At 47.2% G+C, this 70,867-nt stretch overlaps 2 protein-coding genes across 6 annotated transcripts in view; one reads left to right on the top strand and one right to left on the bottom strand.

Moving 5' to 3' along the window:
- The first annotated feature begins 10,649 nt into the window (after nt 1-10,649).
- On the top strand, nt 10,650-65,891 carry CCDC63 (coiled-coil domain containing 63). 4 transcript variants are annotated; one of them, XM_033220607.1, is made up of 13 exons: nt 10,884-10,971; nt 15,149-15,411; nt 16,672-16,768; nt 17,193-17,362; nt 22,687-22,876; nt 29,304-29,423; nt 34,505-34,686; nt 37,081-37,262; nt 40,217-40,437; nt 49,510-49,584; nt 55,343-55,535; nt 61,073-61,276; nt 65,687-65,891. In XM_033220607.1, exons 3-13 carry the CDS (start codon nt 16,760-16,762, stop codon nt 65,830-65,832), a joined length of 1,692 nt encoding a protein of 563 aa, XP_033076498.1. In that variant the 5' UTR covers nt 10,884-10,971; nt 15,149-15,411; nt 16,672-16,759; the 3' UTR covers nt 65,833-65,891. The 4 variants fall into 4 exon arrangements, with proteins under 4 accessions (XP_033076499.1, XP_033076497.1, XP_033076500.1 ...); XM_033220606.1 differs by lacking the exon at nt 15,149-15,411 and having other exon boundaries at nt 10,842-10,971; XM_033220609.1 differs by lacking the exons at nt 15,149-15,411; nt 55,343-55,535 and having other exon boundaries at nt 10,842-10,971; nt 65,687-65,890.
- A 3,499-nt stretch (nt 65,892-69,390) lies between these two features.
- MYL2 (myosin light chain 2) overlaps nt 69,391-70,867 on the bottom strand; it is a 10,545-nt gene continuing 9,068 nt past the window's right edge. The window contains exon 7 of one of the 2 annotated variants that reach the window (XM_033220605.1): nt 69,391-69,731. In XM_033220605.1, coding sequence (XP_033076496.1) covers nt 69,633-69,731 — 99 coding nt within the window. In that variant the 3' untranslated portion in view covers nt 69,391-69,632. The remainder of the gene's footprint in view (nt 69,732-70,867) is intronic. The other variant, XM_033220604.1, reaches the window with a different exon arrangement.

The following is a 70,867-nucleotide window of genomic DNA, read 5'->3' as shown; positions in this document are numbered from 1 at the left end:
AAAAAAAAAAAAATTAAAAAAAATTAAAAAATAAATAAAAATAAAATAAAAAATGAAAGCATTTGGCACAACTCCTGGTGCCAAATTGAAATTATTGCTGGCTTCACTCCCAGGCTGGTTCCCATCACTCTGCTGAAGGCACAGTCTCTGCAGCATTGAACCCAAGAAGGTCACTTGCTTGTCACATGGGAAGGTGAGGAGTGGCTGTGATGGTCAGGGCCCTGAAGAAAACTGAATCCAACCCAGATAGTTCAAGAGACTTTAAAGAAGGACTTCTCTTAGAGTGTGGGCAGGATTAAGGGAACAGAGAAGGGAGGTTGAGGCCCTGAGAGAATAGCAAGAAAAGGAAGCCATTGCCACACTAAAGGTAGGATGAGGCAGGAAAAGGAACTGGTATGATAGACGCCCAGGGAGGGCTGGAGCTGGGGGGGGGGGAAATAGACAGAAGCTGTAGCTGCACAGGGATGTAGCGACTAGCAGGGACAGGATGTCAAAGCTCGCAAGAACTTTGAAAGAAACGTCTCGCATCTCTCTCACCCTGCCTGGCTGGTCTCCTGCTGGTCTGTCTCATTGGCCACATTCAACCAGAAGACGGAAGGCAAGGGAGCCCTTGAGTGACGTGGATCACACTGTCCACTTCTTGAGACACACAGCAGGAAGAGAAGAGTGGCGAAGGAATTGGAGGGAAGATGAACTAGACGAGGTAAAACAATATGTACATACCATGCATGTGCTTAATAGATGTAGGTATTTTATTTTATTTTGTATTAAACATTTTTAAAATAGAGATGGGGTCTCACTATGTTGCCCAGGATGGTCTCAAACTCCTGGGCTCAAGCTATCCTCCCACCTTGACCTCCCAGAGTGCTAGGATTATAGGTGTGAACCACTGCACCAGGCCAGGTGTGGTTAGTTTTATATTTTTCAATGCTCTAGCATGTCCCATGAGTAGATAAGCCATAATTTGCTTTAAAAATCTTCCTCTTGGCCAGGTGCAGTGGCTCATGCTTGTAATCCCAGCACTTTGGGAGACTGAGGTGGGCAGATCACGAGTTCAGGAGATTGAGACCATCCTGGCTAACATGGTGAAACCCCGTCTCTACTAAAAATACAAAAAATTAGCTGAGGGTAGTGGCGGGCACCTGTAATCCCAGCTACTTGGGAGGCTGACAGGAGAATGGCGTGAACCTGTGAGGCAGAGGTTGCAGTGAGCTGAGATCTCACCACTGCACTCCAGCCTGGGTGAAAGAGCGAGACTCTATCTCAAAAAGAAAAAAAAAAAATCCTCCTTTTGTTCATCTGTCTAGAAAACTTTTGTATTGGAGTACAATACACACGTATAAAAGGTCCATATCAGAAGTGTACGGCGGGATGAATTTTCACAAATGAAATTGACCGTGTAACAAGATCAAGAAACAAAACATCTGCAGCCTGGAAGCCTCTTGATTTCCCTTCCGCTTATTCCTTCTCCATCCTCCTGTACCAGATAACCGCTATTCTGACTTCTAAAGGCAAAGTTAGCTTCCCCTAATTTCGTGCTTTAAATGAATGGCATTTTTCAGTATGAGCTCTTTTGGGCTTGGCTTTTTCATTCTAAGTGTTTATTTTGTTGATTTTTACTTATTTCCACTTGCCTATGTAGAGATGATTTTACAATCGGCATCTTTGTATATATGGATTTTTTTTTTTTTTTTGCCTTTGGCTTATTTTCTTTTTCTTTTTAAAAAGTGCTGTGCTGGGCCGGGCGCGGTGGCTCAAGCCTGTAATCCCAGCACTTTGGGAGGCCGAGACGGGCGGATCACAAGGTCAGGAGATCGAGACCATCCTGGCGAACACAGTGAAACCCCGTCTCTACTAAAAATACAAAAAAACTAGCTGGGCGAGGTCACGGGCGCCTGTAGTCCCAGCTACTTGGGAGGCTGAGGCAGGAGAATGGCGGGAACCCGGGAGGCGGAGCTTGCAGTGAGCTGAGATGGGGCCACTGCACTCCAGCCTGGGCGACAGAGCAAGACTCCACCTCAAAAAAAAAAAAAAAAAAAAGTGCTGTGCTGTTAATGTAACTTGAAAAACACCTCAGCACACTAAACATACAAAATATAGAAGATTCTCCCCCTCCGTGGTTCAAGTGATTCCCCTGCCTCAGCCTCCCGAGTAGCTGGGATTACAGGTACCTGCCACCACGCCCAACTAATTTTGCATTTTTAGTAGAGACAGGGTTTGCCATGTTGGCCAGGCTGGTCTCTAACTCATGACCTCAGGTGATCTTCCCGCCTCGACCTCCCAAAGTGCTGGGATTATAGGCATGAGCCACCGCACCCTGCCTGATTCTTGAACTTTCATTGATGGGTGGCTCTTTGCTTTGCTGACAAGGAAGAGGTCTGCAGTTTGTTTAAAAGAGAACTTGTTCCAGGTGCAGTGGCTCATGTCTGTAATCCCAGCACTTTTGAGGTGGAAGGATCATTTGAGGCCAGGAGTTCAAGACCAGCCTGGCCAACACAGACCCTGTCTCTGTTTAAAAAAAAAAAAAAAAAAACATTAGCCGGGCGTGGTGTAGTTCCAGCTCCTCGGGAGGCTGAGGTGGGAGGATCACTTGAGGCTGGGAAGTCAAGGCTGCAGTAAGCTATGATTGCACCACTGGACTCTAGTCTGGGCGACAGAGGGAGACCCTGTCTCAAAAAGAAAAAAAAAAGGCCAGGCGTCGTGGCTCACGCCTGTAATCCCAGAACTTTAGGAGGCTGAGGCGGGTGGATCACCTGAGGTCAGGAGTTCGAGGCCAGCCTGGCCAATATGGCGAAGCCCTGTCTCTACTAAAAATGCAACAATTAGCCAGATGTGGTGGTGGGCACCTGTAATCCCAGCAACTCGAGAGGCTGAGGTAGGAGAATTGCATGAACCCAGGAGGCAGAGGTTGTAGTGAGTCGAGACTGCACCATTGCACTCCAGCCTGGGCAACAAGAGCAAAACTCTGTCTCAAAATCAAACAAACAAACAACAACAAAAAAACCCCAAACACTTCTCATGCCAGCTGATCCCACTTTGTCCACAGCTAAGAATGGCAGCAGAATGCTATATCACTCTATACAGAAACAAGACAACCTGAAGCTAAATAGATGCTTACCACAGAGTCAACAGGTCCAGTCTCACAGTGAACGCCCTGAGCTACCACTCCGTTGAAAGCCATCTTCCCCCATGGCCTCATTGCCAAGTGAGGAGCATCAAGAGTTTGTCTTGGTTGTTTTGTTCTTTTTTTTTTTTTACAAACTATGAATATGTACAGTTGATAACAGGATTTCTAGCCAATAACCATATAGTTAACATCGTCTTAGAATTTTAAAAAATGCCAGAAACGTCTTTAAATGCCTTGTCATACCATCAAAGAGCACAGAGAGAGGAGAACACAAGAGTGCGTTTGAATTTTAAACATCTTTGACTTGGCTAGGCATGGTGGCTGATGCCTGTACTCCCAGGAGTTTGGGAGGCCAAGGCAGGTGGATCATGTGAGGTCAGAAGTTTGAGACCAGCCTGGTCAACATGGCAAAAACCCATCTGTACTAAAAAATGCAAAATTATCTGGGTGTGGTGGTGCACAACTGTAGTCCCAGCTACTCGTGCACAACTGTAGTCCCAGCTACTCGGGAGGCTAAGGCAGGAGAATCGCTTTAATTTGGGAGGTGGAGGTTGCAGTGAGCTGAGATAGTGCCACTGCACTCCAGCCTCAGTGACAGACGGAGACTCTGTCTCAAAACAAAAACAAAAACAAAATCCCCAACTTTGACTTATTTTCTTAGGCTGAATCTCCACATTTAGGTTTCCTGGGTTGAAGAATATAAACGTTTTTGTAATTCTTGCTGTGTGAGGCCAAAATGTTTTCTGAAGAATGTACACCTGTACGAGAAGTCTGTCACTGAGATAGTGACTGGCACTTACCTTATGGATTAGTACTGTTTTTATTTTGTTTGTTTGTTTGTTTTTTGAGATGGACTCTCACTCTGTTACCTAGGCTGGAATGCAGTGGTGTGATCTCGGCTCACTGCAACTTCCACTGCCCGGGTTCAAGCGATTCTCCTGCCTCAGCCTCCCGAGTAGCTGGGACTACAGGCAAGCACCAACACACCCAGCTCATGTTTGTATTTTTAGGAGAGATGGGGTTTCATCATGTTGGCCAAGCTGGTCTTGAACTCCTGACCTCAGGTGATCCGCCTGCCTCAGCCTCCCAAAGTGCTGGGATTACAGTGTGAGCCACTGTGTCCAGCCTTGTTTTTATTTTGAATGTCATGGGTGGGGTAAAATGTTTCACAGTCTTTGCAGGCTTTAAAGTTCTCCATTTGGTCTTGGCAGTCTCAATAAATCAAGGCTCAGAAAGGTCTATTTCTACCACGGCAAACCAGTGGCAGATCCAGGACTCTGGCATTCTCTCTACTGCGCCATTGTGCCTCACTGTGTTACAGGAAAGGGGTCCGGATCCAGACCCCAAGAGAGGGTTCTTGGATCTCCTGCAAAAATGAATTCAGAGTGAGTCCATAGAGTAAAGTGACAGTAAGTTTATTAAGAAAGTAAAGGGATAAAAGAATGGCTACTCCATAGACAGAGCAGTCCCGAGGTCTGCTGGTTGCTCATTTTTATGGTTATTTCTTGATGATATGCTAAACAAGGGGTGGGTTATTCATGCCTCCCATTTTTAGATCATACAGGGTAACTTCTTGACATTGCCATGGCATTTATAAACTGTCATGACTCTGGTAGGAGGGCAGCAATGAGGACGACCAGAGATCACTCGTCACCATCTTGTATTTGGTGGATTTTGGCCGGCTGCTTTACTGCAAACTGTTTTATCAGCAAAGTCTTTATGATCTGTATCTTGTACTGTCCTCCTGTCTCATCCTGTGACTTAGAATGCCTTAACCGTTTAGGAATGCAGCCCAGTAGGTCTTAGCCTCATTTTACCCAGCCCGTACTCAAGATGGAGTTACTTTGGTTCAAATGCCTCTGACAATTGGAAGGGAGGCCAAGAGGGGTGCAGCTCTGGATCCCACTGGGGAGGAATTGGAAACTCTGGATGTCAACAATGGCCACTGTCTCTGCATCTGACAGTTCTTTTTTCTTTCCTGCCTCAGTTTATTTGTACAAAGAGCACAGGAGGACAATAGTCCCATGGGATTGACAGCCCAGGGGCCACACCAGTCCTTCTGTCCTCATGTAGGCAGACAGAGACCTCTACTGACAAGCCTTTGTCAGGGCCTGGGTGCCTTTGGGAGCCTGAGCTGGAAGTGAAGCTGGACCCTGAGCCTTGGTTTGATCCTTGGCCTTGGCCTTTGGCCGACAGAGCCTGAGGCCCTTGGTAGTGCCAGCACGAGGCAGGAGAATCACTTGAACCCGGGAGGCAGAGGTTGCAGTGAGCAGAAATCGCAGTACTTCACTCCAGTGGGGTGTTGCAGGCAGGTTGATTGAGCTTCCCAAGCTTGGAGTGGGCGATACAGGCAGGTCGATCAAGCTTGTGGCTGATGCCCTTTGGGATCTTGGGCTTAGCCTCCTCGGACTTTGCCAGGGCCTTGATAGCCTCAGCACATGCACCCATGGCCTTGGCATTGTTGGCCTGCATCTTCTTCAGGCTCTTTTTGTTGTGCTTCTTGGCAAAGTGCCTGCTCCTCAGGAACTTGGGGTCTACCTCCTAAAGAGATTCATATCTTTGCGATCAGAATTTTTTTTTTTTTTTGAGACAGAATCTCCCTCGTTCACCCAGGCTGGAGTGCAATGGTGCAATCTCAGCTCACTGTAACCTGTGCCACCCAGGTTCAAGCGATTCTCCTGCCTCAGCCTTCTGAGTAGCTGGGACTACAGGTGCGTGCCACCATGCCCGGCTAATTTTTTTTTTGTATTTTTTTTTTTTTTTTGAGACGGAGTCTCGCTGTCACCCAGGCTGGAGTACAGTGGCCGGATCTCAGCTCACTGCAAGCTCCGCCTCCCGGGTTCACGCCATTCTCCTGCCTCAGCCTCCTGAGTAGCTGGGACTACAGGCGCTGGCCACCACGCCCGGCTAGTTTTTGTATTTTTTAGTAGAGACGGGGTTTCACCGTGTTAGCCAGGATGGTCTCGATCTCCTGACCTCGTGATCTGCCTATCTCGGCCTCCCAAAGTGCTGGGATTACAGGCTTGAGCCACCGCGCCCGGCCTTTTTTGTATTTTTAGTAGAGACAGGCTGTCACCATGTTGGCCAGGCTGGTCTCAAAGTCCTGACCTTTAGTGATCTTTCCACCTTGGCCTCCCAAAGTGCTGGGATTACAGGTGTGAGTCACCACACGCAGCCTGTGATCAGAATTTTTTGATGCCATTTCTGTGCTGTTTTGGGACTGGTTATCTGCAGTGTGGTTCTTGGACTTGGCTGCACCATAACCTGCAGCCCCTGAAGCACCTGGCTCTGGAAGGGAAAGCCTGTATCTGATAGTTCTCGGTTGCAAACAACAGAATCCTCTCCAGCTGGCTTAAGCAGACGTGGAATGCACTGAAAGCCATTAGGCCTTGGATGATCTGGCGGGCTTGGTGGCTCTGCAGGGGGAACAGAACTCACCTTCCTCCACCTGTAGGCCCACGCACTTCAGCTTACACCATGGACTCTGAGGACTGGAGACATTCGGCCAGCACCTGTCCCAAGTTCTCCCAGCGGATTTCCCCTCTCATTGGCCACCCTGAGATCTCAGGTAGGCTCAATGAGATCTTCAGACCTGTGAGATCCAGGGTCCTCCACCCAAGTCTAGAATAAAAATCAGGACTTTGCTAGCAAGGAAAACATGAGGGAAGGGCTTTGTGCATGGTCTGCCTGTGTGGCCACAGCAGTGTAGACTTGGCAAAAGTAGGCTACCCTGGCCTGACTTCACATAGTGTGTTGGCTCCAACACCCAACACCTCATTAACCTATTCATCAATCCTTTGTTTCCCAGGGAATTTTGTGTCCAGATTCCATTCCCTGGGAAAGGAGCTCTGATTGGTTTAACTTGTGTGAGGTGTTCTCTTCTTGTCCAATCCACCACAGAAGGGGGGAGGATTGGGGGACCTCGAATGCCACAGGTGTGGAGATTAGGCCACTCGGCAGGGCAGGGGAAGATGGAAGGGGCTGGAGTGGCCTCCTTTTCTGAGGAAAAACAACAACAGTTTATTTGTTACCCAGAAAACAAATGAAGTGAGACTAATGGCACTAGTGAAGTCAGAACACCCACACTTTTTTTTTTCCCCCAAAATGATTTGTTATGTTATTCAGTATACATGACAGCAGAAGTGGGAATCCAGACTACTTCACATTTAGCTTGTGGATTGGTACTGTTTTTACTGAATGCCATAGGTGGGGTGAAATGCTTCACAACCTTTGCAGACTTTAAAGTTCTCAATTTGGTCCTGGCAGTCACACCAAATTGAGGCTCAGAGAGGTCTATTTGCTTTTCTCAGGGCACAAAGCAGAGCAGTTCTCTCCATTACACTACTGTGTCCTCCCTGCCTATGCCCCCTTTTCTAAGAATTTATTTTTATTTTTATTTTTTATTTTTCTGAGATAGGGTCTTGCTCTGTTACCCAGGTTGGAGTGCAGCGACATGATCATAGCTCACTGCAGCCTCAAACTCCCAGGCTCAGGTGTTCCTCCTGTCTCAGCCTCCTGAGTAGTTAGGACTATAGGTGCATGCCACCGTTCCCAGCTAATCTTTGTATTTTTTTGCAGAGACAGAGTCTTGCCATGTTGCCCAGGCTGGTCTCGAACTCCTGGGCTAAAAAAATCAACCCACCTTGACCTCCCAAAGTGCTGGGATTACAGGCATGAGCCACTGTGCCTGGTGAGAATTATTTTCACAGTCCCTGTTGGGGGCCACTTGACCATAGTCCCCTGGACCCACGTCATTGGGCCAGGACATCAAATCTAGGCTTGGACAATTGTGTTCTCTTGGGAAGAGAGGAGGACATTGGAGCATCTCTTGGGAAGAGATGAGAAAATTGAGATGAGGACATTGATTTATTTTTTTTTTAAGCTGAGCTCTAAAATGGAAACTCATAAGAAGCAAGATGGGAGGAAGAGGGGACAGCAGAGAAAATAGTCCTTAAAAAAAAGAGGCCAAGTTGAGAGACCAGGTGGTTCCAGAGAAGGCTGGAGGGAGGAGCTGCCTTGGTTTCTGACAGCTTACTAGTTCTGGGTTCTTGCTCCTCATGGGATCTGCCTCCAACCTTTGTGAGGTAGCCATAGTATTCACATGATGCAGCATGCTTTAGATGAAAGAAACAGAAACTGCAATCCACACTGGCTTACAAAAACAAGAAAACATATTCATTTACATAATAGGAAGTGCAGAGTTCCTATTGTTCCTAAGGTGGATTTCAGGCATGGCATGATCACCGTGCCAGCCACATTGTTCTGTAATTCTCCTTAGGCTCCTCCCTCCATCGTGTGTTAGCCTTGATCTCACATGGCTTCCCTCATAGTTGCCAGAGGGCTGCCAGCAACATGAGGGGCAACATGCTTTCTTGTTTGCATCCATAAGGGTAGAAAAGCATCTCCCTCCAACCCAAGTTCTTCCTTTCTGTCTGATAGGCCACTGTCAGTTGCATGCCTATTCCTGGACCAGTAGCAGTTTCTGGGAGAATGCTATGCACTAATTGGCTTAAACTTAGATTCCCAGTCATCGGCAAGGAGGATGGGATGGCTGTGATTGGCTAACACTAATGGAGATCTACCTTGGAGGTGTGTGTAAAACTCAACTGCTTCTGGTTACATAGGCTTAACGGGGAAGGACTGCTACCTGAACAAATTGGGATCGGGGGAAGAAGGAAAGGGAAACAGATGCTGAGGAGGCCAAAAAAAAAAATCATTTTGAGTTAGTTCGAGTGGGTTTCTGATTTTTGTAACCAAAGACTCACTTGGACTGTCAGTTTTCTGGTCTGCATCCAAATGCCTCTGCCCGGTCCCTCTACGGCTTGGCTCTAATTTCCTCCTGTGTTCTAGAGGCTCTGCTGTCGCCAACATTTCCCACCGCTGGCTCATCGCTTTGGCAAGCTGGCATCTCACCCTGCTCCAAGTCCCGCTGATGAAGCAGAAGGTCCCTTTAGCAGAATCGATTCTGACATGTTCTAATTAAAAAAGCCTGGTACGTCTCTGCATGGGGGCTGCTGAGAGCTGCGCCCATAAAGACACAGAGAGTAAATTCGTCAGAGGAAGGTCTATTTTTAACAAGTCCTGAACCTAATTGAACTTAATCATTTTTCAGTCATTGACACTTGAAATGTGTGAGTCACTGGGCTCTGCGTGGAGCTGAGTGCTGGAGCAGCCCTTTAAATATCAGAGATGGGAGATATCAGCTTGCAGGGCTGCTCAGCTTTGGGGCTGCGGTTTCAGTCAGGTTATGGAAAAGTGTGGGGCTCTAGAGACAGAGAGCCTTGGGTTCAAATCCTGACTGCTCCACTGACTGCAAAACAAGGTTTCTCCAAGTCTGTTTCCCCATCTGTGAAATGACGTGAGTATTGATGCTTCCTTGCACAAACAGTACTGTGTTTGGTTTGGACCGTGTTGCCCAAACCCTATATGTAAATACTGTCCCACTGACTTTCCTCATGGTTACAACGTGGCTGCCAGCAGTATCGGGGCAACATACTCCCTTGTGTACCATATTATCTTTCTGAAGCTAAAAATATGGTAAGTTCTTTTTTTTTTTTTTTTTTTACTGCAACCTTCCCCTCCTGGGTTCAATCAATTCTCCTGCCGTAGCCTCCCGAGTAGCTGAGACTACAGGCACCCACTGGGTGCCGCTACCATGCCAGGCTAAAGTTTTTGTATTTTTAGTAGAAATACAAAAAAAAAAAAAAAAAACCCACACAAAAAAAAACACACGGTTTCGCTATGTTGGCCGGGCTGGTCTTGCACTCCTGACCTTAAATGATCTGCCCGCCTCAGCCTCCCAAAGTGCTAGGATTATAGGCATGAGCCAGCATACCTGGCCTTCAAAATATAAGTTCTAAAACACATCCTGTCCCAAGAATTTACGGGTCAAGTGGAGACCTTAGCAGGGCTAAGCCTTAGCAGGGCTGAGGCCCCATGGGCTGTGAGTTTGAGACCCTTGAATCCACTGAGGGGGCAAGGAGTTAAAGTGGAAATCACATGGAATCAAAATTACTGTAGAAAACGCGTACCCCCAATAATTTTCCATAAATTCTGTGATTGTTTCTAGAGCTTAGCCCTAGAGGGGCTGACTTGTGTTTCAGGGCCGATTGTATGAAAAATGTGTATCTTTAAACTACTAAACTCCGTTAGGGCAGTGAGAAGCTCACTTGCCTGGATCACACTTGGGTTCCCGTGTTATCCTTACAGTGGGTGGGGGTCAGGTGAATTTTCTGAAGAAAATTCTCCCGCACTGATGAAGTTATTTTTCTCATAAATGATTTCTCTTCCCCCCCACCTTTTTTTTTTTTTTTTTTTTCAGAGTAGGAAAAATTGGGCTCCTTTGAGTTAGCTGCGTGTGCAGTCTGTACCTAGTAGGGCTGCTGTGAGCATGAGTGTAGGTGTAGGCTAAGAAGACAGTGAATGGGGTGTGAGTGGGGTGAGGTTGACCAGCGATTGCATGGCGTTGGCCGAGGGAGGGGCTGAGATTGTTGATTGAATCAAGAAGTCACTTAACGTCATGAGTACTCTGGTAAGGGATCTTTGCAGAGTGTGTCGCCCCTCTCTCCCCACCAAAAGCTTCCCTCCAACCAGCTGCTCTTGTCCTCTCTTCCCGAGGACCCTGTGCCCTCCCTGTGGACTTGCAGGGGAGAACGTCTATGTCTGTGCGGGTCACAAAGGCGCCCGTTCCAGGGGTCCCAGAACGCCCGGGCGTGGGGCTGGGAGTGTGGCGCAGCGAGGCCGCGCAGCAAGCGGTCCTCCCGGCACCGTCGGACTCGCAGTTGCAGCAGCGTCGGACAAGCGGCCCGAGCCGTCACAGACAAGGAGTCCGGGCCCCGCCACTGGTAAGTTTCGCTGCCCGTCCGGCAGCGCTTGCTGCGCCACAGCTCCCCCTGCCAGGGAAAAGCAAAGAGCGGTGGCGGTCCCCAGCCCATTCAGATCTCTCTGCCCTAAGCCTGGAAAACATCAGGGTCTCCCGCAATCATGCATAAATAAATTGTAGCATGTAAAATAACTCCAGGGCCGCGCGAGGTGGTTCACGCCTGTAATTCTAGCACTTTGGGAGGCTGAGGTGAAAGGATCGCTTGAGCCCAGGGGTTCGAGACCAGCCTGGGCAAATTCGTCTTTACAAAATATTTAAAAACTTAGCCAAGGGTGGTGGCACCATCTGTAGTCCCAGCTACTTGGGAGGCTGTGAGGGGAGATCGCTTGAGCCTGGGAGGTTGAGGCTGCAGTGAGCCGAGATTGAACCACTGCACACCAGCTTGGATGACAGAGAGATACCCTGTCTCAAAAAAGGAAACAAAAAAAAAATTCAACAAATTATTTTCCTCCCATAATAATCCTTTTTCTAAAAACAAAACAAAACAAAAAACAAAACCCATGTATGTGTTTCTATGCTCCTGTTTGGCTAGTGCCCTAAGCACATGTTTAATTCCATCACCAGGTTATTCAGCCCTGGCTCAATATGATCCCTATAGCTGCCTGTCCCAAGGTCCCTAGGGAATCCATCATGGGGCAGGCTTGTCTTTTAAAGGCAGGTTGTTAAAATTTAGAAGCAGAAGAGGTGCAGGCCTAATTAGATATTAGATAAATGAAGATGATCTCTGCCTGGAGGAAACTTCATTCAAACTGTGTTTGCCAAGAGCTTCCCATGTGCCCAGGACCGTGGATGCTGTGGTGAATAGACTGAGTCCCAAGGAGCAGGAGGCCCTTGCCTGACGTCCCCTGACCTGGGCCACTGGACTTCTCTGCACTTTTCCTTGCCCACGCTGTTCCCCAGAAGTGAACAGGTTTTAGATTCCTACCAGGAACTGCAAATTCAAATTCCTGCTGGCTCTGGGCAGTTACAGAAAATGTAGAATTAGGGGGAAGGGAGGTTAGCCAATAGGGAGGAGTGGGGCCTGTGGCCAGGAGAGTGAGTGCATGACCCACATTTATGTTTTGAAACACTGTGGAACAGAACTGGAGGCAGGTTGAATTGGCCCCATGGACTGTGAGTTTGAGACCCTTGAATGAGAGGGTGGTAAGCCAGGAGTCAGGACATCCAGGAGATGCTCTGCAGGCCAAGCTATGAGGATGGGGTTTGGGGTAGGGGGGATCTGTTCCCCCAGGGAACATAGGAGCCCATCCCAGAGGGCACTGACTGAAAGGGAAAGGCCTGGGTTAACATCCGGAACCTGAAGAGAAGCCAGCATCCTAGGGGAGAGTGACGGTGTATGTGCGTATGAATCAGCAAAAAGGCAGGAGGTGACAGAGACTTTGGTTCCTGGAGAATGGTGCATAACCCAGCCAATGATCTCATGGGCCAGACAGACTGGTACTTGAAAATCCTAATTCACAAATAAGCTACATTCACCCAGCATCTGTCATGAACTAGGCACATAAACTAGGCACTATGCTAACCGCTTTACCGACATTATTTTACGCTGAGATATGGGAATGGGTATCCCCATTCTACAGATGAGGAAACTGAGGCTCAGAGAGGTCAAATCACACTATCAGTGAAAGTCAGGAATACCCAATTCAAGCTGTTAAGATGGTGCATTACAAATCCACTTAGGACCCAAAGGGCCCTGGAACATAGAACAGCTCCTGGACAATATGAAATTGGAGATGCCCCAAATTCCAGGGTTGAAAGAGGCCCCAGAGAGAGTGTCCTTTGCCCAAACCTTGTTAGATAAATCCTCCTACAGCTTCTACCCCCACCTGTAGGAGGGGATCATTCCAGAAATGATCAAGATACAGAACCATTGTCTTATACCACTTCCCTGCTTGTGGGAATTTCCCAACATTAGACAATTCACTTGGCCCCCAAACCCTCAAAAACATCAGGGAAAATGCAGAAGTTCCTACATTACCAGCCACTATTTTCCTATCACCCATTAACCTGAGAATCATTTTCAACGTATGCATCATGTGAGTTAGGAATGCTTTAGGCTTCAATGAACAAAATACTTGGTGACTGCCTTAAACAACAATGACTCTTGTTATTTCACCTAACACGATGTCTAGAGGTAGGCAGTTCCAGGGATGGGGCAGTAGCCAACAGTGTCCATTGGGACCTACATTTTTCCCCCATCTTTCCTCTTTACTGTTTTTAGTGTGATGGTGGTATTTCTCCTCATGGTCATGGGATGGTTGCCACTGCACCATCATGCATGTCTTCACAATAATTTCTAAAAGCAGAAGGAGAGGGGAACATGGACAAGCTCTCACTAATTTTTTTTTTTTTGAGACGGAGTCTTACTCTGTTGCCCAGGCTAGAGTGCAGTGGTCCAATCTTGGCTCACTGCAATCTCCATCTCCTGGGCTCAAGCGATTTTCCTGCCTCAGCCTCTTGAGTAGCTGGGATTACAGGTGCCCACCACCATGCCCAGTTAATTTTTGTATTTTTAGTAGAGAAGGGGTTTCACCATGTTGGCCAGTCTGGTCTCGATCTCCTGACCCCAAGTGATCTGCCTGCCTTGGCCTCTCTAAGTGCTGGAATTACAGGCGTGAGCCATCACACCTGGCCCAAATTCTCACTTTTTGTCACAAAGGAATGGAATAGACTTCTCCTTATGTCTCATTGGCCACATCTGGGTCACATGTCCATCCTTAGACCAGTCATTGACAAAGGGAAGTGGGGTTACCATGATTAGCAGGAACCAATCATGAGTCATCCTCTGGGACTGGGCACATTGAGGGGGTAGAAAATCAGATTTGTGTTAGGAAAAAAGAAGTTAGGGTATTCTCTGAGGCTTGCTAGCTGCTGTAACAAATACATCCCCACATTTCATTGGCTTAACACAACAGAAGTTAATGTTGCATTTGTGTAACATCCCAATGAGGATGTTCATGGTTGGCAGGTGACTTCCTCTACAAGTTGATCTGGGGACGTATCTTGTGGCTCTGCCTCCTATAAATGTCAGATGGGGCAAGAAAGGATGGAAAGGTCACACCCACTTCTTAAAAGTAATGGTCTGGAAGTGACAGACTTCCCCTCTGCTCACATCCCATTGGTGAGAATTCATCAGAGACCCCTGCCTGGATCCAGGAGGAGCAGGGAAGCCAAGACCTGGATGGGCAGCTAACTCAAACAGTGCCACATGAAGGGAAGTGACTGTTGGGGAGGCAATGAACTGGTCTCTTTTAGGCTGATCTTATCTCATCCTTGCTTTTAAGAAGCATCCAGGCTGGTTGTGATGGCTCACACCTGTAATCCCAGCACCTTAGGAGGCTGAGGTGGGTAGATCACCTGAGGTCAGAAGTTCAAGACCAGCCTGACCAAGATGGTGAAACCCCGTCTTTACTAAAAATACAAAATTAGTTGGACATGGTGGTGCATGCCTGTAATCCCAGCTACTTGGGAGGCTGAGGCAGGAGAATCACTTGAACCTGGGAGGCTGAGGTTGCAGTGAGCCAAGATCGTGCCATTGCACTCCAGTCTAGGCAACATGAGCAAAATTCCATCTAAAAAAAAAAAAAAAAAAAAAAAGCAGCATCCAGTCTTTTCCAGATCTCTTTGCTCATCACTTTCCACTACCTATACTTGAGCACAAATCATTTTCTGAATACTCCTTTCAGTCACTTCCTTCTCACCCTTTGCCTGGGCAGTTATCTCTGCCCAGAATACCCCCTCCCACCCTCCAGCTTTTCTTCTCTGCCTGGTGAACTCCTATTCATTCTTCAAAACCCAAGTTAAAAGTCATCTTTGTGGAGCCTTTTTTCTGTTTTGTCCTAGGCAGGATTTATGACACTTTGCAGGCTGACTTACCACTGAACTCCACACAATGTGTAGCATACAGTGGGGGCTCAGTTTATGTGCTAAATAGATGTAAGTATTTCAGGTATGATAACTCATTTGGTTGCAAGCAATAGAAAATGCATCTCAGGTTGCTTTAATGGAATATACTGATTTCTGTAATTGGACATTACCCAGAGGTATGTTCAGGCTTGGCTAAATGCAGGTTCTTGGATGATGTCCTCAAGCCTCAAGATTCAGTCTGTCTTCATTTTGTCTTCTCTCTTCCATTTTAGCTTGGTTCTCAGTCTCTGCCAGATGGCTGTCAACCCCTCCTGACCTTATCCACCGAGGTTCAAGTGCAGCAGGAAACAAAGTCTCTCTCTTCATGAGTGTTCCAGCTTAAATTCCACCATTCACTCTGGTTGGACTAGCTAGCTTCATGTGCCCATCCACCCCTGAAGAAATCCCAGGCTAGAGGGCTGAGATCATGCAGACTGACCAGGATCTGGCGCTCTGATTCGCCCATCCAGAGTCAGATGCTCCAATCTTGAAGATGGTGGGGTATGATCAGCCCCCAGGAGTGCAGGAAGGTGTGGCTTCCCATGGGAATGTCAGGGTATTGTTACCAGGAGATAGAGGAACACCCCTCTCACCCTTATCAACATTCACCACCCTGCACCTTCACCCTCTGAAACAATCCATATCCTGCCATATCATCCCAGCCACTGTGTACTGAGCACTTACTATGTCCCAAGCACAGTGCTGAGTGCTGAGTGTCTTACACACTCAAAGGACATGGCTTCTAGAATTTCTCCCATTTTCCAGGTAAGGAAAATGAGGCCTAGAGAACTGAAGTGACTTGCCCAAGGTTAATAAGTGGCTTTGGAGGAATTTGAAATGAGATCCGATGATTGGCACAAACAATGCTTTAAACCATTGCATTGCAGGACCCTCAGTGGTGGCAAAACTGGAATTTCTGCTTTTGGAACCCAGCTCCTGCAGTCTGGAATTGGCTGTGCAGCGGGTCTCACAACCTCAAAGGATGTATGGGATTAATGCTGTCCCTTGCTCCGAATAACTATGGGCTAGATGAAGTTCAAGTGGTGACATGATAAGAATACTGACTCCTGTTCTATGATGAGAGAGTGGGGATTCCCCGACAGCTGTAGCTGAAGTTGGGCACATTTCTGTTTAACTCCATCAGGGGACACACTGCCCTGATGCCTTTTTTTTTGAGATGGAGTCTTGCTCTGTCACCCAGGCTGGAGTGCAGTGGTGCGATCTTGGCTCACTGCAATCTTTGCCTCCAGGGTTGAAGCAAATCTCCTGTCTCAGCCTCCTGAGTAACTGGGATTACAGGTGTGCATCACCACGCCCTGCTAATTTTTTTGTATTTTTTGTAGAGATGGGATTTCACCATGTCGACCAGGCTGGTCTCGAACTCCTGACCTCAAGTGACCCACCCACCTCAGCCTCCCAAAGTGCTGGGTTACAGGCATAAACCACTGTGCCCGGCCCCCTGATGCCATTTTGCCCCCTCTTTGGGTACACAGGGAGCAGGAGGGTAACTGACACACCGCAACCATCTGCCCAGCTCCTAATAATAACTGGTGAGAGAAACAAGTTCCAGGCAAACATTGCTTTAAAACCAGTAAGTGCCCTTTATCACACCCAGGCAGCCATCTGGGTATCCTCCTCATGTGCCAAGGTGTGGGTGGAGGAAGGGATGGCAGGGGGAGGGAGGAGGTGCCGTTCTGTCCTGCACCCCCCAGCAGGGGTGGCTTACAAGTTCTCTTCCTTTTGCCACCATGAACAGGGCATTGCAGAGAGAGAGAGAGGCAGGCTCACTGGCTTTGAGCTGTGGGTACAGTGTCTGAGCGGAGGCAAAGTGCAGTTCCTTCAAGATGTCTGTGGTAGGTGATGCCAGCTCCCGGCTACAGAACACCTACTATGGGGTCAGGCACTGTGCCGTCCACTTTACACGTTAGTTCATCTCATCCTGACAACAGATCTGTGCTCGCCCATTTCGTAGGTGGGAGGCTAGAGGCTCAGAGACATCCAGTAATTCACCCAAGTTCCCACTAGGTGGCACAGCGAGAGCTTGAACCCAGAACCCCAAAGAATACCTTCCCCCGACTAGAGTATGCAATTACGAGTCAGTCATCTCTCCATGGGTTTTCCATGTAATAGACAAGCAGCTGACATCACCCAAGGGAAGGTATTCCATCTCCAGCCCTGGCTCAGCCACCCCCACTGCCCTTCACCCTTAAGCCCATCTGTGGGCTTCTCTAGCCACCTGACCCACTACGGCCTCCCACTCCCCTCCATCTCCCCCAGTTGAAGAAGCACAGAAGAAAAGACTCTGACACTCCCCAGGAACCTTCGGAAAAGGCCAAAGAGCAGCAGGCAGAGGCAGAGCTCCGGAAGCTAAGGCAGCAGTTCAGGAAGATGGTGGAAAGCCGGAAGTCTTTTAACTTCCGAAACCAGAAGAAGATCGCGAGTCAGTAGTAAGTGAAGGTTGGAGTTTCACACTGAGTGACCTTGGAGGAAAGTTGGGGTTGGGTTTCATGGTGCTTGTCTTCTGCCTTGTGACCCCTGGGGCAGGGAGCCACCTCTGAGCCCCATTGGAGCACTCATGGTCTTTTATCTGCGGAGCCTAGTTTCAAGAGAAACCCACTTGAGATGGCTTCAGTGGAGAGGGGGAATTTATTGTCAGAATGCAGGGTGTTTTGGGGACCTCCGGGGGCTGGGCACCCAGATGTCAGGGAAGGACCTAATTGAGGAAGGAGTTCTGGTTTCTGTTTTTCTCCACACATGACTTTTGTTCTCTCTCTCTCTGAATTTCAGCCCCAGCTGGTGAGAAGTGGCTGCTCCAACTGTTAACTTTACCAGCTGCACAGAGAAAGGGTCTTGAATCAATTCGAACCCCACATTCCTGGGAGAGGGAGACTCTGATAGGCTCAGCTTGGGTCAGGGGTCTCCTCCTAGTCCAATCAGCTGTGGCTTGAGGGGGCAAGGGACACAAAAATGTCTGGGGCTGTCACTCCCTTGGTCCAACAGGGAAGTGGAGGAGTTCCCAGAGAAGGTGGAAACCCCAGTGACGTTTCCTAGTTGTGTGTCCTTATGAGAACTGAAAGATAGAATATTTGAAGTTGGGTTGCATCAGAAATTACAGAGTGTATCGTTTCTTTTCTTGTCTTTCTTTCTTTTTTTTTTTTTTTTTGGAGATGGAGTGTCACTGTTGTTGCCCAACCTGGAGTTGGCAATGGCATGATCTTGGCTCACTGCAACCTCCGCCTCCCGGGTTCAAGTGATTCTCCTGCCTCAGCTTCCTGAGTAGCTGGGATTACAGGTGCCCACCATCATGCCCTGCTAATTTTTGTATTTTTAGTAGAGACAGGATTTCACCATGTTGGCCAGGCTGGTCTCAAACTCCTGTCCTCAGATGATCCACCCACCTCAGCCTCCTAAAGTGCTGGGATTACAGGCGTGAGCCACCGCGCCCAGCTGAGTGTATCATTTCTTCAGGCAACAGAAAGGTGTTCCCTGGGGCTGAATACACAAACATTAAACAGGCTTTCTTAGATTCCCTCCAAGGGAATGTAACTCCTTAGCTGCATCCATATTGTTTACAAAGGCAGAAACTGTCCATTGTTAGAAAGGAAATCTTACTGTTAGATGTGAAGTTCACAGGTTGGGGAAAGGAATTTTTATTTTTTATTTATTTTTTTGAGACAGGGTCTAGCTCTGTCACCCAGGCTGGAGTGCAGTGGTGCCATCTCGGCTCACTGCAACCTCTGCCTCCCAGACTCAAGCGATTCTCCGACAGCCTCCTGCGTAGCTGGGATCACAGGCGTGTGCCAGCACACCTGGCTAATTTTTTGTATCAATGGGGTTTCACCAAGTTGCCCAGGCTGGTTTCAAACTCCTGAGCTCAAGCAATCTGCCCGCCTACGCCTCCCAGAGTGCTGGGATTACAGATGTGAGCCACCATGCCCGGCCTGAAAAGGGATTCTTCAGATTTTCCATGGATTCAACTTACTCAGGGCCAGGACTAGCCCATAAGGGACTTCCATGTGAATTTTTTAAAAAGCACACTTTCTCAAGACACTTTACTGCCATCTGTTGGAAAAATTGTCATTATGTAGAGATTTTGTTTGAACAAGAAAGTGTCTCCCAGAAAAGTGTAATAAATCTACAAAACAGTGGGATGTTTTCAAACTGGTGATGCTTCCGAGGGCTGTACAGGCCACAACCTGCACATCTGTGGCTGGCTGACCTGATTCTCAAGCCTACCTCTGGTGGGCATCAGGAAATGCCTCCTTTTGATGTGTCTCTGACAATTTTTCTTGAATTTAACCCTTCTTCACCCCAGCCCCACCCCACACACAGGCTTCTGGATCTACTAAGTCAATCCATTTGATCTGGTTTCACTTTGATGGAACTGAAGGGGAGGAGGGTGGAAGAATGGAGAGTTTAGGTTCTTATTATTTTATTTATTTATTTTTTGAGATGGAGTTTCCTCTTGTTGGCCAGGCTGGAGTGCAATGGCGCGATCTTGGCTCACTGCAACCTGTGCCTCCTGGGTTCATGCAATTCTCCTGCCTCAGCCTCCCAAGTAGCTGGGATTACAGGCATGTGCCACCACACCCAGCTAATTTTTTATTTTTAGTAGAGATGGCATTTCACCATGTTGGTCAGGCTAGTCTCGAACTCCTGACCTCAGGTGATCCACCCACCTTGGCCTCCCAAAGTGCTAGGATTACAGGCATGAGTCACTACTCCTGCCCGGCCAAGTTTAGGTTCTTTAGAGTGAAATACCTATACAGTATTTAAGGAGGCACTTTTCCCCAGCGCTGACCCTGGCTTACAACATCCAGGGAGTAACTTAAGGTTTTGGGGCACTTCACTCCCTTTATACCAGTCCTGGCCCTGCCTGCAAGACAGACAAACCTTCCTTTTGCTTTTACCAACCCTCTCTGAAAACCTCTTTTTTTTTTTCTTTTTTTTGAGATGGAGTCTTGCTCTGTTGCTCGAGCTGTAGTGCAGTGGTGCAAATTCGGCTCACTGCAACCTCTGCCTTCCAGGTTCGAGCGATTCTCCTGCTTCAGCCTCCTGAGTAGGTGGGGCTACAGGCGCCCACCACCATGCCTGGCTGAGTTTTGTATTTTTAGTAGAGAAAGGGTTTTGACATGTTGGTTAGGCTGGTCTTGAACTCCTGACCTCAGGTGATCTGCCTACCTCGGCCTCCCAAAGTACTGGGATTACAGGCATGAGCCACGGCGCCCTGAAAACCTAACTCTTCTAGAGTGTTATACTCTCTTTTTTCTCTCCACCTTAACAAAGACACTCACACCCCCCCTCTTCCCTCCCACTCCCCGCCTCCTTCCAGGAGGGCCTTAAGCAGGGGAGATGAGTTCCCAGGACTGTTGAGAAGACAGCTGGTCACTGGCCAAATGTAGCTATTTACATTTGTAATTAATTAAAATAAAATAAAATAAAATTTAGTTCTGCTGAAATAGCCGCATTTCAAGTGCTCAATGATCACTTGTGCCTAAGTGAATACTATCGGGCCCTCAGAGAACATTTTCATCACCGCAGAACATCCTGTTAGAACGGGATCTACAAACTGTGGCCAAATCTGGCTGGCTGCCGGTTTTTGTAAATGAAACTCTATTGGCACACAGCCATGCCTAATGGTTCACTTTTTGGCCCGTTACAGAAAAAGGTTTGCCAACTCCTGTCCTAGGACCCCCTCTCTCTCTCTCTCTTTTTTTTTTTTTTTTGAGACAGGGTCTCACTCTGTGTCTCCCAGGCTGGAATGCAGTGGCACAATCTCAGCTCAGTGCAACCTCTGCCTCCTGGGCTCAAGCAATCCTCCGACCTCAGCTACTTTTAATATATTTGTAGAGATAGGGCCTCACTATGTTGTCCAGGCTGGTCGCAAACTCCTGAGTTCAAGCAATCCTCCTGCCTCAGCCTCCCAAAGTGCTGACATTACAGGAGTGAGCCACTGCTCCAGGCCTGTAGAACATTCTTTTTTGTTTGTTTTTGTATTGTCGAGATGGAATTTTTATTTTTTATTTATTTTTTTGAGACAGGGTCTGGCTCTGTCGCCCAGGCTGGAGTGCAGTGGTGCGATCTTGGTTCACTGCAACCTCCGCCTCCCAGGTTCAAGCAATTCTCTGCCTCAGCTTCCTCAGTAGCTGGATTACAGGTGCCTGCCACCACCCCCGGCTAATTTTTTGTATTTTTAATAGAGATGGGGTTTCGCCATCTTAGCCAGACTGGTCTTGAACTCCTGACTTCATGATCCACCGACCTTGGCTTCCGAAGGTGATGGGATTACAGGCATGAGCCACTGCGCTGGGCCTGTAGAACATTCTTTGCTGTTTTTTTTTTTTTTTTTTTGAGACGGAGTCTCACTCTGTCGCCCAGGCTGGAATGCAGTGGCTGGATCTCAGCTCACTGCAAGCTCCACCTCCCGGGTTTACGCCATTCTCCTGCCTCAGCCTCCCGAGTAGCTGGAGTAGCTGGGACTACAGGCGCCCGCCACCTCACCCGGCTAGTTTTTTGTATTTTTTAGTAGAGACGGGGTTTCACCGGGTTAGCCAGGATGGTCTTGATCTCCTGACCTTGTGATCCGCCCATCTCGGCCTCCCAAAGTGCTGGGATTACAGGCTTGAGCCACCGCGCCCGGCCCATTCTTTGCTGTTCTATAGCAGTGTGTCCAAAACTGTTGAAGCATCTGGACACTTGATCTTGTAATGAAGCAGATTCTGATCCAGTTGGTCCCAGGTTGAGCACCTGAGATTCTGCATTTCTTCAGGCTTCAAAAGGACGTTCAAGCTACTGATCCGCAAACCACATTGGGCAGTGGGTGTCAGTCTCCAGACTGCCAGAAACTCAGCCTCTGTGCCATTTCCCCTTGTTCCATTGTTGTGCAGTCTTTCAAGCTCCCTTTGCTCTTTTCCAAATCCCAGTTTTCCCACATCCCAGTAGGCAGGGAAAGGAGGAGACTCGGATCAGCTCATTTCATCATTAGCACTGCAAGGAGAGAAACTGCTGGAGCTTAGAGGCTACTATGCATCCCTGTGTTGATGCAAACTTGAAAATTCCTGCCTGGCCAGGTGCAGTGGGTCATGCCTGGAATCTCAGTACTTTGGGAGGCCGAGGCAGGTGGATCACATGAGGCTAATAGTTCAAGACCAGCCTGGCCAACATGGCGAAACCCTGTATCTGCTAAAAATACAAAAATTAACCAGGCATGGTGGTGCCCAGCTATAGTCCCAGCTGCTCGGGAGGCTGAGGCAGGAGAATCGCTTGAACCTGGAAGGTGGAGGTTGCAGTGAGCCGAGATCCTGCCACTGCACTCCAGCCTGGGCAACAGAGCAAGACTCTGTCTCTAAATAAATAATAAATAAATAATCCTGCCTGATGGTTTGCTCCTCATTACTGGAGCTAATTGGTGGTGAAGTCTGGAAAGATGGGCTGCCGAATCAGACAGGTGCGAGGGAGTTGCTGGCAAAAGAAAACTTGGGGGCTTCCTCCATGTTTGGGTAATAGCTTTTGACAGGCACAGCTGCAAATCGTTCCCTAGGAAAAATACCCACTTCAGAGAAGGCAAGGCAGCAGGAAATCATGGTGAACCGGGTCTCAGGTGATGAGGCTTCCAGACCTGGATCTGAGACCCTGGACATGTCCCTTTTGCCTGCTTGCTCAGGTGCGAAGTTCCTCTCTCCCAGTCTCCTTGCAGGACTGATGTGCCTGGAGTGCTCCATCAAGGTAAACTCAGGGGTTCGGGGTTAATCATGGACTGCTTTTCCAACAGCAAGGAGATCCAGACCCTGAAGGCAGAGCAGGATGAGATCACCCTGCTGTTGAGTCTCATGAAATCCTCGAGGAACATGAATCGGAGTGAGAAGAACTACATGGAGCTGTGTCTCCTGCTACAAACCAAGGAGGACTACGAGGCCTTAATTAAATCCCTGAAAGTGCTGTTGGCTGAACTGGATGAGAAGGTATGGTCTTTCTCTTAAAGGGTTAACCAGAACACAGAGTAAAGGGGAGAAGTTGGGGTGTATATTCATGATGGCTTAGGCCAGACCTCACACCCCAGTATCGCAGTATCTCCTCTGGACAGCCCGCTAAATGTGACTGCTGCTATTGTCTCGCTACCCTTGAGACCTCTGGGCTCCAGTATCCAGGCTCAGCCATACCAATCCATCCCTCCGCTGTGCTCCCCAGCACCACCCGCTGCACCTAGAATAAACCCCCACAGCTGCACTCTATCGATTAGAAGAGGCTTGGTTACGCTGCAGGAAGAAATGCTACTCCCTCACGCATGCTCAGTGGTTTAAAACGTAAAGTTTAAGGATTCTTACTTGTTGATGCTACGTAACTGTTGTGGGTTGGCTAAGAGCCCTTATATCTTCTTACACTGGTACTAGGTTGAAGGAATAGCCACCATGTTGAACATTGCCAGGTGTTATGGGAAAGAAAGAGTTCTAGAGGGTTTCATGCTGGCAATTGAATGTTTCAGTCTGGAAGTGAAACATGTCACTTCTTCTTTTTTTTTTTTTTTTGAAACAGAGTCTTGCTCTGTTGCCCAGGTTGGAATGCAGTGGTGCAATCTTGGCTCACTGCAACCTCTGCTTCCCGGGTTCAAGCAATTCTCATGCCTCAGCCACCTGAGTAGCTGGTATTACAGGTGTGTACCACCATGCTGGCTAATTTTTGTATATTTAGTAGAGACAGGGTTTCACCATGTTGGCCAGGCTGGTCTCGAACTCCTGACATCAAATGATCTGCCTGCCTCGGCCTCCCAAAGTGCTGGGATTACAGGCGTGAGCCACTGTACCTGGCTGAAACACATCACTTCTGCTCATGACCCAGGGGCTCAAAATAGTCATGTTTTCTAATTATGATAACAAAAAAAAAAAAAAAGAGAGAGAGAGAGAAAGAAAATAAAAAGCAAGAGAAAATAGTCATGGACGTGACCTACCCATCCACAGAGGGGTCTGGGAAGGGCCACCCACCCTCTCATTATCTGGAAGGCAAAGAGCTGGAGGTATTTGCAGGACAGCATTAATGCTCATGCCCCTTACCATGGCTTGAAAGGCCCTGCGTGATCCAGCCCCTGCCTACCCCTTGGCCCACCTCAGGGCCTTTGCCTGTGCTCCCCTACTCCCACCCCTTCCTCTACTCCCGCTTGTCTTTCAGGTCTCAACTTAAATGTGACTTTCTCAGGGAGGCCTTTTCTGTGCCCCCTCTCCGGTTTATCCCTCTCTGTGTCAGTCAGGTTCTGGTGGGAACACAGAGCACCCCCAGCAGGGTATTTTGAGAACAGTTTAATTCAGCCACCATTTACAAGGCTGTGGGCATGAGTAGGGACGTTGAAACACTAGGGTTCGCAACAGCGGGGAAGGGGACAGTGGTCTGGAACCTGGAGAGCCTGGGGCAAGCCAGGGGAAATGGCTCCTCTTTCTTCCAACCTTCTGATCCTCAGTGCAAGGGAGCCCCTCAGGGATGCAGCCAGGTCAGCCCGTTGGGGCACAGAGCAGTGGGTCTGGGGGGCAAGCAGGGGATCCAATGGACTCCACAGTATCCTCTTCATAGCTCTTCTCACCATTGTCATTAGGCCTTAATCTGGTGTTGTTTAATGGCTCCCTAAGCAGCCTGACAGCTCCACAAGGGCGAGAACCACATCTGCTTTGTTCCCTACAGTGTCACCCCTGCCCCCAACCCTGTGCCTGTCCCAGTGTCCCACACACAGTAGATCCTCAGTAAACATTTACTATTTCTATTATAGCATTAATTAATTGCTATAAAGAAGTGGCTGAGACAGGTAATTTATTTATTTTTAAATATTTATTTATTTATTTATTTTGAGACAGAGTTTTACTCCTATTGCCCAGGCTGGAGTGCAGTGGCGCGATCTTGGTTCACTGCAGCCTCTGCCTCCCAGGCTCAAGCAATTCTCCTGCCTCAGCCTCCTGAGTAGCTGGGATTACAGGCATGCATCCCCACGCCCAGCTAATTTTGTATTTTTAATACAGACGGGGTTTCACCATGTTGCCCAGGCTGATCTCAAACTACTGACCTCAGGTGATCTACCCACCTCGACCTCCCAAAGTGCTGGGATGACAGGCGTGAGCCACTGCATGCAGCCAAGACAGGAAATTGATAAAGAAAAGAGGTTTAATTGGCTCACAGTTCTGCAGGCTATACAGGAAGCATAGCAGCTTCTGCTTCTGGGTAGGCCTCAGGAAACTTATAACTCATGGCAGAAGGCAAAGGGGGAGCAGGCAAGTCACATGGCAGGAGCAGGAGGAAGAGAGAGACGGGGAGGCGCCACACTCTTAAACAATCAGATCTCATGAGATTTCACTATGACAAGACAGTACCGAGGGGGATGGTGCCAAACCATTCATTAGAAACCGCCCCCCACCATCCCATTGTCTCCCACCCAGGCGCCTCCTCCAACACTGAGGACTACGATTCAGCATGAGATTGGGGAGGGACACTTAGCCAAACCCGACCACTACTGAATGAATCTGGAAATCTCTTCACATCTTTTGTCTGCTTCAAATCCTTCAGAAAGTTCCTGTTGTTCTTTCCATAAAGGCCCTACTCCCCAGTGAGGCTGCATCAGCTCTGCCTGCCTCTCTCACCTCCCCCCTGCCCCCACCTGCTCTGTGTTCTACCCACAGAGGCCCTCTTCGTGTCCTTTGAGCCCACGGTGCTGTCCCTCACTTCCAGGCCCTTGCATGTGCTGTCTCCTCTGCCTGGAGTGCCTTTCCCTGTCCTCTTTGCTTGGAGACCTCCTGTTTATCACTTAAGTCTCAGCTCAAATGCTATTTCTTTTTTCTTTTTTTTTTTGAAACGGAGTCTCACTCTGTCACCGAGGCTGGAGTGCAGTGGTGTGATCTTGGCTCACTGCAACTTCCACCTCCTGAGTTCAAGCGATTCTCCTGCCTCAGCCTCCAGGGTAGTTGGGACTATAGTCCCAACTAAAAGTCCCCAGAAAAAAAAACTATAATTTTTTTTTGTACTTTTAGTAGAGGTGGGGTTTCACTGTGTTGGCCAGGTTGGTCTTGAACTCCTGACCTCAAGTAATCTGCCCTCCTCCACCTCCCAAGTGTTGGGATTACAGGTGTGAGCCACTGTGCCCGGCCTCAAATGCTATTTCTGTGGGACGTCATCCCTTCATCTTTCCCCACTAGATGCTCCTCCTACTGTGTGTGCCTGAAGTACCTTGTGTCTCCCGTCCCCTAGGGCTTGGCGCTCCCTTCGTGGCTTGTTTCCAGTCCTAGAATGTAAGTTCTCGGAGGGCAGAGACCCTCTGTCCTGATTATTGTCATCACCCACCCCTGCTCTCTGGCACCAGAGCAGATGTTTAATAAACACTGGTGAATGAATAAATGACTGAAAGATGACCAAGGAGGCAATAAAGGGAATAAGGAGATGAATTGAAGAAGACCTGGTGCCATGGGTCTTTAGAAGCATTAGGAAAAGGCAGCACAGTGTGGGGTCCTCAGAAGTTTCTGGGGCTCACTGCCCAGTGCAAACCGTCTTTGCCCAATTTCATTCCAGGGTGGAAGGTCCCAGAATCCCTTCCTCCTATGCCCACCCTCGATGGGCAAAGCCTCGTTCTCACAGGAGGTCACTGGAGGTGGGGACTCCCCAGGCCCTACCTGACCTTCCTCGCAACATAGTTAATAAGCTGATGGGAAGACAGCATCTTGCTTAGGGAATACAATTCTCCACCAGCCACAGCCTTGGAGAATGTCTTCCATTGGGCAGAGGCTGAATGACTCCCAGCATCACAAAAGCAGCATCTGACATAAAGACTCCAAAGGAAATCCAACTCTGAATGTAATCATGAGAGCCACCAGGAAATGTTAATGCCACAGCTTCCCTTGATGGGGAGCTGGAGCTGGAGGACTGCAGGCCCAACTCTCGTGGGGGCGGGCCTGCCTTCAGAGCAGGTGATAGTGCCTGTAATCCCAGTTACTTGGGAGGCTGAGGCAGGGGAATTGCATGAACCCAGGAGACAGAGGTTGCAGTGAGCTAAGATTGTGCCACCGCACTCCAGCCTGAGTGACAAAGCAAAGACTCCATCTCAAAAAAAAAAAAAAAAGAGAGATAGGGTTTCACCATGTTGGCCTCAAGTGATCCACCCATCTCAGTCTCCCAAAGTGCTGGGGTTACAGGCGTGAGCCACCATGCCCGGCCTCTAACACCCATTTCTTTTCCTTTCTTTCTTCCTCCTTTCCTTTCTTCTTCCACTGAGTTGTTAATTACACATGGTGAGATGCACATGCCTTAAGGATACAGCTCAATGAACTGATACTTAAGTATACACTCATGTAATCATCACCAAGATCAAGAGGTAGATTATTGCAGCATCCAGAAGACTTCCTTGATCTCTTTCACAAACCACCCCCAAGGAACCTCATCCTGATCTCCGGCATCATAACTTTGTTTTGTCTGCATATAGAATTGCATCTAAATCACCTCTTCGAGGATATGCACTTTATAACTGGCTTTTTTCATTCAACATTATGTCTGCCAACACCCTTTTTCAACAGCAAATAATTATCCCTTTACAATCCTGAAATGAAATCCATAAATGATAGAATATTTTCCCTTTACTTATGCTTTAAAATCAATATGATGCCTTAATTATAATATAAAGAAGAAATAAAAGTTATTTGTACTAAAATGATATTTATTTTAATGCGTGAATGTCCTCATCTGACTTACCTAGAACAGGGTCAGCAAACTGTTTCTGCAGGGAACAAGATAGTGAATATTTTGGCCTTGTGGGCCACATGGTTTCTGTTACAAGTCCTTAGCTGTGCATTTGTAGCTTGAGGGCAGCCATAGACAATACATAAATGAATGGGCATGGCTGGGTTTCAATAAAACTTTATTGACAAAAACAGGTAGTGGGCCAGATTTGGCCACAGGCTGGAGTTTGCAGACCCCGGCCTAAAAACTGCAGTTAGAGGCCTGTACTGATAGGCAGAATCGCCAAACATTATACACACTGCAGACAGATGCAGGCTGACTGTATCCACAACTCGAAGAACATGATTCAGGCTGTGCTGGTGATGTGATTTTCAGAATGGTGACCAACTCTTAGTAAAGTTACAAACAAATCAAAGAAAAATCTTAATTGATACAGTGACTACAGTCCCGGATAATTCAGTGTCTATTAGAATTGAATGGAAAATTCTGTGTGTGTACATAGAAAAGATAGTTGTTTTTCTTTTGTTTGTTTGTTTTTTAAGATAGGGTCTTGCTCCGTTCAGGCTGGAGTGCAGTGACGCAATCATGGCTCACTGCAGCTTTGACCTCCCAGGCTTAAGTGATCCTCCTGTCTCAGCCTCTCAAGTAGCTGAGACTGTAGGTGCATGCCACCATGCCTGACTATTTTTAGATTTTTTTGTAGAGATGGGGGTCTCACTTTGTTGTCTAGGCTGGTCTCAAATTCTTGGGCTCAAGTGATACTCCCACCTTGGCCTCCCAAAATGCTGGCCAAATTTTCTGTACCTAGAATCAAACTATCTTTTTTGACTAGATGTGGAAAAGGAGCCCGGCACAGTGGCTCATGCCTGTAATCCCAGCACTTTGGGATGTTGAGGCAAGTGGATCACTTGAGGCCAGGAGTTCAAAACCAGGCTGGCCAACATGGCAAAACCCTATCTGTGCTAAAAATACAAAAAAATTAGACAGGCATGGTGGTGCATGCCTTTAGTCCCAGTTACTCGAGAGACTGAGGTAGGAGAATTGCTTGAACCTGAAAGGTGGAGGTTGTGGTGAGCCGAGATTGTGCCGCTGTACTCCAGCCTGGGCGACAGAGTGAGGCCCTGTCTCAAAAAAAGAAAAGAAAGTCTCAAAAGAAAAACAAAATATAAGGAGGTCTCTTATCTACGTAATGTCCAGAGGGACACTGGGAAATCACAAGGATGGAGGATAAGTCTTGGATGCCTGGTGCTCTCTCACATGTTGCAGGGTATGTGACCTCTCGTGACCCACCCATTACATGTCACTAGTGCCTTCATCATTGCAAGAGCCAAAAAATCACTTCTCCAAGGTTATAGAAAGCCCCTCGGAGGAGGACAATGTCATTTCTGCTGGAAACCATGGCTTTGGGTAGGCAGAATGTATGTCAATGTATATAAATGTCACAGGTGAGTGATATTTACATGCACAGGTGACAGCAGATCTCCAGATTGCTTCATTGTACCCCAGACTGGCTAAGATTAAGTCTAATTGAGGAGGCATCCAAGAGATAAGTTAAAATTCCATTTATAGGAAAAAACATTGAAGTTTTTGTCTGAGCACACTTCAGTTAGTGAACTGTAGAACTGGTACCCATACAGATGCTAACACAGCTGGAATTTCTCTCTCTCTCTCTCTCTTTTTTTTTTTTTTCAGATTGTTCAGATGGAAAAAAAAATCGCAAACCAAAAACAGATTTTCACAAAAATGCAGGAGGCCAATAACCCCCGGAAACTGCAGAAACAGATTCACATTTTGGAAACCCGTTTGAATCTCGTATGTAAGGTGTTCTCTGCAGCTCTGCAAACAGCTCTGCCCGACTTTGCTCAGAGCAAAGAATGACGTCTGCCCAGTCATTAGCTCCTGGTTGACTCAGGAGCAGGTGAACTAATGGACACAAAGGCCAGGAAGCCTTTAGGATTTACCGTCCACCTTAGCAAATGCGGTTATCCCCTCAAACCCTTACCCGAATCCCCCAACCTACCTGGGATGCCTACTCTTAGTTCTCTGCCCCAAACTTCCTGTTTGTTTTCAAGAAGCAGCTCAAATATTACCCATTACCAAAGCAGCATTAGTTAGACCTTCCTCCTCCGTGACAAGCTGCTCATGCCTCTGTCATAGCCAGTGCCTTTTTGTTGGTGGTGTTGTCTCTAAGAATTAGTCGGCATAGATATGCATAACTTGATAATGGGAAAGGTGACACTGATCACCCTCAACCTACAGTGACTTTTGTATTAAGCAGGGTTCCCTAAATTGCAATCTGGCTTAAGCAAAAAGGGGAACGTGTTTGTCATAGAATTGAAAGATCCAGAAGAGGAAGTGGGGCCTTCAGGCATAGCTGGATCTAGGTGCTCCATACATGTCTTTAAGACATATTCTCTGTCCATCTCTCCTCTGAGTGGATTTCGTTTTTGGGTAGCCCCCAGTGTGAACAAATGCTAGTAGAAATGAAACATCTTTTTCCTAAGAGTTTAATCACATATTCTGGGGAGAGTTCCCACTGGGCCAACTTGAGTCATGTGCCCATTTCTGAACCAATCACAGTGGTCAGAAGAATGAAATACGTGGGCCCGAGTCACATGGCTAGCCTGGGGCCCCTCTCTCCCAGATCCACCCACTGCCCCCCCAAGTCAGGGAAGGGCAGCCCTATCCAAAATATGTGGATTAGAGGAGAGGTGGTTCCCCTGGAAAAGCAAAAAGAGTGGAGAAGGAATGACGGGCAGGGACAAACAACACATTCCAGTCTGGTTTGTGAAACTGTAGCTCCCATGTGAGCTACTAGAGAGAGAAAGTGAATGGCTTTGGAAGAAAGCCTGTCATTCCCTCACTAAACAAAGCTCCTAGCTTCCCCCAGACTTTGACCCCGAGGCTTTGACCAGGCATGGTGGGAGCTAATTGGATCTGGTCTCTGTCTGCCTCCCCAAGTTGCTGCTGAAGGACAGGGCAGTGTCTTTTTAATATCCATGCCCAGTGATTTGCAGCTGTGCCTCAGGATTCCCAGGATATGTGTTAAAAATACAGATTCTTGGATCCCCTCCGGATTCACAAAATCAGAACCTCCAGAGTGTAGGTTCAGGCATCTGTACCGTTATCAGCAAACCCAGAAAGACTGAAGGTCCCAATGGTTAAGAATCATAGATTTAATGCGTGGCGTGGTGTTTAATGCCTCAGCAAATGTCTGTTGATTGAATGAGTTACTAAATGCATGCATGATTTAATGATGACTTGTCTATAGGTACAATTTTTTTTTTTTTTTCCTGAGACAGAGTCTCACTCTGTCACCCAGGCTGGAGTGCAGTGGCATGATCATGGCTCACTGCAGCCTCAGAGGTCTGCTTTTTTGTTCTAAGTCTATTCAGATGTTCTATTCTCCTCAAATCAATTTCAGTAGTTTGTGTCTTTCTAGGAATTTGTCTATTTCGTCTAAATTATCCTAATCTGTTGGTATATAGTTGTTCCTAGTATATCCCTTGTAGTTTTTCCATAAGATTTGTAGTAATGCTCCTTTTTATATTTCTGAGAGGTCTGTTTTTTGCATCTCAAACTGGTCCCCTCTTCCCTTCATCCCTAACCAGATGTGATTGTACCTTTTAATAGGTTAGGCAGCTGGCCTGGTGTGGTAACTCATGTCTGTAATCCCAGCAATTTGGGAGGCCAGGGTGGGTGGATCATTTGAGGTCAGGAGTTTGAGACCAGCCTGGCTACCATGGTGAAACCCTGCCTCTACAAAAAATACAAAAAAAAAAAAAAAAAAACAATAAAAATTAGCTGGGCATGATGATGCATGCCTGTAATCCCAGCTACTTGGGAGGCTGAGGCAGGTGAATTTCTTGAATCTAGGAGGCAGAGTTTGCAGTGAGCCGAGATGGTGCCACTGCACTCCAGTCTGGATCTGGATGACAGAGTGAGAACCTGTCTCAGGAAAAAAAAAAAAAAAAAAAGAAAGAAAGAAAAGAAAAAGGCAGCCATCTCTAAAGGTGATTTCGGGGTCTCAGAGTACCCCATGGTCCTAAATATCCTCCACCTACTCAGTGGGGCCTGAGAGTCCTCCCCCTAGGTCAGGTCTTTCCCCGCCACAGTCAGAGGATAGATAGTATGCCTACAGTTCTGGAGCAAAATTCACAGTAAAGAGCAAATAACTGATAACATAACTTCCCAAGAGGAAGTGGAGGATGCAAAGATAGAATAAGAATGCTCTGCTCCTAGGGACTCCCCTACCTTGTGTGGTGGCTGTGGACACACTCAGGAACACCCAGAGCTGAGACTAGCAGAAGCAAGCAAAGAGCTCAGGATGCAACATTTTAGGAGGTTCTCCTGCTCAGGCTTGAGGAATCACAGGGCTGGCACCTGAGAGAGAGTGCCTCCTTAAATTTCATGCCCCGGTTGCCTCACTTGCTTTACCCCGGTGTTGGCCCTACAGAAACCAAATGTTTCTTAGAACATACTTTGAAAACCTCCAAAGAAATTAAATCCCTTTGCTGTTAGGAATTTTTTTTGGAGTTGTTTCTTCTCAATGCTTATGGGAGCACTTCACATGGTCTTTTTAAAAAATTTAAAAAATTATTTTATTAAAAAAAAGATAGACTGGGTGTGGTGGCTCACACCTATAATCCAAGCACTTTGGGAGGCTGAGATGGGAGGATCATTTGAGCCCAGGAGTTCGAGACCAGCTTGGGCAACATGGTGAAACCCTGTCTCTACTAAAAATACAAAAAAATAGCCCAGCATGGTGGTCTGCACCTGTAGTTCTAGCTGCTCGGGAGGCTGAGATGGGAGGATCGCTTGAGCCTGTGATTGCACCACTTCATTCCAGCTGGTTGACAGAGCGAGACCCTATTTCATAAAAATAAAAACTAAATTCTACTGTGTATATTTAAGGTATATAATATATTATTGGATACATATAGATATTAAAGTGGTTACTATAGTGAAGCAAGTTGACATATCTGTTATCTCACATAGTTACCCATTTTTGTTTTTGTGACAAGAACCTCTAAAATCTGCGCATTAGCAGGAATCCAAAATACAGTACAATTTTTTTTTTTTTTTGAGACAGAATCTGGCTCTGTCCCCCAGGGTGGAGTGCAGTGGCACGATCTTGGCTCACCACAACCTTCGCCTCCCAGGTTCAAGCAATTCTCCTGCCTCAGCCTCCCGAGTAGCTGGGATTACAGGTGCCCACCTCCACGCCCAGCTAATTTTTTGTATTTTTAGTAGAGACAGGGTTTCACCATGTTGGTCTCAAATGCCTGACCCTAGGTGATCCACCCATCTTGGTCTCCCAAAGTGTTGTGATTACAGGCATGAACCACTGCACCCACCCCAAATACAGTACAGTTAGAGTCCCTGGAGTCCTCATGTTGTACCTTAGGGCTCTAGACTTGCTCATCCTCTATATCTGCTACTTGCTATCCTCTGACCTCTGTCTCCCTGCTCCCTTTCCCCCTCACCCCACCTGCCCCTGGTAACCACTTTTTTATTCTCTATCTCTGTATATTTGCCTCTTTTTTGTTTTGTTTTGTTTTGTTTTTTGAGACGGAGTCTTGCTCTGTCGCCCAGGCTGGAGTGCAGTGGCACAATCTCGGCTCACAGCAACCTCTGCCTCCCGGGTTCCCGCCATTCTCCTGCCTCAGCCTCCCAAGTAGCTGGGACTACAGGTGCTTGCCACTATGCCCAGTTAATTTTTTGTGTTCTTTAGTAGAGACGGGGTTTCACTGTGTTAACCAGGATGGTCTCGATCTCCTGACCTTGTAATCCACCCGCCTCGGCCTCCTAAAGTGCTGGGATTACAGGCATGAGCCACCACACCCCGCCTTTTTTTTTTTTAGACTGAGTCTCATGCTGTCACCCAAGCTAGAGTGCAGTGGTGTGATCTCAGCTCACTACAACTTCTACCTCCCAGGTTCAAGCGATTCTTCTGCCTCAACCTCCCAAGTAGCTGAGATTACAGGTGCCCACCACCATGCCTGTCTAATTTTTGTATTTTTAGTAGAGATGGGGTTTCACCATGTTGGCCAGACTGGTCTCAAACTCCTGACCTCAGGTAATCCACCTGCCTCAGCCTCCCAAAGTGCTGGGATTACAGGCGTGAACCACTGCACCCAGCCTTGACTTTTTTTTTTGTTTAGAGTCCACGTATAAATGAGATCATGCAATATTTTTCTTTCTGCATCTGGCTTATTTCACTTAGCATAATGTCCTCCAGTTTCATCCATGTTGTGGCAAACGGCAGAGTCTCCTTTTTTAAGGCTCAGTAATTGGGGGTGATTTTGCCTCCAAAGGGACGTTGTCTCCAAAGGGAGACACTGTTGGTTGTCATAACAGGGTTGGAGGTGAGGGTGCCACCTGAATGTAGGGGGTATTTAATATCCCACAAAGCATAGGACAGCCCCCTGTTGCAAAGAATCATCCAGCCCAAAGTGCCAGTGATGCTGAGTTTGAGAAACCCTGCATGAAAACAGCCCCACCCCATTTTTTTTTCATGCTATCAATTTGTTGAAGAGTCCAAGTCAATTGTCCTGTAGAAAGTTCTATTAATACCTTCTCAGTTTGGCTTATTATTTCCTATGGTGTCATTTAGCTTGTTCCCCTCTCCTCTGTTAATTGCCTAAAACTGGAAGTTAGATCTAAGAGTAGTTGAGGAATTTGAGATACAGTAAAAAGGATCCACTAAAGGGCCCTTAGCCAGTTGGTGGGCCACTCAACTGACTCCAACCAGTTGAACCTCTTGCCTAGTGCTCCAATGGCCCTTGGGAATGAGATGGGGCAAAGACCTGACAGTCTTCCAGGTACCTTCTGGAACCTTGTCTTACACCCCAGAAATGAGACCTGTTTTTGAAGCATGGCCTTTTCAACAGGTCACTGTTCACTTTGACAAGATGCTGACCACTAATGCCAAGCTCCGGAAGGAGATTGAAGACCTACGATTTGAGAAGGCTGCTTATGACAATGTCTACCAGCAGCTCCAGCGGTGCCTGTTGATGCAGAAGAAAACCATGAACTTGGCCATTGAGCAATCTTCTCAGGCCTATGAGCAGAGGTGGGCTGGTGATAGGTCCAGGGGCAGTGAGGTCTCTTAGCCCCTTGCTGAACATCTAGCTTTCTACTCTGGGCCACCACTACCCCTGGTCCTTATGTGTTGGGGGATCTTAAATCATAGTAGTAATAATTCTGAACACTGACTGTGTGCCAGGCATGATGCTAGGTACTCTAGTGGGTATTGCTTTAACTCTCACAACTGCCCTAGGAATTATTATCCCCATTTTACAGACTAGGACATGGAGGCTTAGAGATGCTAAAATGCCTACCTGAGATCCAGGTAAATGGGATTGTGGTGAAGTTGAGATTCAGACCTCTGTGCTGTGCCATCTCCTCCAAGTGCTCCTGCCTCTAGTCCAAGGGTTCTTTCTCAATCTGGGTCTCTGCTGGCCTCACACTCATAGGAGCAAAAGGCATACAGTTTGACTGTGAAGGGCATAGGCTTTAGAGTCAGACAGATCTGGGTTCAAATCCTGGTTTCATCACTACTATATTGTTGTAGGAGTTCTTTAGATGGTGAAGAGGATTAAATGATATATAAATGTAAGGTAGTGCCTGGGACACAGTAATTGATAAGTGGTGATGGTGGTGGTGATGATAATGATGGTGATGATGGTGATAATGGTGATGGTAATGATAATGACTGTGGTGATGGTGGTGGCGATGATGGTGATGGCAATGATGATGGGGATGATAGTGGTGATTAGGAAGATAATGATGATGGTGATGGTAATCATGGTGATGATGGTGATAATGGTGATGGTAATGATGGTGATGATGATGATGATGATGGTGGTGGTGATAATGATGGTGGTGGTGATGATGGTGATGGTGGTGATGATGGTGATGATGATGGTGATGATAGTGGTGATTAGGAAGGTGATGATGATGACGGTGAGGTGGCGATCGTGGTGGTGGTGATGGTGGTGATGGTGGTCATAGTAATGATGGTGATAATGGGGATGATGATGGTGGTGGTGGTGATGGTGGTGATGATAATGGTTATAATGGTGATGGCGGTGGTAAGGATGATGATGGTGACAGTGATGATGTTGGTGATGGTAGTGATGATGGTGATAATGGTGATGATGATGGTAGTAATGGTGGTGGTGGTTATGGTAATGATGGTGATGATGGTGGTGGTAATGGTGATGATGATGGTGATGGTGGTGATGAGGATGGTGATGGTTGTGATGTGGTGATGGTGGTGGTGATGGTGATGGTGGTGATGATAGTGGTGATGATAGTGGTAATGGTGGTGATGGTGGTGGTGATGATGGTGATGGTGGTGGTGATGATGATGGTGATGGTGGTGGCGGTGATGATGATGACAGTGGTGATAATGGTGATGGTGGTGAGGATGATATGGTGACAGTGATGATGGTGATGATGGTGATAATGGTGATGATGATAGTGGTGATGGCAGTGGTGGTGGTGGTGATGATGGTGATGGTGGTCATGGTAATGATGGTGATAATGATGGTGGTGGTGATGGTAATGGTGGTGATGGTAATGATTGTGGTGATGGTGGTGGTGATGATAATGGTGATAGTGATGGTGATGGTGGTGGTGATAGTGATGATAATGGTGATGGTGGTGATGAGGGTGATGACGGTTGTAGTGGTGGTGGGGTGGCGATGGTGATGGTGGTGATGATAGTGGTGATAATTGTGATGGAGTGGTGATGGTGATGGTGGTGGTGATAGTGATGATAATGGTGATGGTGGTGATGAGGGCGATGATGGTTATAGTGGTGGTGGGGTGGTGATGGTGGTGATGATAGTGATGATAATGGTGATGGATGGATAATGAGGGTGATGATGGTTATAGTGGTAGTGGGTGGTGATGGTTATGGTGGTGATGATAGTGATGATAATGGTGATGGTGGTGATGAGGGCGAGGATGGTTATAGTGGTGGTGGGGTGGTCATGGTGATGGTGGTGATGATAGTGGTGATAATGGTGATGGTGGATGGATGATGAGGGTGATGATGGTTATAGTGGTGGTGGGTGGTTATGGTGATGGTGGTGATGATAGTGGTGATAATGGTGATGGTGGTGGTGATGATGGTGACAGTGATGATGGTGATGGTAGTGATGGTGATAATGGTGATGATAGTAGTGATGGTGATAGTGGTAATGGTGGTGGTGATGATGATGATGGTGATGCTGAAGGCAATGATGATGATAATGATAGGAAAATCATTTCTGGGAGTGATCTAGAGCTTACAGCTCTGGTTGTTCAGGTAAGGAGGGTTGTTTTTACACAACCAGAAATCATTATGATTAATAAAAGTGATAGTCATTGTGTAGGCAGGAAGGCCTTCTGGACTGGCAGGGAAAGGAAAGCAGAGAGGAGGAGCCTCAGATGCTCAGGCTCTGTACCTTTTGCCCAGGGTGGAGGCCATGGCTCGAATGGCTGCCATGAAGGACCGGCAGAAGAAGGACATCTCTCAGTACAACCTGGAGATCCGAGAGCTGGAGCGTCTCTATGCCCATGAGAGCAGGCTCAAGTCCTTCCTGCTTGTCAAGCTGAATGACCGCAATGAATTCGAAGAGCAGGCCAAAAGGGAGGAAGGTACACTCTCCAGGAGCAAGCTTGTGCTCTCTGGCTCTCTTTTGTGCCTTCTTTCTCTCTCTCTTTTTAAGTGAAGGTGCCTAAGTCTCCTTGTGGTTGCCAAATTTAGCAAATAAAGATATAAGATGCCTAGTTAAGGTCGGGCACTGTGGCTCACGCTTATAATCCCAGCACTTTGGGAGGCCAAGGCAGGCTGATCATTTGAGGTCAGGAGTTTGAGAACAGCCTGACCAACATGGTGAAACCCTATCTCTACTAAAAATACAAAAAAATTACCTAGACTTGATGGTGAGTACCTGTAATCCCAGCTACTTGGGAGGCTGAGGTAGGAGAATCACTTGAACCTGGTAGGCAGAAGTTGCAGTGAGCCAAGATCATGCCACTGCACTCCAGCCTGGGCAACAGAATAAGACTCTGAGACCCTGTCTCAAAAAGAAAAAAAAAAAAAAGCCTAGTTAGGTTTAAATATAAAATAAACAATAAATATTTAGGGATAACTATGTCTCATGCAGCATTTGGGACATACTTCTGATAAAACTTTTTGTTTATCTATAATTGGGACATATTTATACTGAAAAATATATTTGTCTGAAATTCAAATTCAACTGGGAACTCTCTGTTTTATCTGCCAACCCTAATTTACGGCATGTGTCTTCATTTGGGGCTCTCTTTCTATTGTTTAGAGGCTTATTGTTGGGGTCCCCGAGTTCATCTCTAGGTTTGATGATTCACTAGAATATCTCGCAGGACTCAGCACAGAGGCACCTTCACGGCTGTGATGCATTACAGTGAAAAGGTGCCAAGCAAGGTCAACACGGGGAGAAGGTGTGTGGTCTGGTGTCTGGAGGAAACTGGGTGCAAGCTTCCCAGTAGAATCACACTGAGCACACGTGGTTCTTTCAGGATCTAACTGTGACCACACATGTCAAGAGTTATCTACTGGGCTGGGCATGGTGGCTCATGCCTGTAATCCCAGTACTTTGGGAGGCCAAGGTGGGAGGATCAGGAGTTGAGGCCGGGAGTTTGAGACTAGCCTGGGCAACAGAGCAAGACCCCATCTCTATAATAAATTCAAAAAATTAGTTGGGCATAGTGGTACGTGCCTGTAGTCCCAGCTACTCGGGAGGCTGAGGTGGGAGGATGGCTTGATCTCAGGAAGTCTGATGGTGACAAGGTGCTAAGGGGTAGAAAAAAGCAGATCCTAAGCCCAAGAGTTTGAGGCTGCAGGAAGCTATGATTGTACCACTCCAGCCTGGGTGACAGAGTGAGACCCTGTCTCTTGAAAAAAAAAAAAGGTTGTCTCATAGTGGGGTGTACTAGAGATTCTGTGCCCCAAATTCTTACTGGGGGCTGGTTGTGTAGACATCCTCTGCCTAGCACATACCAACATTCTAGACCCCCAGAGGAAAAGCAGCTGTTTGGGATAAACTGCTGGGCATGGTGACACTTGCTGTGGTCTCAGCTACCAGGGAGGCTGAGGTGGGAGGATCGCCTGAGCCTCACCAAAACAGTGGGGAGCCACTACCTGTAAAAGGTCACGTGGTCAGGTGTGCCTAAAAGATCCTTTTTTTTTTTTTTTTTTTAAGAAACAGGGTCTTGTTCTTTTTCCCAGGCTGGCGTGCAGTGCTGTGACAGTCATAGCTCACTTCAGCCTTGACCTCTTAGGTCCAAGCCATCCTCCCACTTTGGCCTCCCGAGTAGCTAGGACCACAGGCACTCACCACAACACTTGGCTAATTTTTAAAATTTTTTTTCTTTTTTTAGACGGAGTCTTGCTCTGCCGCCAAGCTGGAGTGCAGTGGCGCAATCTCGGCTCACTGCAACCTCCACCTCCTGGGTTCAAGTGATTCTCCTGCCTCAGCCTCCTGAGTAGCTGGGACTACAGGCACATGGCACCACACCCAGCTAATTTTTGTATTTTTAATAGAGACGGGGTTTCACCATGTTGGCCAGGATGGTCTCGATCTCTTGACCTTGTGATCCGCCTGTCTTGGCCTCCTAAAGTGCTGGGATTAAAGGCATGAACTACTGCACCCGGCCTAATTAAAAAAATTTTTTTGTCGAGGTGGGGTCTTGCTATGTTGTCCACGCTGGTCTTAAACTCCTGGGCTCAAGTGATCTTCCCACCTTGGCCTCCCAAAGTGCTGGGATTACAGGTGTGAGCTACCGTGCCCGGCCAGGGCAGGGATTTTGTATCAGCAGTGCCTAGCACAGTGTGTGTGGCTCATAGTAAATGCTTCATGAGGTATTTGTGAAATGAATGATGGGTGAAGCTTCTGCTCTATCTCCTGGAAACATCTAACCTCATCCCTAAGGCATACTACTACTACTACTACTACTACTACTACTACTATTACTACTACTACTGCTATTACTACTACTACTAGTACTACTACTACTACTATTACTACTGCTGCTATTACTACTACTACTAGTACTACTACTACTATTACTACCACTACTGCTACTACTACTACTACTATTACTACTACTACTGCTATTACTACTACTACTACTATTATTACTACTACTGCTATTACTACTACTACATATATATATAGTTATTTATTTATTTTTTTGAGATGGAGTCTTGCTCCATCACCCAGGCTGGAGTGCAGTGGCACAAACTCGGCTCACTGCAACCTCTGCCTCCCGTGTTCAAGCAATTCTCCCGGCTTAACCTCCCATGTGGCTGAGATTGCAGGCACGTGCCACCACACCTGGCTAATTTTTGTATTTTTAGTAGAGATGGGGTTTCACCATGTTGGCCAGGCTGATCTCGAACTCCTGACCTCAGGTAATCCGCCTGCCTTGGCCTCCCAAAGTGTTGGGATTACAGGCGTGAGTCACCATGCCTGGCCATAATGACAATATTGATCACGTTACTGTCTGCCTGGCATGGATCTGAGGCGCTTCCTTTTGAGCGTCACAGTGGCTGATTTTTCCTTTCCTAGCTCTCAAGGCAAAGAAGCATGTCAAGAAGAGCAAGGGAGAGAGTTTTGAGAGCTACGAGGTGGCCCACCTCCGGCTGCTGAAGCTGGCTGAGAGTGGGAACCTAAACCAGCTCATTGAAGATTTTCTGGCCAAGGAGGAGAAGAATTTTGCTCGGTTCACATATGTCACGGAGCTCAACAACGACATGGAGATGATGCACAAGAGGACCCAACGAATCCAGGTCAGGGTGGCTCTGCTTTCCTAGGCCCTGGGGCCCCTGTGTCCACAGCAGCCTTTCCAGAGCAGTCTCCCAGGAAGGCTCTGTGAGAGGCACTATAGAAAGCAGTTTGGTCAACACCCCTCTATTCCCCCTACATTTTATTTTTGAGACAGGGTCTTACTCTGTTACCCAGGCTGGAGTGCAGTGGTGCAATGTTGGCTCACTGCAGCCTCGACCTACCGGGCTCAAATGATCCTTGCATCTCAGCCTCCTGAGTAGTCTGGACTACAGGTGTGCACCACCATGCCTGGCTAATTTTTGCATTTTTCGTAGAGTTGGGATTTTGCCATGTTGCCCAGGCTGATCTCGAACTCCTGACCTCAAGCGAGGCTCCCACCTTGGACTCCCAAAGTACTGAGATTACAAATGTGAACCATTGCACCCACTGTCCCCTTATTTTTTATTTGTATTTTTTTTTTTTTTGAGATGGAGTCTTGCTCTGTCATCCAGGCTGGAATGCAGTGGCATGATCTTGGTTCACTGCAACCTCCACCTCCTGCGTTCAAGAGATTCTCCCGCCTGAGCCTCTGAAGTAGCTGGACTGCAGGCGCCACCACAATGCCCTCTTTTTTTTGTATTTTTAGTAGAAACGGGGTTTCATCATGTTGGCCAGGCTGGTCTCAAACTCCTGGCCTCAAGTGATGTGCCCGCCTCAGCCTCCCAAAGTGCTGGGATTATAGATGTGAGCCACCATGCCTGGCCTATAACAATGGATACATACATTTAATGTATTCATGTCCCCCAACCCAATAGTGACTTTATAATCCATGGCGTGTTTTATTAAGCAGCATTCAGTAAACTACAGTCCATGGCTGTTTCTGTGCAGCCCATGAGCCAAGAAGGATTTTTACATTTTTAAAGGATTGTAAGAAGAAAAAAAAGAGAGAGAGAGAGAGAAATATGCAAGAGGGACCTGCAAAGCTGAAAGTATTTCTTATTTGGCCCCTTACCTGACCCTTGTTAATTAACAGTTTCGAGGAGAGATAACTCATTCTTATCTTGGCAAGACTTGACGCACATGAGCATAGTAAAGGCCCTGACAAGTCCTGCAGTAAAGAAACCTGCCTACCTTTGTTGAACCCATAATTTCCCAAATGTCACTGGCTTCCTGGGCTATTTACATGCCAGTATATAAATAAACATCCTTTGGAACTATCTGCATGGAATAGAGTCTAAACCCCTTAGTGTGACATTCCAGCCCCTTCAAAATTTGGCTCCTACCTGCCTTTGCAGACACAGGTCCTGTTACGACCTCTAAGACACCCTCTGCTGCTGCCAGCCCCAGCTGTCCCATGCATTTCCCTTCACCAGTGTCTTCCCCGTGCTGTTCCATCTCTCTCCCCTCCTTTTCTCTTCTGATGAAATCCTGCGCATTAGTCCTGACCCTGCACAAATGTTGCCTCCTCTGGGAATTCATTACTCCTTCTTCTGAGGGCCCTGTCTGTCCTCTGCTTATGTGATGAGGGGAGCTGCTTTCCTTTGTAATCTATCACTGTTTCCCACATGTGGGGTATGCACACTGGCCATGTGCAAATAGATTGCAGCTAGAATATAGGTGAAAATATTTTCATTTACTAGTGATGAATTAATTTTTAAAGGAATAATAGAGCTTCCAGAGCAAACTTGTGATTTAATGGATATTTACTTAGGGTAGTAAGTAATAACAGTAAACAAAGAATAATAAACATAATAAACAGAATGGCTTGGTTTATAGAAAACTATTATAGATAACAGTCCATGTGGCTGCAAAAAATGGAGTGAAGGTGACTTTATCAGCTAGGGTTGTCACAGGAAACAGCACAGCCAACATGGGTAAATTGGCCAGGCACGGTGGCTCACACCTGTAATCCCAGCACTTTGGAAGGCTGAGGCAGGTGGATCACCTGAGGTCAGGAGTTCAAGACCAGCCTAGGCAACATAGTGAAATCCTGTCTTTACTAAAAATACAAAAAATGAGCTGGGCATGGTGGCGGGCACCTGCAATCCCACTACTCGGGAGGCTGAGGCAGGAGAATCCTTTGAACCTGGGAGGCAGAGGTGGCAGTGAGCCGAGATGGCACCACTGCACTCCAGCCTGGGCGATAGAGCGAGACTCCATCTCAAAAAACAAAAACAAAAACAAAAAACCCGCCCCAAAAAACCACCGAAACCCAAAAATAAAATGGGTAAATTGAGGAGAGTTTTAAAAAAGGGGCTGTTTCCAGACGTCTGAGGAAATTCAGAAGGCAGCACGTGGGAAGAGCCAGAGCTCGAAAATGGGTCAGGGGAGAGAGGAATGAGGAGACGGCTGCCTGCTATGCCCTTCCTGGACTGGTGCAGCCAAACTAGGGATGGACCCAGGGGGTGGCAAATACCCCAACCTCCCTCTCCTCCCACCTTTATCTCCCACCTGTGCCTCCCACTGGCTGGGCTGCCCAGCAGCCAAGCACAAGGGAGCCCATAGGTACAAGCCCCGCAGGTCCCAGGCAGGGCATGGGGAGGTGCAGGGTGGGAGGTGCATCTGGGGGTGGCAAAGACAGACTTGAAGGACCCTCATGCCACTCTCTGTCCCCTTCCTGGAAGGAGGTCTTCCTGGATGAGGGTCCAGGACAGGCACAGGAAATGGTTCTTCCCCAGAAATGACCTAGACCTCCCATTCACCTTGAGGCTGCTCTCTCCTTTCCTCCTGCAGCTGCACAGCATCTCCCGCATAAGGACAAGAGCAGGCGCTCTGGGACTCAGTCTCTCTATCTGTAGAATGGCACACACACTTGGACTAGAGGAGTCCTCCAAGTCCAAACTCTTTTTTTAAAAAAGAGTTTCAAACTTTTATTTAAAAAGCTACAAACGTTTTTTTTTTTTTCTTTTTCTTTCTTTTCTGTTTTTTTTTTTTGTGTTTTGAGACAGAGTCTTGCTCTGTCACCCAGGCTGGAGTACAGTGGCACGATCTCGGCTCACTGCAACCTCCACCTCCCGGGTTCAAGCGATCCTCCTGCTCAGGCTCCTGAGTAGCTGGGACTACAGGCATGAGCCATCACGCCTGGCTAATTTTTGTATTTTTAGTAGAGAAAAGGTTTCACCATGTTGGCCAGGATGGTCTCGAATGCCTGAACTCAGGTTATCTGCGTGCCTCAGCCTCCCAAAGTGTTGGGATTACAGTGGTGAGCCACCACGCCCGGCCATACAGAACGCTTTTGTTTAATTCCATGTTTTGAAGAAACACTGGTATATAAAACACAGGAAATGGAGCAGACCTGGACGGAGGAGTGGGGGTGGGATGGGCCATGCAAGGAGGCTGGGACCCTACCTTTTTGCCTTCTTGTGGCATCTTTGCTCAAACTAAGGGATCAGGTTTAAAAAAAATTTTTTTTTTTTAAATTAAAAACAATTAGGAGGCCGGGCGCGGTGGCTCACGCCTGTAATCCCAGAACTTTGGGAGGCCGAGGTGGGTGGATCACGAGGTCAGGAGATCAAGACCATCCTGGCTAACACGTGAAACCCCGTCTCTACTGAAAATACAAAAAACTAGCCGGGCGAGGTGGGGGGCGCCTGTAGTCCCAGCTACTCGGGAGGCTGAGGCAGGAGAATGGCGTGAACCCGGAAGGCGGAGCTTGCAGTGAGCCGCTGCACTCCAGCTGCTGCCTGGGAGACAGCAAGACTCCGTCTCAAACAAACAAACAAACAAACAAAAACACACACAATTAGGGATTCTAACATCTGACTGCACCCCTCCCTAGAGGACTGGGGGTAGAGTCTCATAAACCAGCCTCCGGAGTAGCTGGGACTGCAGGCGAGCGCCCCCATGCCCAGCTAATTTTTGTATTTTTAGTAGAGACGGGGTTTCACCATGTTGGCCAGGATGGTCTCAATCTCTTGACCTCGTGATCCGCCCTCCTCGGCCTCCCGAAGTGCTGGGATTATAGGCGTGAGACACCACGCCCGGCCCCAGCCTTCTGTTTTAGTTTCGTTTGGTTTCCCACCTCCCCAAGTTGTTCAATTCTTAGTGGCAGTGATTTAAAAACCAGGATATTCCACATGAAACTCTGAATTTCTGGTTTCTCTTGGAAAATCAGATCTGACTCCTCCCGCCCACATTCCCGCGGGAATCCGAGTTCCTACCAACGGAGCCATTGGCTTCCTCCTAGCTCACAGAGACCAGCCGGGCCGAAGTGCTCCGGGGCCCGCAGAGGTTAGCTGGCCTTTGAGTTGCTGAAGTTCAGGCGCGTCACCACTGTCCTCTGGCGGCCATTTGCGGTATCGCAGGGAAGGTCTTTGCGGGCCCGCCTGGAAGTGGGCAAGACCCTGAATTCTTGGGTCCCAGTGGGACATTGAGGACAAGCCCTAGCAGAGTAGTGTGAGGACCCCGGCTGGATATCCTGACCGGATAGAAAATATTCCTGAGCCGACTTGGCCTTGATTTTCCCCACTCCTCATAAGGGGACCCTCTTCCTTAGGGTCATGACAAATGTGTCTAAGATGGGTAAGTGCTGCCCTCTCTGGGCCTCAGTTTCCCCATCTGTAGAGTGATGTTTGGACCAGAACGATAGTTTCCAAGCTGTTTGTTAAGGTTACAGAACTGTGCCTTTTTGGGCTCAAATAGAGCTGCAAATGCCTGTTGAATAAGTCCAGAGAGCACTGATTTCCAATGGTAAGACTTAATTTTGCAAAAAATCTTATAGGACAAAGATATGCTCACTGTAGAAAATCTGGAAAGCAACTAAAGATGGAAGGAATTTTAAACCACCCACTATCCCATTACCTGAGACAATCACTGGTGACATTCTGAAATATTTCCTTCTAACTTCCAGCTTTTTTTTTTTTGGCCCTCCCTTCCTGCCTGCCTGCCTGCCTGCCTGCCTGCCTTCCTTCCTTCTTTCCTTCCTTTTTCTTCCTCTTTATCTTTCTTTTTCTTTCTTCTTTTTTTGCAGGATCTCACAATGTCAGCCAGGCTGGAGTATAGTGGCTTTATCTTGGCTCACTCCAGCCTCAATCTCCCCGGCTCAGGTGATCCTCCCATCTAAGCCTCCAGAGTGGCTGGGACTACAGGCGTACACCACCACACCCAGCTAATCTTTGTATTTTTTGTAGAGATGAGGTTTCAGTGTGTTGCCTAGGCTGGTGTCAATGGTTGTGCTTTTAAAATGTAAAACTTTATATAGTTATTACCATATAAAGTTGTGTATCTGATTGAAGCAAATGTCCTTTTGATTATTCGTTCATCCAGCAAGTATTTATTGAGCACGTACTGCGTTCCAGGCACTGCTCTAGACCCTGATAATGTGACAGTGAACAGGATGACAAAAAGTTTAGCCCTCACAGAACTGCTGTTTTGGCAGGGAGAAACAGACAATAAACAACAAGCCCAATACTTAGACGCAAATTATAGAGTAAGTTAGAAAGGGAGATGCAGTGTGGGTAACAAGATGAAGTAGCGCAGCGTAAAATGGGTTTTGGAGCCGGTTGTGGGCCCCGGGCAGTTGGGAAGTTAAGATCTGGGTGAACTTACAGGTGAGGGATTGAGCTGTCCAGATCTCTGGGGAAGAATGCTCCAGGCAGAGGAAACAGCACACGCAAAGGCTCTGACGCAGCTTGCAAGCAGGCCAGGGTGTCTGGCACGCAGAGAGAGATATCGGAGGGAGAGGGGATGAATCTGGGAGGTGAGGGTTGCTGGGCACATTTCCGGAAGAGGTTTTGGCCATTTCTCTGAGAAGCAGGGGCCGTGGGAGATCTCCAAGCAGGGGAGTGGTGCCACCGACTCAGGTTACTGATGCAATTTGCAAACTACTAAAAAGTCTCAGTGTGAATCCCATCACCCGGATATGGCATAGGTTCATCTTTTTGGTGGAGCTCCGCCACCCCACCCCTGCCCTGTGAAGCTGGGAAGACTCACTTCCTTTCTATTGTTTTTCCAAAATAATATTTTTTTTCTGATTAGAATTTTTTTTTCACAATTTGGAAAATACTAAAAAGTATAAATACAACCCCCAAATCAGGAATAATTCTATCACATGGACATAGCATTGTTTCATCTTTTTGGTAGAGTTCTTTCTTGCTTTTTTAAAAATTAAAAATTTCCAGGACTTTAGGAGGCTGAGATGGGCAGATCACTTGAGCCCAGGAGTTTGAGACCAGCCTGGGCAACATGGCGACACCCCATCTCTACAAGAAATACAAAACACAAAAAGAAATGAGCTGGGTGTGATGGTATGTGCCTGTAGTCCCAGCTACTCAGGAGGCTGAAGTGGGAGGATTGCTTGAGGCTGGGAGGTCGAGACTGTAGTGAGCCAAGATTGCATCACTTCACTCCAGCCTGGGCAACAAAGCAAGACCCTGTCTCAAAAAAAAATTAATAAAAATTTAAAAATTAAAGGAGATGAGCCTTCTAATCTTTACAGGTGGGAAAAAAGCAAGAAAGAGCTCTTACCAAAAACATGAAGCAATGCTATGTTAGCAGATGGGATTCTTCCTGATTTGGGTTTGTATTTGTTCCTTGCAGAATTTTCCAAATTGTATAAATATATTATTATACACCTGTGGGAAAGTGTAGGCAATTCAGAAAAACATAAAGAAAAATTAAAAGTCACCACAATATCATTACCTGGAGATAATTAACATTTTGTCGACACTGCTTTACGAAGGCAGTCTGTGGTTACACATGTGCACACAGACACACACACGCCCATTTACAAGCCTATTTTTAGTAGTAGATCATACTAGACAGTTCATGCTGTTTTGTAAACCTTTTGTTTCCCAATGATTTACCATAGATACCTCCCAACATCTTCTATTTTTTTCTCCTTTTTTTTTTTTTTTTTTTTTTTGAGACAGGGTCTTGCTCTGTTGCCTGGCTGGAGTGCAGTGGCGGGATCTCGGCTCATTGCAGCCTCCGCCTCCTGGGTTCAAGGTATTCTCCTACCTCAGCCCTCCGAGTATCTGGGGACTACAGGTGTGCACCACTACACCTGGCTAATTTTTGTATTTTTTTGTAGAGATGGGATATCACCATATTTCCCAGGCAGGTCTCAAACTCCTGGGCTCAAGAGATCTGCCCGCCTTGGCCTCTCAAAGCACTGGGATAACAGGCGTGAGCCACCATGCCCAGTCCACTGTGTTTTTTTAAATGGCTTCTGGAGACCCTAGATGCTCTGTAGTACGGAATCACAAGATGCTTCTTAAAAATGCACATTCCAGGCTGGGCGTGGTGGCTTGTGCCTGCAGTCCCAGCTACTCAGGAGGCTGAGATGGGAGGATCACTTGAACCGGAGAGGCAGAGGTTGCAGTAAGCTGAGATCTCACCACTGCACTCCAGCCTGGGCAAAAGAGCGAGAGCTTGTCTTAAAACAAACAAACAAACAAACAAATAAACCAAAAAACAGAAAAATGCACTCCTGGCCAGGCACAATGGCTCACACCTGTAATCCCAGCACGCTGGGAGGCTGAGGCAGGAAGACTGCTTGAGCACAGGAATTCAAGACCAACCTGGGTAACATAGTGAGACTCCATGTCTACAGAACATTTTTTAAAAAATTAGGCATGTGTCTGTGGTCTCAACTGCTTGAGAGGCTGAGATGGGATGGGAGGATCGCAGTCAAGGCTTCAGTGAGCCGTGATTACGCCACAGTACTCCAGCCTGGGAGGCAGAGAGAGACCCTTTCTAAAAAAAAGAAGAAAATAAAAAGAAAAGCACATTCCCCAGAACCCCTCCCCCTCCCATACCTACAGACCTAGCTTCTCTGTGGATGGGCCAGGAATCTGCATTTGAGCCATATTTTAACTTAAGACCCTCTCCCCTGTTTTATGAATGTGCCATCATTAACTGACCCCCTATCAGTAGACATGTGGATTGTCCCCAGCTGGGGGCCACTAAACAAGAATACAACAGACAGCCCTGAGGGTCCACCTTTGCTGACCTGTTCTGTTGTTTCCATGGGACAGACTCCTAGGCATGAGACTGCTCAGTCGAAAGGTGTGTGCCTTTTTCTATCAGCGCACATGGTTTAAGCCCAGTGGTTCTCAAAGCTGGTCCCTGGGACAGCAGTGGCAGCATCACCGGAGAACTTGTTAGAAATGCACATTCTTAGGCCCCACCCTGACCGACAGAATCAGAAGCCCCGGGCTTGGGACCTGGCATTCTGCATTTTCACAACCCTCCAGGTGACTCTGGAGAGTCTGAGAGTATGCTCAGGTTTGAGAACTCCCGCTCCACAGCCACGCTGTTCAACACCACAGCCACCAGCCACATGTGGCTTTTTAAGTTACATTAACTGAAATTAAATAATATCTAAAAATTAGTTCATCAGAGGTTGGGCACGGTGGCTCATGCCTGTAATCCCAGCACTTTGGGAGGCTGAGGCAGGAGGATTTCTTGAGTGTAGGAGTTTGAGACCAGCCCAGGCAACATAGTGAGACCCCCATCTCTACAAAAAGAAAAAAAGAAAAATTAGTTCCTAGTGGTGCCAGTCATATTTCACGTGCTCAGCACCATGTGGCTAGTGACTACAGTATTAGGGTGGATAGGACATTACCATCAGAACAGAAAAGGCTGACTGCGTTGTTCTAGAATATTCCAGAAGAGGCCGAGGTGGGCGGATCGCCTGAGGGCAGGAATTCAAGACCAGCCTGGCCAATATGGTGAAGCCCCATCTCTAGTAAAAATACAAAAAGCTGGGCATGGTGGTGCGTGCCTGTAGTCCCAGCTACTTAGGAGGCTGGGGCAGGAGAATCACTTGAACCTGGGAGATGGAGGAGGTTGCAGTGAGCCAAGATTGCACCATTGCACTCCAGCCTGGGCATCGCATCAAGACTTCATCTCAAAAAAAAGAAAGGCTGACTCACCCCTCCTACCCCCTTTCATGCTCTCACCCTCCTTTTACTTAAAAAACATCAGAAGAAAAAAAAATAATCCCATGGGTATAAGAGGGGCCCAGGAGTTCGGGGCTCTTTGAAACGGATCATTGAAATCCTCATCGACTCTTTGCGGAGCACGCTTATTTTTGGGAGCAGTGGGGAGGGACAAGCCCGCTTTTCCTCATGGTCTTGTTCTCTCCCAAGCAGGACGAGATCATTCTCTTGCGATCCCAGCAGCAATTGTCCCACGATGACAGTCGCTCTGCCCTGAGACAGCTGGAGGTGAGACCAGGATCGGGAGGGAGGGGTGCGGGAGCTTTTGTTGTCTGTCTCTGTGTCCGACGGGAGCTTCTGTCTGTCTGTCCATTGGGCGTCGGTCAGCTGATTCTCAGGAGCAGTAAGAGGTCTGCCCTGTGACTCGAGGCTGGCCTGGATCGTATCCAGACGTGTCCTGATGTTTTGTCCCGGGCAGCCTCTGCTACAATGTCATTGTAGCATTCTGTCCCTTCATCCATTCTAAAGGCTCCCCCATTTCAGGGAGTCCAGCCCCAGCTCTTGGGCCTACAATTTCATCCCCGATGGGCTCCTTCCACATGGATCTCTGCCTCTTTCCTTCTTTCTTCCCCTTGTCCTGCCTGTGCCCTGTTCTCAATCAGTAATAGCAAATACACACATTTCTGGAGTAATTACCACGTACGAGGCGCCGGGCTCAGAGCTTGGCCTGCACTTTCATTGACTCCTGATGGCAGGTGCTGTTGATCTCACCGTTTCACAGATGCAGAGGCTAAGGTTCACAGAAGTTAAGTCACTTGACCAACATCAAGGAGCTGGGATATTGTATAAGTTTTGAGTTTTATTCAGCTGCTAATAATAGGGACTCCAAATAATAGTGGCTTAAGCAGACACAAGTTTATTTACTTTAAGAAGTAAGTCTGCCACCCTGGTGAAACCCCGTCTCTACTAATAATATAAAAATTAGCCAGATGGTAGTGGCACACACCTGTAATCCCAGCTACTCGGGAGTCTGAGGCAGGAGAATTGCTTAAGCCTGGGAGGTGGAGGTTGCAGTGAGCCAAGATCATGTCACTGCACTCCAGTCTGGGTGACAGAGTGAGACCCTGTTTCAAAAAAAAAAAAAAGTCTGAAAATAGGCACTTCAGGGCTGGTTTGGCACCTTTATGATGTCATCAGTGACCTGGGATCCATCTGTCTTTCTGTTTTGCCATCCTTAGTGTGTGACTTACATACCAAGGGCACCTCATGGTTGCATCGTAGCTTCCACAGATCCAGCCATCACATATACATTCCAGATAGGAAGAAAGTGGAAGCTGCGAAAAAAAAAAAAAAGGCCTCACTAGCAGAGTCAGCCAGCTTAAAAGTGCTTTCCCAGAAGTCTCAGTCAATGACTTCTGTATTTACACTTCATTGGCCACCCCTATTGCAAGAGAGGTTTGGAAATGTAACTTTTAGTTGGTCACATTGCCACAAATACAATCAGAGTTTTGTTACTGAGGTATAAGGAGAGAGTGGATAGCATATGTCTGACAAAGACCTGAGAACTGCCCTCCGGAGTCATTTCTCTTCCCTTCTTTGCGGCTATTTTCTGCTTTTATTCTGTCTGACACGCACCTGGGAGACAGGGATGGCCACTAGGGTGTTATTCTCCTCTGGGCCACTGGATGGCAGCAAAGCACATGCTGCCCATTGAGGTGCTCAGAGCGGCATCTCCCGGGTATCTGGGTATGGGAAATAACAGGGTTCCAGGCACGGTCCAGATCCACAGAGACCCTCCCCAAGCTGGGCAGATGCCTGAGGGCCCACGTCCTTCACTCGGAGCCACCCAGAATCCAGACTTTTGTAGGGGTTGAGACTGGTGCCCCTCACATCTTGGGGTTTGGAAGAGGTTGATCAGGCAACCCCAAACATCTCACTGGCCTCTGCCTCAAGCCCCTCTGCTAGCTTTTTGTTGCTTTGGCTTTAGCATGACTTTGAGGGTCTTCTTTTCAAATGCAGATACTCTAAGCAGGATAATTGGTCTTCTATATTTTTATTTTTTAGACGGAGTCTTACTCTGTTGTCCAGGTTGGAGTGCAGTGGCGTGATCTTGGCTCACTGCAACGTCCACCTCCCGGGTTCAAGCGATTCTCCTGCCTCAGCCCCCGAGTAGCTGGGATTATAGGTGCACACCACCATGCCGAGATAACTTTAATTTTTAATTTATTGATCTATCTATCTATCTATCTACCTACCTACCTACCTACCTACCTACCTACCTACCTACCTACCTATGTATTTTGGGACGAGGTCTCACTCTGTCGCCCAGGCTGGAGTGCAGTAGCACGATCTCGGCTCACTGCAACCTCCACCTCCCAGGTTCAAGCGATTTTCCTGCCTCAGCCTCCCGAGTAGCTGGGATTACAGGTGCATGCTACCATACCCGGTTAATTTTTTGTATTTTTAGTAGAGATGGGTTTTTACCATGTTGGCAAGGCTAGTCTCCAGCTCCTGACCTTAAGTGATCCGCCCGCTTTGGCCTCCCAAAGTGCTGGGATTATAGGCGTGAGCCACTGTGCCTGGCCGGAATTAGTCTTGATAGCAACGGACTCACAGATGTTTCCTACCCCCTGCTAAAGATCACTTCCACCTGCTCTATTCTTGAAACCCTTTATTTCATCTTCTCTTTCTCCTTTGGGAGAAATGGTGGGACCACATCCATCATGGGAGGGTTTTGCATAGTAATTAAGCAACCAAGCTCTGGGAACCTGGCTATGACTTGCAGAAAAGTCACTTCCTAGCTGTGTGACTTTGGGGTAGTGACTCAACCTCTCTGAGCCTCAGTTTCCTCATCTGTAAAATAGGGATAATATACCTACTTCTTAGGGCTGTGAAGGTTGAATAACATCACACATGTGTACATTTGACACACTGCAATGCAGACAGTTGTACATTGTAGCTACTATTATTGTTGTTATGTGAGCCAGAAAAACTGGTAAGTCACCCTTACTTTGTTACTAAATCATTGCCCAAGTAGAGTTGAGCTCAAGGTCAAGCCTTTGGATGAGCTTGGTACAGGGAAGCTAAACATGAGTTCACTTTTCTTCTCTGACCTCAACATTCCTCTAGGCCGATTATGAGGCTGAGTTCAGATGATGTGTGTAAGGTACCTGGAATATTTTAGGAGCTAGACACATATTATCACCAGCACATCAAGCTTAACATTGACTTTTAAAAAATGAATCCTGTGATTTTTTTTAAAATATGATTTTTTAAATGCATTTTTATTATAATTTATTTATTTTTTGAGACAGGGTCTTGGTCTGTCACCCAGGCTGGAGTGCAGTGGTGCGATCACAGCTCACTGCAGCCTCAACCTCCCAGGCCAAGTGACTTTCCCACCTCAGCCTCCCAGTGTGCTGGGATTACAGGCGTAAGCCACCATGCCTGGCCTAATGCACCTTTAGAGAGGGTCACTCTTGTTGTCATATGGGAAATGTGCAGCCCTGGGAACTAAACATTCTAGTAGCCGGATGGAGGAAGCCATCTGATGTGCTGCCGAGTTCAATTCCTGGCTTCCTTCTCCTGACTGTGTGCCTCGGAGCCTCAGTTTTCTCACCTGCAAAATGGGGGCGTGAATAGGGCAGACCCTGTGGGATCATTATCCGGGATGGTGCGTGCAGAGTTCACCTGCGGGAATGGAGCCGGTTCATCCAGGGTCCAGTTCACCTTTGCAAGCTGAGATCTCTGAGGGAGAGGCAGGAATCAGTGAAGGAAATATCCTAGAACAGTGATCCTCAGTTCAACTGCGCGTCACAATCACCTGGGAGGCTTTAATGAGAACTCCCAGATGTCCAGGCTGTACCTCAGGTCAATTAAGACTGAATTGCTGAGGGTGGGGTTGGGCAGCAAGCAGTTTTAAAGTTTCCAAGTGATACCAGTGTGAAGCCAAGGTTGAGATCCAACGGGCTGGCAGAGGTTCTCAGACTTTACTGTGCACCAGGATCACCGGGAGGCTTGCTAAAACCCAGGTGGCCTGGTCCACCCCCAGGGCCTTTGATTAAGACTGAGGTGGGGTCCATTAATATGCATTTCTAATAAGTTCTCAGGTGAAGCTGATGCTGCTTGTCCTGGGACCACACTTAAAGAACCACTGGGCTAGGGCAATGTGTTTTAAACTGTGAATGGTAAAATCAGTTTATTGGATGGTAACCAACATTTTAAAATAGTGAGATAGAACAGAAGAGAAAATATTAGAACACATAATAAAAATATTGATTTGAGGCTGGGTGCGGTGGTTCACATCTGTTAATCCTAGAACTTTGGGAGGCTGAGGCAGGAGGATCATTTGAGCCCAGGAGTTTGAGACCAGCTTGGGAAGCATAGTGAGACCTTGTCTAATTTTATTAAAAAATAAAAATTAAAAAGAATATTGATTTGAACTGGCATGATGGCTCACACCTGTAATCCCAGCACTTTGGGAGACTGAGGTGGGAGGATTGCTTGAGCTCAGGAGTTCAAGACCAGTTTGGATCCCATCAAAATCCCATCTCTACAAAATAAAAAAAAAAAAAACCCAAAAACTTAACTGGGTATGGTATTGCATGCTTGTAGTCCCATCTGCTCAAGAGGCTGAGGCAGGAGGATCGCCTGAGTCCAGGAGTTCAAGGCTGCAGTGAGCTGTGATCACACCACTGCACTGCAGCCTGGGTGACAGAGCAAAACCCCCAACTGTATTTTTTTTAAAAAATTGATTTGTGAAACTTTTATATTCATTTGATTAGATAATATGAATAAATCTACATACACAACATACATATGTATGTTTGTATGTGTTGGCTGCAATGTATTTCTTCCTGTGGACCACCTTTTTTTTTGAGATAGAGTCTCGCTCTGTCGCCCAGACTGGAGTGCAGTGGCATGATCTCGGCTCACTGCAACTTCCGCCTCCTGGATTCAAGCGATTCTCCTGCCTCCTCCCCAGTAGCTGGAATTACAGGCACATGCCACCATGCCCAGCTAATTTTTGTATTTTTTAGTAGGGACAGGGTTTTGCTATGTTGGCCAGGATGGTCTTGAACTTCTGGCCTCAGGTGGACCACCATTTTTTAAAAAAAGAGTGAACTGGCTGGGCAAGGAGGCTCATGCCTGTAATCCCAGCACATTGGGAGGCCAAAGTGGGAGGATTGCTGGAATCCAGGAGTTTGAGACTTTGAGACCAGCCTGGGCAACATGGCGAAACCCCATCTCTAAAAAAATACAAAAATTAACTGGGCATGGTGGCATATGCCTGTAGTCCCAGCTACTCTGGAGGCTAAGGTGGGAAGATTGCTTGAGCCCAGGAAGCTGAGGCTGCAGTGAGCTGAGATTGGGGCACTGTACTCCAGCCTGGAGCCTAGGTGACAGAGCGACACCTTGTCTCAAAAAAAAAAAAAGAGAGTCAACAGCTTTTAAAAAATATTGTAGGCTGGGCATGGTGGCTCATGCCTGTAATATCAGCACTTTGGGAGGCTAACATGGGCAGATCACTTGAGGTCAGCAATTTGAGATGAGCCTGTGTCTCTACTAAAAAAAAAAAAAAAAGTAAAAAAGTTGGCGTGGTGGCACCTGCTTGTAATCCCAGCTACTTGGGAGGCTGAAGGATAAGAATTGCCTGAACCTGGGAGGCAGAGGTTGCAGTGAGCTGAGATCATGCCTCTGCACTCTGGCCTTGGTAAAAGAGTGAGACTCTGTCCCCCCCAAAAAATAAATAAATTTCATAATCCTGTAGACATGTAGACACACACACACACGTAAGTGAAGCAAAACTTACGTTGAACAATATTTACCCTTGTGACCCTCAGTGTACACTAGTATTTTCTCTTCCTTTCTTTGCTATCCTATTTTATTTTGTTTCTTCAAAATTCGATGAAACCCATTTAATTGATCTCATGTGCCCTCAGAGGTTTGCAAACCTGCAGTTTGGAGACCCTGACCCCGGAGGGTCCCAAACACCCTGCCCACCGAAAGTCTTCCTGAGCAGGTGGGAATTGGGGTCTGCCACCAGGATAAACTGAGGAAGACCACGGAGGAGGCAGATATGTATGAGAGCAAGTGCAGGGAGGTCAGCAAGACCTTGGATCTACTCAAGAACTCAGTGGAGAAACTGTTCAAGAAGATTAACTGTGATGCCACCAAGATCCTGGTGCAGTTAGGGGAGACGGGGAAAGTCACCGACATCAACCTTCCGCAGTATTTTGGTGAGTCAGGCTGGGGCTCGTTAGAGTCTTAGGAAACATTTCCAGAACTTTCTGTGACTAGGCATGAGGACTTGCTCTTATGGAGTAGTGAGCTTGGTGGTGAAGTGTGTGGGCGCTAAAGCCAGCCTTCCTGGGTTTGAATCCTGGGTCTACGGTTACTAGCTCTGGAGCCTTGAACAGGTTTGTTTTTGGCTTTGTTTCTTTTGAGACAGAGTCTTGCTCTGTTGCCCAGGCTGGAGTGCAGTGGCGCAATCAAGGCTCACTGTAGTCTCAACCTCTTGGGCTCAGGCAATCCTCCCACCTCAGCCTCCCAAGTAGCTGGGACTACAGGCATGTGCTGCCATGCGCGACTAATTTTTTGTATTTTTTGTAGAGACAGGATCTTGTCACATTGCCCAGGCTGGTCTCAAACTCCTTTGCTCAAGTGATCTGCCCTCCTTGGCCTCCCAAAGTGCTGGGATTACAAGTATAAGCCACTGTACCTGGCCAGGGCAGGTTTCTGAATCTCACTGTGCTTCAGATTTTTGATCTACAAAAATGGGTCTCTTTTAATGCCTTCAGTTTAAAAAAAAAAAAAAAAAATGGGTGTGAACCCAGTATCTACCTCATAAGACTGTTGGGAGGCTTAAATAAATGTATAGTTATTTGAGAAAAATTATATTATCACCTCAATAAATGCAGAAGAAGCATTTGATAAAATTCAACAGCCATTCATGATCTTAAAAAAGAAAACTCTCAGCCGGGCACGGTGGCTCAAGCCTGTAATCCCAGCACTTTGGGAGGCCGAGGTGGGAGGATCACGAGATCAGGAGATCGAGTCCATCCTGGCTAACATGGTGAAACCCTGTCTACTAAAACTACAAAAATTAGCTGGGTGCGTTGGTGCACACTGTAGTCCCAGATACTCGGGAGACTGAAGCAGGAGGATTGCTCGAACCCGAGAGGTGGAGGTTGTAGTCAGTCAAAATTGTGCCACTGCACTCCAGCCTGGGCAACAGAGCAAGATTCTGTCTCAAGCAAACCAAAAAAACAGAAAACACCCAAAACTACAGCAAACCTCATCCTTCATGATGGGAGTGGGAAGTGGAATGTTTTTCTCCTAAGATCAGGAACAAGGAAGGGATGTCTGTGTGCTGTCACCATGTCTATTCAGTGCTGTACTGGAGGCCCTAGCCAATGCAATAAAGCACGAAAAAGAAATAAAAGGCACACAGATTAGAAAGGAAGAAATAAAGTGCTCAGAGTAGTGCCTGGCATGTAGCAAATCTATTAACAATCACATACATTTCTAGGCATTGACCTTAAGCTCAGAGTGGACAGGGAGGGACATACCTGCACAGATCCTGACAATTTGGAATGAATGGCTTCCACTGCTCCTTGAATTAAACCTCAGATTCTTTTTTTTTTTTTTTTGAGGTGGAGTCTCACTCTGTTGCCCAGGCTGGAATGCAGTGGCACGATCTCAGCTCACTGCAGCTTCTTACTCCCTGGTTCAAGTGATTCTCCTGCCTCAGCCTCCCGAATAGCTGGGATTACAGGCACGTACCACCATGCCCAGCTAATTTTTGTATTTTTAGTAGAGATGGGGTTTCACCATGTTGGCCAGGATGGTCCATGATCTCTTGACCTCATGATCCACCCGCCTTGGCCTCCTAAAGTGCTAGGATTACAGGCGTGAGCCACCGTGCCCAGCCAAACATCAGATTCTTAATACACTCTATGTTTGGGAGGTTCCCCAAACCCATTCTATCCTCCTGGCCACATTCAGTGATTTGCTAGAGGACTCCTAGGACTCAGTATATAGTCACACATATGGCTATGATTTATTACAGTAAAAGGGTACAGAACAAAATAAGCAAAGTGACATGTTAGTGTGAACCATGTGATAAACCATATTGTGCAAATTAGGCAGGGTGAGACACTCTTTTAAAAATTTTTTTAAAAATTTGGGGGTACATAGTAGGTGTGTATTTTGTGGGGTACATGAGATGTTGTGATACAGGCATGCAGTGTACAACAATCAAATCATGGAAAATGGGACATCCATCCCTTCAAGCATTTATCTTTTGTGTTATAAACAATTCAGTTATACTCTTTTAGTTATTTTAAAATGTACAGTTAAACTATTTTGACTATAATCACCCTGTTGTGCTATCAAATACTAGATGTTACTCATTCTTTTATCTATTTATTTATTTTTATTTTTTATTTTTTTTGTAGAGATGGGGTCTCGCCATGTTGCCCAGGATGGGCTCAAACCCCTGTACTCAAGTCATCCCCCTGCCTTGGCCTCCCAAAGTGCTGGGATTACAGGCATGAGCCATTGTGCCCAGTCTTATTCATTCTTTCTGGTTTTGTATTCATTAACCATCCCCACCTCCCTCCCACCTGCCACTGCCCTTCCCAGCCTCTGATAACCATCCTTCCACTCTCTATCTCCATGTGTTCATTGTTTTGAGTTTTTCATCTTGCAAATAAGTGAGAGCATGCGAAGTTTGTCTTTCTGTGCCTGGCTTATTTCACTTAACATAATGACCTCCAGTTCCATCCATGTTGTTGCAAATGACAGGATCTCATTCTTTTTTGGTGGCTGAATAGTACTCCATCGTGGATATGTACCACATTTTCTTTCTTTCTTTCTTTCTTTTTTCCTTTTTTTCTTTCTCCTTCCTCCCTCCCTCCTTCCCTCCCTCCCTCTCTTCCTTCCTTCCTTCCTTCCTTCCTTCCTTCCTTCCTTCCTTCCTTTCTTCTTCTTTCTCTCTCTCTCTTTCTTTTTTCGGAATTTCACTCTTATCACCTAGGCTGGAGTGCAATGGCGTGATCTCGGCTCACTGCAACCTCTGCCTCCTGAGTTCAAGTTATTCTCCTGTCTCAGCTTCCTTAGTAGCTGGGATTACAGGTGCCTGCCACCACGCCCAGCTAATTTTTGTATGTTTAATAGAGATGGGGTTTCACCACGTTGGCCAGGCTGGTCTCGAACTCCTGACCTCAGGTGATCCACCTGCTTTGGCTTCCCAAAGTGCTGGGATTACAGGCGTGAGCCACCATGCCCGGCCATCACATTTTCTTTATACATTCAGGTGAGCCACTCTTATCAGTTAATGGTGTTGGGAACCCTGCTGAAATCCAGGTTCCCGGATGCCAGCCCAAGCCTGACCTGGTCAACAAGGCTTTCAGAGGAGAAAGCCTGACCCTGCTGTGTTGACTTTTTTCTGTATACAGCTTATCAGGTTCTTCCTAGCCTGGCTTTGCTTACATTTCTCATCTCCTCTTGTCCTGCTCTGTCCCTGGCTCACCACCTGCAGGCACACCATCCTCCTCTCGATCCTTCCAGTCTCCCCTACTGCTGCCTCTGCATCTTGTTCCCACCTCAGGGCCTTTGCACAGGCTGTTCCTGGAAGAACTGTCCCATGCCCAGTTCCTTCACATTCTCAGATCTCAGTTTCATTGTCCTCCCTGCACTGAAGCTGCCCTGTCCCCACCCATCTGAAGCTGCCCGTGCCCCTCCTGCCACCACTATTATTCCCTCTCATAGCAGTCCTAGTATTTAGCATTCACCCAATTTGTCTCTATGGACAGGTCGCTTTCAATGTCTGGATATATGTGGTTCCTGAGATATGATAGCAAATTTTGGATGCCAATATTATTTATTTATTCATTTATTTACTTATTTATTATTTTTTGAGTGTCACTCTGTTGCCCAGGTGGAAGTTCAGTGGCACAATCTTGGCTCACTGCAACCTCTTCCTCCCAGGTTCAAGTGATTCCTGTGGCTCGGCCTCCCAAGTAGCTGGGATTACAGGTGCCTGCCACTACACCCGGCTAATGCTTTTTGAGACGGAGTCTCGCTCTGTCACCCAGGCTGGAGTGCAGTGGCGCTATCTCGGCTCACTGCAACCTCTACCTCCCAGGTTCAAGTGATTCTCCTGTCTCAGCCTCCCATGTGGCTGGGACTACAGGCCTGCGCAACCACATCCAGCTAGTTTTTGTATTTTCAGTAGAGATGCGGTTTCACCATGTTGGCCATGCTGGTCTCAAACTCCTGACCTCAACTGATCTACCCGCCTTGGCCTCCCAAAGTGCTGAGATTACAGGTGTGAGCCACCGTGCCTGGCCTAATTTTTGTTTTTCAGTAGAGACAGGGTTTCACCATGTTGGCCAGGCTGGTCTTGAACTCCTGACCTCAAGTGATCCACCTGCCTCAGCTTCCCAAAGTGCTGGGATTACAGGCGTGAGCCATTGTGCCTGGCCTGGATGGTAATATTTTTGATCCCTGATTTTCAGATAGAATAGCAGCAGTCTGGACAGTGTGAGGTTTATTCAAAAAACATACCCAAATCCAGTAGTTATTGAATCAGATAATGAACCTCTGGATGGCGAGGGCTCCCTGTAGTGACGTGTTCAATTGTTGAACTTGGCTTTCTCTCTATGCCTCCATACACACTGAAGCTCTGGTAGGGCAAGGACTGTTTTTTGTTGTTAGTGTTGTCATTGTTTTGTTTTTCCTCCATCGCATCCTTAGCGTCTAGCACGGTGCATGGCGTGGTAGGCATTGAGTAATCATTTGCGAATGAACGAATGAATGAATGTCTTGTGACTGCATGGGGCTATGGAGCTACAGTGCAAGGGGATGTCCCCTGAATGAGGCAGGTCAGGGAAGCATTCCTGCAGGTGGCGAGGCCTGACCTGCGTTTTAAAACACCTCTAGGGGGTTATTCAGGGAAGTGTGTAGGGAAAGGCATTCTGGCAGAAGGAACAGCATAAGTAAAGGCCTGGAGACTTGAAACAGACAGCATTGGGGCAAGTCAGGAGTTTAAGGTGGGGCTCCCAATTTTTAGTGTAACCTGGTGTTTCTCAACCTTCTTTTCGTTATCATCCTGCTAAGGAGCCTTTCTAGACATATTTTCCTAATTGCCCTCCTTGTGAATGTAATATTTTAATATCACTGAGATACTGTATGTCTGCTCATGTCCTGTGTGTATCTGTGTTATACACAGTAAGAAGTCAGAGGCCAGGCACGATGGCTCATGCTTGTAATCCCAGCACTTTGGGAGGCCGATACGGAAGGATCACTTGAGACTAGGAGTTCAAGACCAGCCAGACAGTGTCTACAAAAAATACAAAAATTAGCTGGGCATGGTGTCATGTGTCTTTGGTTGCAGCTACTTGGGAGGCTGAAGCAGGAGAATCACTTGAACCTGGGAGTTTGAGATCACAGTGAGCCAAGATCATGCCACTGCACTCCAGCCTGGGCAACAGAGCCAGACCTTGTCTACAAAAACAAAAACAAAAACAAAAAAAAGTCAATTATTTTTCTCTCAAGAACCAAATTTCAGCCTCTAAGGGTGAGGAGTGATGTTGTCCTGTTGAGAATGCATGGTGACACCCAGGAGAAAGCCTTGTCCTTGTCAGAGGTCAGATCCCGCACCTCCTGTACTTCCTGCTCCTCCCCATCCTCTGCAGTGGGGGCGCCACCCCCAGCACCCCCAGGCCCAGGTCTCTCAGCAGCCATCTTGGTCCTACTTTTTGTTCTCCAGCCATCATTGAAAAGAAGACCAATGACCTGCTGCTGTTGGAGACCTATAGGCGCATCCTGGATGTGGAAGGGGCAGAGGCTGAGATCCCACAACCCTTCGTCAACCCTTTCTGGGGTGGCTCTGCCCTCCTCAAGCCCCCAGAACCCATCAAAGTCATCCCCCCAGTGCTGGGGGCTGACCCCTTCAGCGACAGGTTGGATGATGGTGAGTTCTCTCTCTCAATCTGCACAGGTTGCTGGGAAACCTGTGCCTTTAGGTCTGGGGAGGCCTTGTCCAGGCGCCGGAGAGGGTCTGCAGTGTTGAACCTCGTTTTCCCCTCTTTATGAGCCCTTGTGGCCTGCCAGTTCCCTTGGGTGCCATCTTGGTTGTGGTCACTTGGTATCATTTGCTTGGGGACTTTTCTCTCTATGATGCTAGGGTGACACAGATCCTGAAGTTCAGTTATTTTGGATATTTTTAAAAGTCAAAACTACCTTTTGATCATTTAAAATGAACCTTAAAATATCAAAAGTTTACAAATTGGCAAGTTATGGGTAGACATAGTTCCCAGACTCTGTGTCTCACGCTCACCCTATCTATGCTCCTGAGTCTCACTCGCCTATGACCTCCCTTTCCCTGACCCGTTGTGCCTCTAGGACCCATCCTTGGCCCCTCCCCATTTTTGTCCCCTAACCCCACGGTTGAAGCAGCTTCAACCTGGTCCATGCCAGAAGCGAAATGGTCAACCGTGGTTCTTCCAATACTGGCCCATTGATCTTCTTCTTTTCCAAGGTAGAAACTCATTCATCCCCCTCATGCGGGGAGCCAGGCCTTCACTCTGAAGGTGGGAATCAAATTGGCCTCACCTGCTTTTTGGAGAGCAGTTTGGCCACATATATGGGAACCGATCCTTCCAGAAGGACTTATTCAAGGGTCGAAGGTGAAAGGGGGAGGAGTGGAGGCTGTTCACTGCAGCTCCAAACTGGAAACAAGTGTAATGCCCACCCCTTAGAGGTTGGTTAAATAAGGTACAGCTCATCCACCCATGCAGTGGAATTCTAAGCAGCCCCAAAAATGAGGCATGGGGACAATATGAAGAGACTAGGAAGACGCCCTTGATATTAAGACAAAAAGGGAAAGCAGTCAGTTGCACGACAATTGTCTGGGCATCCTGAGAAGTACTGTATTGTATAATCCCATCTTTCGAAAAACGTTCTCTACATATGCGTGCAATACACAGGCACACACATGCGTGTGTACACGCACACACGTATGTGTACATATATGTGTGTATATGTGTATATATAGATGTGTGTATATGTATGTGCGTGTGTGTATATGTGTATATATAGATGTGTGTGTATATATGTGCGTGTGTATATGTGTATATATAGATGTGTGTGTACATATGTGCGTGTGTGTATGTGTATATATAGATGTGTGTATGTGTGTATATATATGTGCGTGTGTGTATATGTGTATAGGTGTGTGTGTATATATGTGCGTGTGTGTATATGTGTATATATAGATGTGTGTGTACATATGTGCGTGTGTGTATATGTGTATATATAGATGTGTGTATGTGTGTATATATGTGCTGTGTGTATATGTGTATAGGTGTGTGTGTATATAGATGTGCATGTGTGTATATGTGTATATATAGATGTGTGTATATATATGTGCGTGTGTGTATGTGTATATATAGATATGTGTGTGTACATATGTGCGTGTGTGTATATGTGTATATATAGATGTGTGTATGTGTGTATATATATGTGCGTGTGTGTATATGCGTATATATAGATGTGTGTGTATATATGTGCGTGTGTGTATATGTGTATATATAGATGTGTGTGTACATATGTGCGTGTGTGTATGTGTGTATATATAGATGTGTGTATGTGTGTATATATATGTGCTGTGTGTATATGTGTATAGGTGTGTGTGTATATAGATGTGCATGTGTGTATATGTGTATATATAGATGTGTGTATATATATGTGCGTGTGTGTATATGTGTATATATAGATATGTGTGTGTACATATGTGCGTGTGTGTATATGTGTATATATAGATGTGTGTATGTGTGTATATATATGTGCTGTGTGTATATGCGTATATATAGATGTGTGTGTATATATGTGCGTGTGTGTATATGTGTATATATAGATGTGTGTGTACATATGTGCGTGTGTGTATATGTGTATATATAGATGTGTGTATGTGTGTGTATATGTGTATATAGATGTGTGTGTATATATATGTGCCTGTGTGTATATGTGTATAGGTGTCTGTGTATATAGATGTGCGTGTGTGTATATGTATATATATAGATATGTGTGTGTATATATATGTGCATGTGTGTATATGTATATATAGAGATGTGTGTGTGTGTATGTGTGTGTGTATATATGTGCGTGTGTGTATATGTGTATATATAGATGTGTGTGTACATATGTGCGTGTGTGTATATGTGTATATATAGATGTGTGTATGTGTGTATATATGTGCTGTGTGTATATGTGTATAGGTGTGTGTGTATATAGATGTGCATGTGTGTATATGTGTATATATAGATGTGTGTATATATATGTGCGTGTGTGTATGTGTATATATAGATATGTGTGTGTACATATGTGCGTGTGTGTATATGTGTATATATAGATATGTGTGTGTATATGTGTATATATATGTGCGTGTGTGTATATGCGTATATATAGATGTGTGTGTATATATGTGCGTGTGTGTATATGTGTATATATAGATGTGTGTGTACATATGTGCGTGTGTGTATGTGTATATATAGATGTGTGTATGTGTGTATATATATGTGCTGTGTGTATATGTGTATAGTGTGTGTGTATATAGATGTGCATGTGTGTATATGTGTATATAGATGTGTGTATATATATGTGCGTGTGTGTATATGTGTATATATAGATATGTGTGTGTACATATGTGCGTGTGTGTATATGTGTATATATAGATGTGTGTATGTGTGTATATATGTGCTGTGTGTATATGCGTATATATAGATGTGTGTGTATATATGTGCGTGTGTGTATATGTGTATATATAGATGTGTGTGTACATATGTGCGTGTGTGTATATGTGTATATATAGATGTGTGTATGTGTGTGTATATGTGTATATATAGATGTGTGTGTATATATGTGCGTGTGTGTATATGTGTATAGGTGTCTGTGTATATAGATGTGCGTGTGTGTATATGTTATATATAGATGTGTGTGTGTATATATGTGCGTGTGTGTATATGTATATATAGAGATGTGTGTGTGTGTATGTGTGTGTGTATATATATATATATATTTTTTTTTCTTTGCCAGTAGTCCTCAGTCAGGGGTGATTTACCCTTTATGGGACATTTGGCAATATCTGAAGATATTTTTGGTTGTCACAACTGAAAGTGATGGTGTTGCTGTCATCTAGTGGCCAAGGATGCTGCTAAAAATCTCACCATGCACAGGACAGCACTTCACAACCCTGATACATAATAAGAGATATAAGATATCTGAGAGAGGGAGAGGGAGAGGGAGAGAAAGAGGAAGGCTCAGAGGCAGGAAGAGGAGGAGGAGGAGGAGGAAGGGAGGGAGGGGTGATGAGAGAAAGGGAAGGAGGAAGGTTTCTAGATTATGCATAAAAATCCAGAGGTGTATAAGCCACCTGTTACAGTGGATGATTGTGGATGGTGGTTTGCAGATAACGTTGCGTTTCTAAGTTAAACAATTCTGTATTGTTTGAAATTTTCTCTTACAATGACCTTGCATGACTTTAGTAAGTAGAGAAAAAAATCAATTTTTAAAAAGCTGCCGCCATTTCTCTGAGCAGCATTTCAAGTGTGCCAAGGATGAAGGGATAGACCCCCAATAAGCACACATGCACACACACACACGCACACAACACATGCGTACACACATGCACACACAGAGATCCTGTGTGTTTCAGCTGAAGAGACTGAAATGCGGCAGGAGTGAAAGCTAGGCCAGATGACACCCATCTCAGCACAACTTCCACCGCCCTTTCAGTTCCTAAAACGTTGAGGAGAGAGGTGGGCAGAGCTGCTGGTGGGTTGTCCTCACAAGGTTGGAAATGTACAGATACCGTCTTCACCTCTGTTCACGGGAATGTTGATGAACTTTTCTCCCAGCCCACTGGCCTCTACGGCCTACAGGTGTGAATTAGAAGAGGGGCCACTTTTGGGTAGATTAATTAGAAAAAGGTGCCCCTTCTGGGTAGCTATGGCTCAGCAATCAAGTGGGGGCTGGATTTCAACCCATTCATCTACCCCTCTCCTCTAAGTGTCTTTGTGTAGTGCACATCCTGAAAACTGCACATGGTGGCCCTAACTTCTTAACATTAAACCAAATATTCATCACATCCTTGTCTAGGAGGAAAACTAGCCATTGTCTGGGCAGCCCCGAGAAGTATATTTCTGTTCATTCTCCCCTCCTTGAAACCTGAGAATTTCCAGGCTCCACTCCCCAATGCTACGGAGGGATGCCAAACCAGGCTTGGCCATCCCTGCCTTGGGCAGAGAGACAGAGTCACTGGGAAGGAAGCCCGAGCCCTGGGTTTGATTTCCCAGCACCTCACACAAACCTGGTCTTGGTGCAGTGGAACAGCCCCTGGATCACGGCAGCCTTCGGCAGCTGATTCTCGACAATTATATCCTGAAGGAGAATCGGAGTAAGGAAGTGCGCGGAGACAGCCTGCCTGAGAAAGTGGATGACAGCAGGTCCAGGAAGAGGGTAACCTTGTGAGGTGCATGGATGGGGCCACCTTTGCACAATAACTGAAAAAATAAATGTTTTGTTCTGTAGCCTCATGCCTGTCACACGCATTACTAAGGGCTTTGGGTGCTGGGGCCACCTCTGGGCTGGGACTGAGGAGTGAGAAGTAAAAGCGGGAACGGGGGTGGGAACCGTGTGAGGCCATGAAGGCCCCTGGACACCTCTGAGCTGGAGACCAACACAGGCCACCCCCAGACATGCAGAGACACAGATGCAGATGCGGTCCACCAGGTGTAACGGGCTAGCCCGGGGGAGGGGCCATGCTGGAGCCAGAGTGTGGATCCTGAGACACCGCTGGCCACCCGAGGTGTGGCAAACACTTGCAGATGGGAAGTGGGAGCTGGGGGCATGCTGGATCTGCTTCTGTGGGTGTGTCTGTGTGTACATGTGTGTAGATCTGTCTTTCTGAGTCTGTGTCTCTGTGTGTTTGTATCTGTATGTCTGTATATATGTCTGTGTGTCTGTATCTCTGTGTATCTGAGTGTGTCTCTGTGTGTCCATATATGTGTGTACCTGTGTGTATCTCAGAATCTGTGTGCATCTCTGTATGCCTCTGTCTCTGTCTCTGTGTGTCTCTGTGTGTCTCTGCGTGTCTGTATCTGTGTGCATCTCTGTCTGTGTCTCTGTCTCTGTGTGTCTCTGCATGTCTGCACCTGAGTGTGTCTCTGTATGTCTCTGTGTGTCTGTATCTGTGTGTCTCTGTGTGTATTTATGTGTCTCTGTATCTCTTTGTATGTCTCTGTATGTCTGTTTCTGTCTCTGTGTGTCTCTGCATGTCTGGATCTGTGTGCATCTCTATATCTCTGTGTGTGTCTCTGTATGTCTCTGTGTGTCCCTGTCTGTGTGTCTCTGCATGTCTGTATTTGTGTGTGTCTCTGTATCTCTGCATCTCTGTATGTCCCTGCGTCTCTGTCTCTGTGTGTTCTGTGTGTCTCTGCATGTCTGTTCCTGTTCTTGGGATTCTCTTTCTTCTTCTTTTTTTTTTTTTTGAGACAGAATTTGGCTCTGTCACCCAGGCTGGAGTGATCTCAGCTCAGTGAGTGGTGTGATCTCAGCTCACTGTGTATCTGTGTGCATCTCTGTATCTCTCTGTGTGTCTCTGCATGTCTCTGTCTCTGCGTGTGTCTGTCGTGGGTGAGCATATCACTGCAGAGCTGAGTGCAGAGTGTCTTGCCCAGAACCACGCACTGCCCTGGAGTGTCTTGAGTCCCGCCTTCTTGGTGCCAGACTGCATCTCTGACCACAGGAGCCCGGGTATGAGGCTCTCAGCCTGGACTGACTCTGGAGTGCAGGGAGGCTGTGAGGGGCAAGGGTCACCACAGGGTGTGGATGTGGGGTGTCCTGGGTCATGGGGTGGGGCCATGACTCCCCTGGGTCCCTGCCCACGCAGCCTGCTTTGAAAGGGGCCCCAGGTCTCTGCAGCCAGGAGACAGTTTCGTTCATCCTGTCACTGGCTCAGCCCTGAGCTCCTGCCACGGGTGGCACTGTTGCCATTGTCAAGCCTTGAGGACTGTCCCTAACTGGCTCCTCTGGCCTCCTGGGCCCTCCTGCCTTCACTGTGACCCCAGCTCCACTCTCTCACCAAATTTCAGCTTGTTCCCATCATGTCATTGGCTTGGGCTGCGTTCTTAGGTTCTTGGGATTCTCTCTTTTTTCTTTTTTTTTTTTGAGACAGAGTCTCGCTCTGTCGCCCGGGCTGGAGGGCAGTGGCCGGATCTCAGCTCACTGCAAGCTCCGCCTCCCGGGTTTACGCCATTCTCCTGCCTCAGCCTCCCAAGTAGCTGGGACTACAGGTGCCCGCCACCTCGCCCGGCTAGTTTTTTGTATTTTTTAGTAGAGACGGGGTTTCACTGTGTTAGCCAGGATGGTCTCCATCTCCTGACCTCGTGATCTGCCCGTCTCGGCCTCCCAAAGTGCTGGATTATAGGTTTGAGCCACCGCGCCCGGCCTCTCTTTTTTCTTTTGAGACGGAGTTTGGCTCTGTCGCCCAGGCTGGAGTGATCTCAGCTCACTGCAACCTCCTCCTTCCGGGTTCAAGTGATTCTCTTGCCTCAGCCTACTGAGTAGCTGGGATTACAGGCGTGTGCCACCATGCCCAGTTAATTTTTGCATTCTTGGTGGAGACGGGGTTTTGCCATTTTAGCCAAGCTGGTCTCGAGCTCCTGAACTCAAGCGACCCGCCCGACGCGACCTCCCAAAGTGCTGGGAGGGTTCTTGGAATTCTCTTGAAAACTTGAAGTGCCTGAAGTCCACTCCCTGCTGCTTCTCGGGTTTTCCTCCGGGGAATCTTCCCTCCCATCTCCAGGCCATATGGTTCAGGAGGGCTCTGATTTCAACCCCAGCACAGGGCTGATCAGTTGAACCAGGCCTGTCCATCCATCAGAGCACTGCCTTTGCCAGTCCATGGTGATTGGTTCAGGGGTCAGGTGCCCCAGAGGGATCCCACGAGGCCCTGTTCTGAGGTTTGTGTGGAGTTGGGAGAGAGAGGAGTACGCTCTTCTAGGATTGCTAAGGGGCTGGAAAGGGGGCAGGAACTGCTCTTAATTATTTTGCCACTGCCGAGAGCAGAGCAACATGACAGGAAACAGAGGGCTCCCCAGCCTCTGAGGGCACTGCCTGGGCTCCTGGATACAACTGTGCCTGAAGCCCTTGGACTTCTTAGTTATTTGAACCTATTTCTTTTTCTTTTTTTTTTTTTCTTTTTCCTTTTCTAAGAGACAGAGTCTCACTCTGCCACCCAGGCTGGAGTGCAGTTCACGGCAGCCTCAACCTCCTGGGCTCAAGCGATCCTCCCACCTCAGCCTCCTGGGTAGCTGAGACCACAGGTGCACACCACTATGCCTGGCTATTTATTTTTTGTAGAGATTGGATCTCACTATGTTGCCTAGGCTGGTCTCAAACTTTTGGGCTCAAGTGATCCTCCTGCCTCAGCCTCTCAAAGTGCAGGCATCACAGGGATGAGCCACCACACGTGGCCCTATTTGTTTCTTACATTGGGAATCTTCCAGCCATAATAGACCTGAATGCTTCAACCATGACTGTGGTCACTCAAAATCAAGGGTCAACTCACATCCAGGCCTGGGCCCCAGACAGGGTCAGAAGTCAGTATCACTCCCCTAGTTTGCTAGGGAAGAAGTACAGACAACTTCTACTTTATCTGAAACTAGAAATCACTCTCTTAGGATTGGTAGGTGTGATTACTGTTGAAGGAGCTATGTTCCTACCATGTGTCAGGCCACTTCCTTCTTGTCACTGTCACTGGCAGGAGAGGCATTCCGATGGCATCCTAAGGGAAGGATGTCATGGAAGCAAGGCCCTCTAAATGCTTGAGCTCTTTGGAAGAGAGGGCTGTGGTCATCCAGGTAACATTCCAGTAAAACATGGTCCTTAATAGAAACAGTTTTGAGTGGCTGCAAAGGTCTACCTTAAATAAAGAGTCACCAAGATTCAATAATGACTGCAAGGCTGTCACTAGCTCATCTGCTTTTGCCTTCCTTACTCAAGGCACTATCTGTCAGAGAAATGTCATGACCAAATACACAACCTCCTGTTTATTGGAACACGGCCTCTGGATGGATTTCCATCTGTAGGGTGTGCGGCCATGAGGTTATCTGTAGCCACCCAGGCTGCAAAGAAGATGGAGTTGGATAAATGGGGCAGCCACACAGCTAACAGACAAGGTGGGGACAGAGGCAGTACTCGGGGGAGAGAGATGAGGGCACGGACCACTCTGCAAAGACTGAGCCCAGGGCACAGCAGCCAGCCCCCTCCTAGTCCTTCTCTTCTCCGTGGGTGATGATGTGCACCAGGTTCTTGTAGTTCAAGTTGCCAGTCACGTCAGGGGGGAAGGCGGCGAACATCTGGTCAATCTGCAATGAGCCAGCAAGACATGCTGAGGATGAGGGGAGGGGAACTGAGACAGAGGGTGGGGGGTTGTGGGCGGGGCCTGAGTGGACGGGTAGCTGGGGTGGGGGATGGGAACATGGGCCACTCAGAGGGTCCTCCAGAGAAGGACTTCCCCAGCTGCTGCAGGGCCCCCTCACCCAAGGTCATGCCCTTTCTGGGGCAGCCCACAGCCAGTGGATGCGATTGGTGTGGGGGTATAAAGGCACAGCCATCTCACCCAACTTGGTGCCTCCCAGGAGAGCTAGTGAATGAGCTCCCGCCCTGGGGAGTCAGCGGTGCTGATCTTTGGGCCTGAATCTTGGCTCAACTTCTTCCTTCATGCACTTTTCCTTCCTTGCCCTTCCCTGTTCTTCCCTGACCTCAGGGGCCCTCCCAAGTAAACATCATGCAGAGATGTCCCTGGAAACCCAGCCTTCAACCAGGATCACAAACTCAAGAGTTCCAAGGGGCCAGGCAGGTGATTTAAGGGAGCAGGATAGGTCCTGTGGCTAAATGGAGACACATGGCAATCTAAAAAGGTGACATGAAGGTGGCCACAGGAACCAGGGTGTCAGAAATCTAGATTTTTGTTTTTACACAAACTTTCCCCATTTAAAAAGCATTGGCTAGTTATTTTTTTAAAACTATACTGGCTATTCATAGCCAGCACTTGTATTGCCCTTGCCACAAGTTCACACTTTCCCCACATTAACGTGTCAAATCCTTGCAGTCTCCTATGAGGTAGCTTCTATTATCATTCCCACTTTACAGATGAGGAAATTGAGGTGCAGTGAGGTTAAGGAGCTTGTTCAAAGCCCACAGCAGGTGGAAGGTGAAGGCAGCCCTTTTAGCTGCTTGAATTTTTGGGGAGGGGAAATCTACATACAATTTTTAGTAAAATGTGGAACTTGATGGAGAGAGGCCTGTGAGGCTATGAGGGGGCATTTAAAATCACTCATTAAGGTTCACTAATAAGGTTGACGGCACCATTGCTTGCTCATACAGAAGTTTTGACAAATTAGCAAAAATGCCCCTTCTACCAAACTCACTACCGCATCTGCCAGGAAAAGGTCACTGAGTTAAAAAAAAATTATTACCAGACAGTTTACTGCCAGTTCTG

Source organism: Trachypithecus francoisi, unplaced genomic scaffold (assembly GCF_009764315.1).
Source record: "Trachypithecus francoisi isolate TF-2019V2 unplaced genomic scaffold, Tfra_2.0 Lachesis_group11, whole genome shotgun sequence".
Lineage (NCBI taxonomy): Eukaryota > Metazoa > Chordata > Mammalia > Primates > Cercopithecidae > Trachypithecus > Trachypithecus francoisi.
The sequence above is the reverse complement of the archived record's forward strand: the minus strand, read 5'-3'. Positions and strand labels throughout refer to the sequence as shown.

Bases quoted from the DNA above. Each gene is read 5' to 3' on its own strand.
- CCDC63 (XM_033220606.1), top strand. The intron at 29,424-34,504 runs GTATGTAAGGTG...CCTTTTCAACAG, and splicing joins TGGAAACCCGTTTGAATCTC to GTCACTGTTCACTTTGACAA. The intron at 55,536-61,072 runs GTGAGTCAGGCT...TTTGTTCTCCAG, and splicing joins CAACCTTCCGCAGTATTTTG to CCATCATTGAAAAGAAGACC.